The sequence below is a fragment of the Carassius auratus genome, chromosome 34 (genome assembly GCF_003368295.1).
Source record: "Carassius auratus strain Wakin chromosome 34, ASM336829v1, whole genome shotgun sequence".
Classification (NCBI taxonomy): Eukaryota; Metazoa; Chordata; class Actinopteri; order Cypriniformes; family Cyprinidae; genus Carassius; species Carassius auratus.
In genome coordinates, this window is record NC_039276.1 from 4,829,124 (window position 1) to 4,900,214 (window position 71,091).

The 71,091-nt window shown below is 43.0% G+C and overlaps 6 protein-coding genes and 1 long non-coding RNA gene across 7 annotated transcripts in view; 4 read left to right on the forward strand and 3 right to left on the reverse strand.

Moving 5' to 3' along the window:
• Positions 1–9,308: 9,308 nt before the first annotated feature.
• Positions 9,309–15,929, forward strand: ubxn4 (UBX domain protein 4). Its single transcript, XM_026217573.1, has 13 exons — positions 9,309–9,502; positions 9,744–9,846; positions 10,046–10,074; positions 10,311–10,429; positions 10,670–10,733; positions 10,892–10,970; positions 11,213–11,267; positions 11,350–11,514; positions 11,670–11,785; positions 12,849–12,951; positions 13,045–13,176; positions 13,424–13,629; positions 15,349–15,929. The coding sequence occupies exons 1-13, from the start codon at positions 9,421–9,423 to the stop codon at positions 15,485–15,487; spliced, it is 1,392 nt and encodes a 463-aa protein (XP_026073358.1). The 5' UTR covers positions 9,309–9,420; the 3' UTR covers positions 15,488–15,929.
• Positions 15,930–16,381: 452 nt separating this feature from the next.
• On the reverse strand, positions 16,382–26,875 carry LOC113052994 (poly [ADP-ribose] polymerase 14). The gene is given in 26 exon segments (XM_074559839.1): positions 16,382–17,273; positions 17,346–17,520; positions 17,846–18,000; positions 18,611–19,246; positions 19,328–19,507; positions 19,591–19,770; positions 20,016–20,078; positions 20,177–20,287; positions 20,374–20,497; positions 20,616–20,788; positions 20,861–21,037; positions 21,167–21,229; positions 21,387–21,491; positions 21,615–21,645; positions 21,731–21,894; positions 21,985–22,161; positions 22,239–22,301; positions 22,391–22,495; positions 22,598–22,667; positions 22,739–24,786; positions 24,934–25,170; positions 25,441–25,677; positions 25,891–26,049; positions 26,130–26,175; positions 26,427–26,587; positions 26,673–26,875. Coding segments are annotated over 26 exon segments (6,108 nt in total). The 5' UTR covers positions 26,845–26,875; the 3' UTR covers positions 16,382–16,977.
• A 181-nt stretch (positions 26,876–27,056) lies between these two features.
• nmi (N-myc (and STAT) interactor) lies at positions 27,057–30,029 on the forward strand. The gene is made up of 9 exons (XM_026217574.1): positions 27,057–27,214; positions 27,330–27,389; positions 27,466–27,624; positions 27,703–27,819; positions 28,702–28,858; positions 28,928–29,034; positions 29,121–29,307; positions 29,394–29,497; positions 29,570–30,029. The coding sequence occupies exons 1-9, from the start codon at positions 27,185–27,187 to the stop codon at positions 29,771–29,773; spliced, it is 1,125 nt and encodes a 374-aa protein (XP_026073359.1). The 5' UTR covers positions 27,057–27,184; the 3' UTR covers positions 29,774–30,029.
• A 1,540-nt stretch (positions 30,030–31,569) lies between these two features.
• Positions 31,570–34,971, reverse strand: gpr39 (G protein-coupled receptor 39). The gene is made up of 2 exons (XM_026217576.1): positions 33,737–34,971; positions 31,570–33,044 (listed from the first exon to the last, which is right to left on the reverse strand). Exons 1-2 carry the CDS (start codon positions 34,506–34,508, stop codon positions 32,554–32,556), a joined length of 1,263 nt encoding a protein of 420 aa, XP_026073361.1. The 5' UTR covers positions 34,509–34,971; the 3' UTR covers positions 31,570–32,553.
• A 3,605-nt stretch (positions 34,972–38,576) lies between these two features.
• Positions 38,577–48,649, forward strand: actr3 (actin related protein 3). Its single transcript, XM_026217579.1, has 12 exons — positions 38,577–38,734; positions 39,869–39,924; positions 40,462–40,586; positions 42,733–42,843; positions 42,993–43,088; positions 43,154–43,261; positions 45,507–45,650; positions 45,975–46,148; positions 46,599–46,691; positions 46,775–46,900; positions 46,980–47,063; positions 47,897–48,649. The coding sequence occupies exons 1-12, from the start codon at positions 38,691–38,693 to the stop codon at positions 47,990–47,992; spliced, it is 1,257 nt and encodes a 418-aa protein (XP_026073364.1). The 5' UTR covers positions 38,577–38,690; the 3' UTR covers positions 47,993–48,649.
• A 4,185-nt stretch (positions 48,650–52,834) lies between these two features.
• dpp10 (dipeptidyl peptidase like 10) overlaps positions 52,835–71,091 on the forward strand; it is a 63,403-nt gene continuing 45,146 nt past the window's right edge. Inside the window, exon 1 of the mRNA XM_026217577.1 lies at positions 52,835–53,018. Coding sequence (XP_026073362.1) covers positions 52,953–53,018 — 66 coding nt within the window. The 5' untranslated portion in view covers positions 52,835–52,952. The remainder of the gene's footprint in view (positions 53,019–71,091) is intronic.
• LOC113053000 (uncharacterized) lies at positions 59,747–62,103 on the reverse strand. Its single transcript, XR_003277140.1, has 3 exons — positions 61,649–62,103; positions 60,779–60,811; positions 59,747–60,160 (listed from the first exon to the last, which is right to left on the reverse strand). It is a non-coding gene; the product is annotated as an uncharacterized LOC113053000 (long non-coding RNA).

The following is a 71,091-nucleotide window of genomic DNA, read 5'->3' on the forward strand; positions in this document are numbered from 1 at the left end:
CCTAGATAAAACATGAAACCCTTCATCAGTAGGATGTGTGTGTGTGAGAGAATGTGAGTGTGTGTGTGCGTGTGTGTGTGTGTGTGTGTGAGTGTGTGTGAGAATGTGAGTGTGTGTGTGTGTGTGTGTGTGTTGGTTTACCTGCTGAGAGCTGACGAACATCTTATGGATGATGGTTCCAGCAGGTCCTCGTCCGGCTCCGATCACGGAGACCTCGGGCTCCTCCAGCAGACAGCTGACAAACCTGACCGATGACAGACAGGAAGAGCGTTATCACATCAGACAGAGATACAGGAAGAGATGAGATGAAGAAAGAGAAACTTTATCATGTTCATGTCCATATGTGTGACAGAAGAAACCAGAAATGTGACCATAAAGAAAACTACTCTGTGTGTGTCAAGTCAGCCTGTTCAACACACACACTCTCTCTCTCTCTCTCACACACACACACACACACACACACACTCTCTCTCTCTCTCTCACACACACACACACACACACATACACACACGTGAAGTGTCTGTGGTCCTGAGGGCAGCTCTGGGTCTGGTCTTAATGAGGCCGGTGTGTCTCTCCGGAGCAGCTCCTGGGAACTAACGAGGAGCAGGAGATTCTCTGACATGCCCTTCCCACTCCTGTCCGACACACACACACACACACAAACACACACACACACTGTCCGATACACACACACACACACAGATTCAGCGTGTTCAGAGTTGACAGGACAGCAGCATGTTCATCTTCAAACACTGAGATCAACACATTTACTTCCAAACCGTGTGTGTTTCTGTGGTCTGAAGAACACTACAGAAGAAGAGCGCTGGGAACCAAACAACACTGAACGACAGAACCTCTCTTTATGTTCACAAGAGAGTCATACAGGTTTAGAACAAGAAGGGAAAAAATATTTTAATTTCTGGCTGAATTATTGTTTTTGGTCAGAGATCGTGACATGATGCTGAAAAACTCTTCTGACGGTTTTTGGAACAGGAAAACTTCACTAACATTAGAAGTCACAGAATAATCATACATTCACATTTATGCATCTGAACGATAAGGTCCTGAAACACAGACGCGAGCGCCGGGGTCAGTACACGCTCTGACTCTCATCTCCAGCTTCTTCAGGTCAGGGCTGGGGTGATGCAGCAGTTTGCTGTCGTGAGCGGTGACCTGCTGCAGAGCTCTATGCAGCGACACGATGTCTTCAGACTCCTCTGGAGGAGAGATCAGGTTTACAGCAGCAGAGACGTCACTCACACACACACACACACACACACATTATTAGCTCATTATTATCTCATGTGGACTGACCCACACCACACCAGAGACTGAATTAAAAGACCAAACTAGGTTTTCTTTGAATCATCTTTTTGGTCGATTGTTCCCAAATGTCCCTAAAAGAAGGTTTTGTCAGATGTAGTTCACTCTGAAGATGAATCTATGTGCAAACTAAAGCTAACAAACACACATTCACACTCACTGTGAACTTGTTAAAATTACAAATGACCTGCTCCTTGTGTCAGATCAAGGCTGCATCTCATTTCTAGTCTTACTTGATCTTAGTGCTGCGTTCGACACCATAGATCATGACATACTCATAGATCGATTACAAAACTATACAGGTATTCAAGGGCAGGCTCTAAGATGGTTTAGATCCTACCTGTCCGATCGCTACCATTTTGTTTACTTAAATGGGGAGTCATCTCATTTATCACCAGTAAAATATGGAGTGCCACAAGGATCCGTCCTAGGTCCCCTTCTATTTTCAATATACATGTTGCCCCTTGGTAATATTATTAGAAAATACGGAATTAGCTTCCACTGTTATGCTGATGATACTCAGCTATATATATCAACGAGACCAGATGAAACTTCCCAATTATCTAAGCTAACAGAGTGTGTTAAAAATGTAAAAGATTGGATGACAAATAATTTTCTCCAATTAAATTCGAATAAGACAGAGACATTAATTATTGGACCAAAAAACACTACACAGAATCTTGTAGATTACAATCTGCAACTAGACGGATGTACTGTTACTTCCTCTACAGTCAGAAATCTGGGTGTTATATTAGACAGCAATTTGTCTTTTGAAAATCATATTTCCAATGTTACAAAAACTGCATTCTTCCATCTTAGAAACATTGCCAAGCTACGAAACATGTTATCTGTTTCTGATGCAGAAAAGCTAGTTCCTGCATTCATGACCTCTAGACTGGACTATTGTAATGCACTTCTAGGTGGTTGTCCTGCTTCTTCAATAAACAAGCTACAGGTCGTCCAAAATACAGCAGCTAGAGTCCTTACCAGGTCAAAAAAAAAATGATCATATTACCCCAATTTTACAGTCTCTGCACTGGCTACCTATTAAGTTCTGTATCAGTTACAAATTATCATTACTTACCTATACCTTTTTTGTATATATATATATATATATTTTTTTTTTTACCTTGTTTTAAGCATTTTAATTGTTTAACTATTTAGACCGTTTCGGATTGTAAATGTAATTTCAAGTGATTTAACTGCTGAATTATTCTAATTTAAAGCCCTCCAGCCGTGCGACCGCAGAACACACCGAGGACACGATACTGGAGCAAAACACAGCAGAGGAAATTAAATCAGCAAATGAATTCAGAGTAAATCCTGCAGCTTCCCCACGAGGACACGACAGACGGCTGAAGGACAGAAAGAGACGCGACCTTCACAGACGCCAGCGTTTACTGAACTCACTCTCAACCGGCCAAAGAGAGTCCCACAGCAACGACACCTCGTGTTTAACCTACTTCAGCAGAACTGAGCTCTGATTGGCTGCTCTGAAGGAAGCAGGGTGTGTGTGTGTGTGTGTGTGTGTGTGTGAGCAGATAAAGACAGAATGATCATGTTTGTGTGGCTGGACACTAGGGTTGTGTAGATGCCATCGTCCATCACCGATGACTGACAGACATCACGATGTTAAGCTCTCATGGTGACTTACCACACATTTGACAAGATATAATTGCTGCTGGAGCTCAGGATATGCAAATCATTCACTATTGTCCTATCAGACATTTCTCCTTACCATGTGTATGTGGAAAGTGAACGTTCATGTACTGTAATGCAACATGCTACAGCTAGCAAGCAGCTAACCTTTAAGTGGCTCCACAGAGTGTGTTATTTGTTTCACGCTTCGGGCACACCCCTAACCCTGCCCCGCCCCCCGATGTCATGTATGTCTCACTGTAGACATCGCCCAACCCTACTTGACATGAATGTGTGATATTAATCCAACACAAAACAAAAGTGTATCCGGCTCATCGTGTTCCTGGAAAGAGTCTGAATCCAGACTCAGGGTCCTGACCTTCTCGGTCTCTTTGGTGTCGTCTAACGGTCTCTTCTGTCTGCGGGCCGGTGTGGCTTTAGCCGTCTCCCAGACCTACACCCACATGTTCCCCGGGATCTTCATCCTAACGCTAAGCTCGCCCCGTGTGACCGTCTGTCCCGCCTCATCCACCTCCTCCTCCACGTAATCTCTCGAAGAATACCAGCGCACAAAATCCTACAGACAACAATCCTGGATTCACTGCCTGTGGAAACACACACACACACACACACACACACACACACACATCTATTCTGGAGACAGTCTGTTGCCCTCAGAGATACATTCATAGAAGCCCCTGTCCCCAATCGTATCGTGATTCATTAAGCATCTCAACCATCTTGAATCATCACATAATTTTTGCGATGATTGGAGAGTATCATTATATCCCTAATGTGCACTCAAACTCCCACACTCACACACACTCACACACTCAAACTCCCACACACACACACACACACACACACACACTCACACACTCAAACTCCCACACACACACACACACACACACACACACACTCACACACTCAAACTCAAACACTTAAACACACACTTATGCACACTCAAAGTCATACATACCTAAACTCACATACTCATACACATACACACACACACACACACACACACACACACACACATAATAGTCTCCTGTTATTATGTAATTTCTGGTGTGTGTATTTATTCATTATAGTGTGTGTTCTTACACAGTACACACTTCTTTTGTAAATTATCTACAGACTCAAAGTTCCTCAGGATGAGCTTTCCATCAGTTGCTGAATCCTGAGCACTTTCATACTCCATAATTACTGAGACACACACATCAGACATGAGTTTTACACACAGAAACACATTCGTTGTCAGATCTCGACTGTGTGCTGCTTCCGAAAAAACAGCCAATCCACAAAAACAGCACAAACCATGATTCCTCACATCGCCTGTGCTGATACTTCATATCCCAGAACACATGTCCAGCAGCCTCTCACCGCATCTGAGCAATCACGGGCTACAGCTCACTGAATCCTGTACAGCGGTCAGGATGAATCCTCCATTGCTCTGGAGAGTTTCCACAGGCCTGACGCACATCTGATGAACACAGTGAAGCTGTGGTGTTCCTGACTGATCTCTGAGAGCAGATCAACATCTCTGACGCCCGTCATCCAGCGGAGCGCCAGCAGATGTTAGGACACCCCATTCATCACACTGGGCTCTCTCAGCTCTCCACCCCGAGGGAGATGGTAATTAAAGCCCAAATGCCAAACGATGCTTGGCTAAGCACAATTACAGACAGCACCGCTGCTATATTTAGAGCCATCTTCAGCTAAAGGGGTCATTTACTGCGAGGGCTGTGCTCACAGCGGACCGAGACGAGCTGCTGTGGCGCTCAGGAAACTAGAGCACTTTGTAGGGCAGATGAACATGCCACAGAGAGGCAGAATAGACACAAAATGTCACCTTTCCACATTGGTCTCGCCCCCCGGTGCTAGAAAACGAGCATTCTGGCTTCATAGCGTGCTAGGATTGGGAAATGAGTCTGTGCTCGCTGTGCTCACGGAGCGCTCCATTCCCACACAAACCCCTCGCTCCTCAATCTCTGGTCAACACTGAGGGATAATGCTCCGCTTTCTGACACAGAGCCATGGAAGATAAGGTGCTTATGAAAATGAATGATGCTTCTGCCAAGCAGTGCTTTTAAAGAGTAAACCTATAAAAGATTCAGAGGATTGAAGACAGGAGAAGTGAGCCGCTGTATAATCTGCTCTCGGTTCCTGTGTGAATCTGGAGCCAGCTTCTCGTTTCTGCATGTGACGTCTGTGGAAGCTCGATCACTCAAGTCATTTAATTACAACCTTATCTCACAATTCTGACTTGTTTTCTCTGAATTATGAGATATAAAGTCAAAATCTGATGGGTAAAAAATACATTTTCTCAAAAGTATAAGTCCTTCAAGTGATCCTCCGGCTGGATGGCCCTGGAGATGATGGTCCTCCGGCTGACCGCGGTCAGAATGCTGTCACACAGTGATCTGGACATCAGCTGGACTCACACTGAATTACAGGTGACAACAGTCTGCTGTCAGGACACAAATCAGAGGAGATGCTGAACATCAGCAGAGCAGGTGGGACGTGGAGATGCTTGAAGGACTCCTCTGAGAGCAGGCGGCGCTGTGCATGCGGCGCGGAGGTGTGCTCCTTCAGTGATGGGCGCAGGATCCTGCAGCACAGACACAGTTATGAGCAGCACAGTACAAGCACGATTCACTCGGCTTCACAGATGAACCATATGATGCAAAAACACTCATTTACATTCATGCATTTAGAAAACCTTTTAATCCGAGACAACCTGACGACCGAGGAGCATGAGAGCCAGACGTAAACGGCAGCATGCCATGTTTATCAGAAAGAGCAAAAGAGAAATGCAGATCTTGTGTTGTTTCGCCAGTGCATTGATTTAGGGTTGTGGGAGTAGATTTTCCTGGTGCTTTATGAAAGTTGTGTTATTATCTCTCCACCAGACCGGAGCAGAGAGAGTGAAGGGTCTGGAAAGCAACAAGGCACCGCTCGCTCTATTAGACAGCTTTATTTCTCCTGTGAAAATAACTAAACTATAAGTAGTAATCTGATGTCACAAACTACTGTGAAACAAAACAGACCAGAGCAGACGAATGCAGAGAATATCTGTCACACAAACAATCAAAAATCTGCTATTTGTCGTCTATGTTTTACATGATGATATGAATGGATGGTTCACTTTTAACAGTAGATTCAGATTTAATTAAGATTTAACTGATTATTATCTGATTGGTGGAATTTTTTGCATAGCATCATGGGAAATGTAATTTTTCACCATAAATTCTGCTGTTGAACATGATTTTAAAAATTAGGTTGTAAGTAATGGAAACGGATGGATGTTGATCAGAAGAAGCAGGCATCAGTAGATCTGATCTGACCGGTGTGACGCGGATGGTGACCTCTGGTGACCTCAGAAGGGTCAGTTTGCCCTGTGGCTGCAGACGACCCTCAGCTTTGCTCTTATTGGCTGGTCTCTTCTCTCTGTCCATCTCCATCTCCTCCGTGTCTCCTCGCTGTCGCTCCATGAGTCCCAGGACTTCCCCGGAGAGACGTCCGCACGGCTTCTGTCTGACGCGCCGCTCTTCCTCCCATCATCCCTCGCTCGCGCTCGATGCAGCAGTTCAGCATCTGACGGCGCACACTGAAAACACTCCAACACTCAATAGTTTGGGGTCAGAAAGATTTCTGAAAGTGTTTTTTTTTTTGCATTTATTTGATCAAAAATACATTCAAAACAGCGAAATATTATTATAAAGTAAACTAGCTGTTTTCTGTGTGAATCTGTGTTAAAGTGTAATGTATTTCTGTATTTTCAGCATCATTCCTCCAGTCTTCAGTGTCACATGATCTTCAGAAATCAGAATAATATGATGATTTACTGCTCAACAAACATTTCTGATTATTATCAGTGTTGAACACAGTTGTGCTGCTCAATATATCTGTGGAAACTGTGATGCATTTTATTTTTCAGGATTCACAGATGAACATAAAGTTCAGAAGAACAGCATTTATCTGAAATAGAAATCTTTTGTTACATTATAAATGTCTTTACTGTCACTTTTTATTAATTTGATGCATCCTTGATGAATAAAAGTGTTAATTATTCAGGAAAAAAATGACTGCAAACTGAACAGTAATATATACGCAATCATTTATTCTCATGTTGTTTTCCGATGTTACTTTATTTCTTCTAAAACTGAATTGCATTATTAATAAAGTACATTTTGAATTAATGTTGATTTTACTACATTTAACATGGCTGCTTTCAATCATTTGTAAAAATAAATAAATCATGTTCATGAATAAACTAAATATAAGCTATGGATAGGTTTATTTTAAGTCTTCATCCAGGAAATCTAACTTTAGTTCATACATAACGCAGAAGTTAAAGTAATGATATTTTCATAAACAGCTGCGGAGGACTTTAAACGTATCTTGACTCAAGGACGTTCAGATGGGAACAAGATAATAATGTTCTTTACTGCCATGACTGCATGAATTTAAGACTTGCTTTTTATGCCTTTATTTGTGGAGCGAAGAATCTGATGTCTACAGTTCTGATCTGAACTCAGCATCTTGTTCTTGAAGATGTCCAGACACACACACACACACACAGAGAGAGAGAGAGAGAGACTCAACAGAGACACACACACACAGAGAAAAGAGCACTAACACATGTCAGGAAACACGGCTCCACAGCGCCCCCTGCTGCACACACACCGCATCTGACTCAGAATAACAGGCTTTACAATCATAGAAACACAACTTATTCGAGTTTCTACATGATCTGTGTGTTTAAGACTGAGCGGGTCTGATCACTTAATGACACACATGATGTGAGGAATCATTCTCTAATGCTCCCTGCTCTTGGTTGAAAAATAACGATTTTATTTTTAAATGCTTGGGTTCTTCTGTCGTTTAATCAACCACATGCGCTAAACTTGTGAGTTCGGAAAATTCATAAATCTAACCCTAAAGCCCTATTCGGACGGGACTAGTTTTACAGGGGGTCGTTAGAGAAATCTGCGTTTCACAGACGTACTTGGTGATTTTAATCCCGTCCGAATCTGCCACGTCTGTGTTTTTCTCACACAACCTCTGTGATAATTCCAGAGCAAATTACCTACCGTTTTTCAGCAAACTCAGTGATCCTCTGAGAAAACTAATCCCGTCCGAATGCGAATGTCTGTGATTGCCGGTGATATTTTATTTCACAACGCGTTTCCTTGTGAGTTTTGGCCAACGTGAATTACCGTAGATGCTCTTACCGCGCGGATGTTTGATATATTTGCTTAGAAATAATAATAAAAAAATAATAAAATCAAGAGCAAGATCGCGTAAACTGTTAAAACCGGCTATTGTAATATCAGCATCAGGTAAGATTACTCACGTTCATTTATGTACAGTTGCATAATGTTTTAATTACATTTAATAAAAAAAAAATAGAAAAAGAAAAAAGGAAAACAAGTTAAACTGAAGGAACCACACATTAACATGGTTTTGCTATACTAGCCATTTAGTATTTACTGTGTAATAATACTAAGGCAATCATTCTGAATGAATTAAATGCACGCATACAGAGCGCGTGATCTCTGTGACGCCCAGATGCACAAATCAGACCCTCCCACCTCTGTAATAAACACGGAGATACTAGTCCCGTCCGAATTGGTACATGAAAATCTCAGACGTCAGGTGGTAAGAATCGAAACTCAAACGTAGTTTAGAAAACTAGTCCCGTCCGAATAGTGCTTAAGACACTAAACTCCATAGTCAGTAAAATTACTGTCCGCCGCCATCTTGGCTTTCTATTTATATTCCTGTCTATGTGCATTCGTGGGAAATAGGTCTCTGCAGAGAAAAAGTGGGCTTTTATCACCATGTGGGTGTTTTCTACTGCTGGGTGTTTCTAAATCATGCAATCTAAATGATCCCAATTATATCCCCCTTACCAACCCCACCCCTAAACCTAACGTCACTATGACGTCAACCAATCAGGTACCATGGTGTAAAAACACCCTGATCTGGTAACTCCCATTACTTTCCTGCAGTGCGGTGACGCGTCTCTAAAGATCTGTAAATAAAATAAAATAAACTAAAATAATATAAAATAATAAAATAGAACAAAACACTGCGCTAATATGCTGTTCCGAATCCAGCCAATGTATTAAAAAATACTTTTTTTTTTTTGCTTATATTTTATACTTCTTGATTCCTGTTTTATTCTATGCATTGCTTTCCTTTGTATACTGTAAAGACATTGAGATTTATATTACGTTCCTGACGAAACCACAGTAAACTATTCGTTTTAGAACACATTCCTAACACCGGATGTGCTGCGCATCACGATTCAACTACATTTCCCAGAGTTCCTCGGGTCGAACTGTTTCCGTGTTCCGAGCGCAGCTTCCGGTAGCTGTGAGTTGTCGAATCTGTCAGAAGCTCGAAGTCGCTCAGAAGCAGCAGCAGAGCTTCATCCTCCTCATCTTCATCATGCGCTGGTTCGAGGGCTCGATCCCGGCAGCCATCGCGGCAGCTAAAGAGCGCAGATGCGTGTTCGTGGTGGTGATCACAGGTACATCATCATCATCATCATCATCACCGTCACACTCTCCTCAGACCGTGTTTAGATTAGTTTAATGAGTCGACAGTCTTCATCCCCGCCGTCTTTATAATGTTTCATAATACTGACCTCAGTCCGAACTGATTAATGTCATAGTTTCATCATAAAAACTGAGAGATCACGTGACGTGTGTGTGTGTGTGTGTGTGTGTGTGTGTGTGTGTGTGTGTGTGTGTGTGTGTGTGTGTGTGTAGGGAGTGATGATCAGTCCGCTCAGCTGATGTCCGGTTGGGAGACGGTCAGTGTGTCTGAAGCAGCTCAGAACTGCTGTGTGGCCATTCGACTGGACGCTCAGAGGTGAGAGAGAGTGAATGTGTGTGTGTGTTTGAGAGAGAGTCAGTGTATGTGTGTATGTGTGAGAGAGAGAGAGAGAGAGAGAGAGAGAGAGAGAGTGTGTGTGTGTGAGAGAGTGTGCGTTTGTGTGTGTGTGTGTGTGTGTGTCTCCTCTCCTCTGTGTCTCTGACCAGTCTCTGATGTGTGTGTCTTGCTCCTGCAGTGAAGCGTGTGTCCAGTTCTCTCAGATCTGTATCCTTTGCTGCTGAAGTCAGGTGTGTGATGCTCTTCACACACACTCAGTGCTGTCTGTGGAGTGACACACTCACGCTTTATATACCAGGGCTTTTACTTCTGATACCACAGACAATCAGTCCATCCTACCAGATAAAGGGCAGCTGTTTATTTTAATTACAGTATCTGGAAAATATTTTGATCCGTTCACTGTAGTGTTAGAAGTGTCATCTCTCTTTAACTCTGAGCTCCAGATCCCGTGGTGTGTATCCCGTCCAGCTTCTTCATCGGAGAGAACGGCGTTCCTCTGGAGGTGATCGCAGGCAGCGTGACGGAGGACGAGCTCCAGCGCAGGATCCTCAGGGTCACACAGGTGAACTCTGACCCCATCTGACTCTCCTCATTAGTTTGACAGGAGGATCAGAACACGCCAGTCTCATACACACATGCGTGTCAGCTCGCTTCATGTTTTTAAATACACGGGTTACACACAATTCTTGCATTTTTGATTGCAGTTTTTTTAAAGTTAATTTAGTTTATGCTAATATTCTGTTGCTGAAACGCTTCACTGAACATGTTAACCTCTCACACACACACACACACACACACACAGATGCACACGCAGCAGATTGAAGACGCAGAGAGAGCGGATCAGACGGAGGCTCACGGATCTGAAGGTGAGGATGCTCTGCTCGTGTGTGTGGTTCAGGGGACACTGATCTGTGTGTAGTTTCAGATGTGCACTGACGCTCATTCAGGAGTCGTTAGCATACGAGAGAGAGAGATTTAGATGTGTGTATTTCACTGAGCACTGGATGTACTCCTCTGTTCCCAGAATCCCTGTCTGTGTCGCTGGAGGAAGAGCGAGCGTCAGGTCACGAGACTCCGCAGCTGCTGGATGACAGGGTGGAGAGGTGAGTCTGTTTTCTGAAAAATGCCTCAAATTTAATGTCTCAAAATTGGAGTCAGAAAAAGCAACTTAATTTAAAGCGAAACCAGTCTATTTTTCTGACCCTAATTTTGATGATTTTGTCTTCAGTCCTCGTGCTTCTCCAGTAAATACGTCCCGATTTAACAATCTTTAGATGTTTGTACAAAACTACAGAGGAAACTTCAGCAGTAGTTTTTGTGAGTAACGTACATTCCTCTTTTGTAGGATAACGAAGAAGCTGGAGGAGAGACGCGAGCAGAAGAAGAAAGCAGAAGAAGAGGTACTGTCTGATCATCATGTCCTCTAGAGGATGAGAGATGAGTGTGTGTGTGTGTGACGTGATTCTGCTCTGGTGTGAACAGAACGAGCTGAAGAAGGAGATGGAGAGGCGTAAGATGGGGAAGGAGATGCTGGACTTCAAGCGTCAGCAGGAGGAGGAGAAAACCAAGCGTCTTCTGGAGGAGAGGAATCGAGAGAAGGCTGAGGAGCGAGCGGCTCGAGAGCGAGTCAAGCAGCAGATCGCTCTGGTACTCCTCACACACCGAGAGAGCGTTATACTGAGAACATCAGAGCCGTACGCTGCTCCGCACGACCTCCAGTGCTCTCAGAGACGCTCCCTTCATCAGAAACATGTTCAGGAGTTAGTGTGTTAGCGGTCAGTTGATGTGTGTTTCGTCTGCAGGACCGTGCTGACCGAGCGGCCCGTTACGCTCAGAACCAGCAGGACGCGGCGGCGGCTCGATTAGCAGCGCAGCAGACGCGTGAGAACACGAGAGACGCGGCGCAGCGAGAGAGAAGGTGACACTCCACATCTGCAGCTGCTTCTCAATGATGCCAACTTCATTTATTACAGTTATTCAACTCAAATTGTCAAACTTGTGTATTACAGTAAATGCACACAGACTGAAGTAGTTAAAGGCTTTGGATCTTTTAATTGTGATGATTTTGTTAACTGACTAGCTGCACAAATCCACGTTCATTATCATTATCACACACAAACACACACTCTCACACACACACACACACACTCTCACACAGAGAAAGATCTACTTCAAGGTTGAGGAGCTAGACTCTTACTCTTATCAGGTTCTGTTCCCAAAACACAGAACATGAGTGTAACTTCTCCGAGAAAGAAGAGGAGCGAAGCTTTATTCTTTAACATACAGACATAGAAACAGCTTTACTGTTCTGAGAGGCCCTGACCTCTGTGACCCCTGTGACCCCTGTGACCCCGTGAACCTGAGAGGAGCGAACAGAAGTTTAACACAGGGACAGGATAAACACTCCAATAACATCATACTTTCTAGCTGTACTACTAGTATTTGATAAATCATAACTTTATTCAATCAACTAAAACATTAGAGGTTAAATACTGATTAATAACTGGATTGATAATAACTTCGAAGGATATATGTATGAAATCTATAAATATAAAAATACCAATTGGTTCCAGAGTTCTACTCCTTCAAGGCTAGTGAAGAAAGTTGCTTCTGAGTATGATTTGTATTGATATTATAGTGTTTTATAATGTTTTAATGCTTCCTTCTATTTTATCATGTGAAGCACTTTGAACTGCAATTCATGTATGAAAATGTATATATGAATGAATAGGAATTATTATTATTAAAATCAGACAACAAATCTTAGATGTGTTGAAATGAAAATTCTGGACAGATCCTGTCAAAAGAGCTACAGTGGGGTTTTTTTTTTTCTTCTTTCTCTGCATCCCTAATAAGTAATTCTACACACTGATTTAAAATAAATCTGCATAAATTACATTACAAGACAGCATTGTAAATAGTAAAAGGTTTCTGCAGTGATTAGCAGGATGTGAGCTAGTCTTCTTGACCATGTTTTTCAGTGCGGTGGCCAGGATTCAGTTCCGTCTGCCTGACGGCTCGTCCTTCACGAACCAGTTCCCATCAGAGACGCGTCTGCTGGAGGCCCGACAGTTTGCTGCTCAGGTGGGTGTCCAGGAGGATAGGATTCATGTCTAGCTGTTGTCTAAAGCTCTACACCGTCATGTGACTCTCATGAATCTTTGTGTCTTCATGCAGGAGGTTGGGAACCGATACGGTCAGTTCTCTCTGGCCACCATGTTCCCCCGGAGAGAGTTTACAGCTGAAGATCTGGAGAAATCACTGCTGGAGCTGGATCTGGCCCCCAGCGCCTCCATCGTGCTGCTTCCTGTGAGACACACACACACACACACACACACACACACCAGTTCAGACTGTCAACATTAAAAAAAATAACTAATGTTTTCTTTAACACACTAGGGATAAAAAGAGATGTCCAAAATCTCCTCTAAATAAACCTTTAACATGTCAACAAAATCAAACAAAAAAAAACAAACAAATGCATGTAATGCAAAAGAGTGTTCAGATTTGTTTAGTTTTGGTCACATGAATGCTCTCCTGTGATTGGTCCCTGCAGCAGTCCAGCCGCCCGTCCAACACTGTGGTGCACTCGTCTGCGGGCGGAGGGGTCTGGGCCATGCTGGGGTCACTGCTGTACCCGCTGCTGGCCGTCTGGAGGTTCATCAGTGGCTTCCTGTTCAGCAGCGCTCCTCCACCTGCCGCCGCCCAGAACCAACACGTGACAAACGAGAACGGCTCCAGCGCTGCCGCAGAACCAAAGAGGTGCATCTGTGACCTCACTGTTATTTAAATGACCTCACTTTAACCGACTGTTACTCCCCCGTGACCCCACTGTTACTCCCTGTGACCTCACTGTTACTCCACTGTTACTCCCCCGTGACCCCACTGTTACTCCCCCGTGACTCCACTGTTACTCCCCCGTTTCTCTACCATGACCTCACTGTTACTCCACTGTTACTCCCCCGTGACCCCACTGTTACTCCCTGTGACCTCACTGTTACTCCACTGTTACTCCCCGTGACCCCACTGTTACTCCCCTGTGACCCCACTGTTACTCCCCTGTGACCCCACTGTTACTCCCCCGTGACCTCACTGTTACTCCACTGTTACTCCCCCATGACCCCACTGTTACTCCCCCGTTTCTCTACCATGACCTCACTGTTACTTCCCTCTGACTCCACTGTTACTCCCCCGTGACCTCACTGTTACTCCACTGTTACTCCACTGTTACTCCCCCGTGACCCCACTGTTACTCCCCCGTGACCCCACTGTTACTCCCCCGTGACCCCACTGTTACTCCCCCGTGACTCCACTGTTACTCCCCCGTGACCCCCCTGTTACTCCCCCGTGACTCCACTGTTACTCCCCCGTGACCCCACTGTTACTCCCCCGTGACCCCACTGTTACTCCACTGTTACTCCCCTGTTACTTCCCTGTGACTCCACTGTTACTCCCCCGTGACCCCACTGTTACTCCCCCGTTTCTCTACCATGACCTCACTGTTACTTCCCTCTGACTCCACTGTTACTCCCCCGTGACCTCACTGTTACTCCACTGTTACTCCCCCGTGACCCCACTGTTACTCCCCCGTGACCCCACGGTTACTCCCCCGTGACCCCACTGTTACTCCCCCGTGACTCCACTGTTACTCCCCCGTGACCCCCCTGTTACTCCCCCGTGACCCCACTGTTACTCCCCCGTGACTCCACTGTTACTCCCCCGTGACCCCCCTGTTACTCCCCCGTGACCCCACTGTTACTCCCCCGTGACCCCACGGTTACTCCCCCGTGACCCCACTGTTACTCCCCCGTGACTCCACTGTTACTCCCCCGTGACCCCCCTGTTACTCCCCCGTGACCCCCCTGTTACTCCCCCGTGACCCCACTGTTACTCCCCCGTGACCCCACTGTTACTCCACTGTTACTCCCCCGTGACCCCACGGTTACTCCCCCGTGACCCCACTGTTACTCCCCCGTGACTCCACTGTTACTCCCCCGTGACCCCCCTGTTACTCCCCCGTGACTCCACTGTTACTCCCCCGTGACCCCACTGTTACTCCCCCGTGACCCCACTGTTACTCCACTGTTACTCCCCTGTTACTCCCCCGTGACCTCACTGTTACTCCACTGTTACTCCACTGTTACTCCCCCGTGACCCCACTGTTACTCCCCCGTTTCTCTACCATGACCTCACTGTTACTTCCCTCTGACTCCACTGTTACTCCCCCGTGACCTCACTGTTACTCCACTGTTACTCCACTGTTACTCCCCCGTGACTCCCCTGTTACTCCCCCATGACTCCACTGTTACTCCCCCGTGACCCCCTGACACCCCCCGTTTCTCTACCGTGACCTCACTGTAACTTCACTGCAGCCTCCCAAGCTTCATTTTACCACACTGATTGGTGTCAGGTTATTGTGTGTCAGTGAGAAACAGATGAATTTCTGCTCAATTCTTCTCGTTTTGCTGTTTTCTGCTCCAGAGATTCGGTTCGTAAGAGAGTTCTTGAGAAGAGGCCTGAGGACTTCAAGAAAGAAGGTAAAATATACCGTCTACGGACTCAAGAAGACAGCGAGGACGACAACAACACCTGGAACGGCAACTCCACACAGCAGATGTAGTGCAGCGAGCCTCTTTGGTTTGAGTGTGTATCGGTCTTAACGGTGGGGTTATCATTTAGGGCTTTCCATTCCCCTTCCCTCTGGCTCCATCCCGCATGGGTAAATCAGATCAGGTTAACCTAACTCACTTTAACAGAGATGCTGTGCGTGCCCAACACTTCGACCAGGATGACTCCAGGCTGGAGAATCCCATCCGAGGCTTAGACGCGTTTGATGCGTTAGTTGCATCTGTTATTGCCTGGATTGACTTAATACAGTAACCACCGCTGTGGATGCGGTTTGTTGTGAATATCTGACCGTTTGTGACATTTTATTTGGTGGTTTTGACCCCACAGCATCATCAACTGCCTCGGCAATAGAATGTCTTTCTACTAGTTTGAGCACAGATGCTACTTGATCCTTTAACGATAGAATAAAGAATAAAATATGATTTTCAATGAAACGCTTTGACTGAAGTCATTCTTCTCTTGATTTTGTGCTTTTAATCTAGAACTGTCTATGTGTCTTCGTTAATGTATAAATGTATGGCACATTTAATGTATTAACCAAATCACAATCATTTGCAAAAATACACCCGCTTACTACTATCTGTTGTACTCGGTATGATCATGGTTTGTAATTCATATTAAAGGGAGAAGTATTTTGGGTTCTCTTTCCTTTACTGTGTGATTTTTCCCTTTGGTTACTTTGAATTCTGTTTTATGATGCTCGTCTCACAGAGAAGTCAATCAAGGCAGTTTACAAATGTGTTTATTGTCATTATAAAGTTTCAGAGAAAAGCAAACTGTATCAAAAGTTTAAAACACGGCAGAATGAAGTGCAGCTCTTTCTCCGGTAGGGCTGTCTAATGAATGATTAACAAATATAATGCAGTAAAAACATGAGAGTTATCATTTGTTTCCCTTTTAGTAACGGGAAACACATTTAAAAAAAGCATGTGGCATGTAAAAGGCTTCCAGCAGACGGATGAGAGGATCAGAGGTCACTGATTGGCTGGTGGTCAATCATGATTATATTCATTTCTAAAGAGGTGTGTTGTCTGTTTATGTGTCACATTAAAGAGAGAGTTGACCCAAAAATGAAAATTCTGTCATCATTTACTCTTCCTCCTATTGATCCAAACCTGTGTGAGTTTCTTTCTTCTGTCAAACACAAGAGAAGAGATCTTGAAGACCGTTGATAACTAAACAGATGCTTAAAACAAATCACTATAGAAGTCAGTGGAGACAAGCAACTGTTGTGTAACTACACAAGGGTGAGTAAATGCAGACAAGTTTAATTTTGGGGAAAACAATCCCTTTGATGTCTTTGAATTTCTCCTTTTTTGGGAGTTTTCCTTGGCTGATATTAATCTATGCAATAATCATGTTATTAATTAAGTGATTTTTTGATTGACAACCCTACTGAAGAATGTTATGTGTGTAAAACTCTCTCCCATAATCTCTGTCAGCAGTCAGGGTAGATGTGCACTTGTAGGGTTTGCTGGAGGACTATGTGGATTTGAAGGTGATGAGGTACTCTGGATACGCTCCCGCGTCACAGAACACCACGAAGATGAACGGGTTCTTTAGGTCATCCACGGCGCAGTCGTGCAGTCCGGCCCGTGGGTCAGCAGGGTTGATCGGATCCGGCTCCTTCATCCCACCTCTGCTCTTACACAGCGAGCCCGTCACCACTCGCGCTCGGTAGATGTACTTCAGCTGTTGGTCGTCTGGGTTGGAGTACTGGTCGTGGCAGGAGTACCAGGCCTCTCTAGCGAAGTAGGTGCCTTCACCATGAACCACCGCTTCACAACACAACACGTCAAGGTCAGTATCGTGAAGCTGCAAGAAACAGTTACAGGTCAAATGTGACGTACCGTTTCTCCCACAGAAGCTGCGGTTGAAGCCGTTCTTGTTGATTTTCTGGCAAATCTCTTTGGTCGTTCCGTGATAAAGCTGGCGCTCGTTTGTCTGTTTGGGGTATTTCTTATCCACGGCCTGTTTCAGCACACAGTATCTCTGCCACTGCGACTGACTCTGAATCCTGTCGATCTGAGAAACCACTTCAGATGTTAATAAAGACAGGCCTTAAATCTAAATCAACTCTTAATTTATTAACACATCAGCAATTCACCAGTGCATGTTTTCCCAAAACGTAAAACTCAGAAACGACATTCTTCTTTAGCTGGCATTATGGAGAAAATCAAGTTCCCAGTTTTCTCATTGAATATTCTGCTTTTAATGCATTTGGCAGATGCTTTTATCCAAAGCGACTTCTTCACAATGTAGACTGTTTTTGATCAGTTTGTGCATTCTGTGAGATAAGTCGTGTTACTGATGCTTGTGTAGTGATGTCTGATGTCAGGAGACACTTTACCTGTTGAACCTGGACGGGCTTCACATCAGGATGATTGCTGGATGTCAGGAAGGCTGTTTCTATGTTCTTGTACTCTGCTGAATCTGACTGTAATGTGATTATTTCTAAATCTCGTCCATCCATTTTGGTCCATGTTGTAGGAGGATGAATGATTGCTGAGAATCAAACAAGGAAAGTTACAGAAAGAACAGTTTCTGCTATCATATATATATTTAAATTTACATTTAATCATTTAGCAGATGCTTTCATCCAAAGCGACTTACAAATGAGAACAATAGAAACAATCAGGGGAGCGTTTCCCAAAACCATAGTAACTTTGTTGGTTGCAATGCAGTTTCCCATTGCCAACCAACTAAGCTGCTAACAGTTTAGCAACTATGGTTTTGGGAAATGCACCCCAGATTAACAAAGAATAACAACAGTATACAAGTGCCATGACAAGTCTTAGTCTAGTACAGAACTCATAACCAAAATATATCTTCAGACGATTCCCACAGATGCCGCACTGGTGTTTAAAACATACATCTGGAAATCATGTGCTAGTCAGATGAGGAACACTATAGTGTTTAACAGCAAAGACAAGCCCTGGACTCTTCAGAGTTTACAAGGTCAGTTTAGCAGAAGTTTGACCTGTATATTGTGTTTTTTTGTTTTATCTTAGCTATCTTTGGGACACATGTTGTACTTCACACTCTGATGCTTCAGATTCTGGTGAAAGTGTTTGCATCGGTTGTTCTGGTAGACTGTGGTCAGTGCCGCTCGTACCCGTATCAGAGTCTCCCATCAGAGTCCTCTTGATCCTGCAGGACTCCAGCTTGCTGTTTGTGACCTCCATCTTGTTGAAGTCCACGGTGTAGGTCTCGCTCTTCTCCTGGTACTGGAAGCTCTTCTGCTTGCGGTGGAAGGCCAGCTCAATGTCGTAGCTGATGCCGGGCTCCAGCGACTCCCAGCGATCTCCTCTGGCCACTTCCCAACACAGCGTCTCCCGCAGACGCTTCACCTCACCTTCACGCATCTCTCGGTCTCGCACTGCCTGGAGGAAGCCATTTATCTTCAGCACTGCATCTAAGACATCGTCTCTCTTCCCTGATACCGTTAACGTATCCCAGCTGGTCACCAGAATGCTGACTTGATTGGCTCGGCTGAGGGCCACAATGGCCTTCTTGTCCGTCTCAGGAAGATCTGTGATGTGGCTCGACTGGACGTCTTTACTAATGCACTCCTCCTTGACCAGCTCATCCAGGAGCTTCTTGACCTTGCCGAGGTTTGTAGGGGACGTCCCGTAAACATCTACAGCCATAACCGGGAACAATACAGCGGCGGTTTCTTTGGCTAGACAAACAGCTGGTCTCGGTGTCGGCACAGGGATCACCGGTTTCTGGAGGGGTTTGACCAGACGCGCTGTTCAGGAAACACAAGGTAAATTAACCAGATTAGTTCCAGCTCTTTCTTCACACTGTGTGTTCATGCACTGAAACATACCAGAAGCATTTGGAGAAATCTTCTTGCACTTCTTGACCGCTTGCTGAAAGTCTGGCAGCAGCTTCGCTTGGAAGATCACGATGTGGACGCGCTTCAGGTGTTTTGGTGAGTCCTTCATAAAGTTGGTCAGAGCTTCTGTCATTGCATTGGCAGCTCCGGCAGCAGCTAAGTTTCCTGCTCCTGAAGAACATTCAGCAGTTTAGGATCATCCAGATATCTTTGCTTGGCTTTGCTCATCTGTATTTCTGAATGGACGGACTCACCTGTTCCAAGAGCTGGGAATGAAACCGACTGAATCTTATTTTCTTCACACATCCTCAGGACCTTGTACATGGAGCTGCTGATGCCTTTCTCATTGGTCTGCCCAACCATATGGATGATGTGTTTGATATCTGAAAGATTTCCAGCTTTGGTCAGGATCAGGCCGTCGGCAGGCTGAGGCGCTTTAATCAGGAGAGAATGAGGATTATTATTAGGACAGGAGTGTTTAATCCTGCTCTGGAGGATCAGTGTCCTGCAGAATATTTCTGTAACCCTGATTAAATCCAGCTGAACCTCGGTCATCCAAGGTCTTCAGGATTACTAGAAACTTCCGGGTATTACGTGACTAGTTGGAGCTAAACTCTGCAGGACATTGGTCTCCAGGACCAGGATATTCATGACCATTGACTGAAGCGGAAGAGTGTACCTTTTGATTTGCACTCGTTCACCACCGTTTGTCCTGATGCTTTGAGAATGGCTCCTGATACACCTGCACATAAGGACATACACTAAATCCCTGTTTCATGTGTTGTATGTCTGGAAAGTAAGCGTTCATCAGATTCGGAGCGACATCAGAAACAAACTCACCCGTGTTCAGATCTAGGCTCGTGGTTGTGCTGTTAACTATAGCCTCCACAGTCTCTTTAGTGATGTCTCCACTGAACACCTTGACTTTAATCGAGCCCATCATCACCTCCACTGGTCAAATGTAAACATTTTAAGCAAATTTGGTACACTTATAACACCTCTATCTATCTTTAACAGGTGATCAAACACTGCATTACCGCTGGCATCCGCTTCTTGTTCAGATGAGGAGCTTTCTTCTGTTGAGCTGTAATCCTCCCTCTCATCATCTCCATCATCATCATCATCATCATCATCATCATCATCTTCATCATCTTCACTCTCCTAAGTGTGTTGATGTCAAAGTGCAAAAGCATTTACATTCGATACTGAATAAATCACAAAACTATCAATAATAATAGACCGATCCAGTGGGTTACGGTTCAGCACGTGGCAGCTCTACCTGTGTATTCGTAATCCATGTTTTGAGACCGTTCTGAAACTCTTGTAGGACGTTGTCCTGGTCGATCACAATATAGATGAGCTTGATCACAGTCGAGATGTTTAGAGACAGATGATCTTCAAAGCCCTGCAGCATTGCAGCGATCGCGTCCGTCCCCTGAACGCCTCCTCCACCTTTAACAGAGCATCACACGAGTGAGACACAGCATGACCAGCACACGCCACGGTGGAGACCATCGTCCGTACCGGTGCCCACGGCAGGGAAGGAGACCGTGGTGATCTGCTTCTCCTCACAGCGCTCCAGAACGTTCTTCACGCGGGATCTCGCCTCCTCCGCCGAGTGTGGGCCGACCATGTGAAGGATGAAGTCACAGAGCAGGTTTCCGCCGCTGGTCACGGCCGCGATGTCATTCTGCAGAGCTCCTTCAGAGGGGGATTTAAGGAAAAACATTTATTTCTATGGCCCAGTCACAGGTGTGGATAAACAGATTGCTCCTGCTCAGGCAGTTGATTATTAAAAAGGTTGAATTATTTGGCATGTGACCTTCTCACCGTGCTTTTGGCACTCCTGCTCCACAGATGCTCCAGCTGCTTTAAATATGGCACCAGACACTCCTGAAGAACAAACACACTTCTGAGCGCTCTACTACTGAGCTGATGACATTACTGCGTGTGTTTGCTCAAGGAGACATGTGCAGTGCACTGCTAATTCATGTGCTGATATAAAAGTGTCTGGATTGTGTGTTTTGAGTTATATTAAGTCTCAACACACCTCCTCTCAGACTCATGTCCCTGTTGGTGGTGTTTACGATCCCTCGGACCGTTTCATTAGTGATGTCACCTTTCTTCACCTCGATTCTGACACTTCCAATTTTGACTACAGGACATGAGAAAGATATTCACTCCTGGAAATATCACAACTATTACATGAAAATAGCTTTATTCTGTATTTTAAAAATCTAGAGCATATTTATTTGAGGAAATGCAGAGTTGTCAAAACCTTGATTTTCAGGCATCTTGCCGAATGCAGGCTGAGGAAAAACAAATGTTAGAAAATTAAAGCAATAAAAAAAAGAAATCTGGACAATATTATTTAGTTATCCCATCAGTATTAACCTTATTCCACACTTTAAAATGGTCACGAAAGTCATCGAAGGTCTTCTGTTCGAAAGCCACTATAGAGATGCTCCGGAGGCAGGATGAGTTCGGCTGCTTCAGATGTTTCTCGATTGCTGAGAGGATGGCTTTGATCGATTCCTTCGGAGGAAACCCACCTCGTCCTGCAGAGAACAAGATTGTCACTCAGGGTTATATATTTTCCCACAGGGCTTCGAGAGAATGTTTTAATGACAATCTGTTTGCTGTCATGCCTGTTCCAATGGCAGGAATGGCCAGAGTTGTGGCTGTTTTGTCTTCGCAGAGGTTCAGAACCTTTTCTAGAGATGATGTGATGTCTGCGGTGCTCTCCGGCCCAACCATCTGAGCGATGTACTTACACTGAAGCGCTCCAGGACCCGTCAGCACTGCTGCGCCGGCCTTCAGCGGAGCTACACAAGCAGATGTGCATCAGATCACTCCACACTCCCTTCAGAAGACAAGCATTGACAGAAAGAGTCGGAGATACCTTGCTTTTTACATTCGTCAGCAACAGATTGTCCAGCAGCCTTGAAGATGGCGCCAGAGACACCTGTAGAGAAGTTACAGTAAATATAATAACCCAGATCTTTCAGGTACCTTTAGCATGAAACATTAAAGTATTGATGAAGAAACTCTTACCGGTGTCAAGATCTAAACTTTTATTGGATGAATTCACAATGACATCCACCGTCTCTGTGGTGATGTCGCCCTGTTTCAGGCATATGGGCACACCATTGATCAGCACTGATTCATGTGAACAGAGAAGTACAGAAGCTGTCTTCAGATGCGGTTTAGGACACATGATGTCCAGCAGTAGTGAATCACAACCGCAGGTATATACAGTACCTCTCGTGTCTGATCTGTGTTTAAGCTTCAAGGACTGAAGAGGAACTGTTGTTGATGTGTCAGGAAATCCCTGTTAGAAAATAAAGCAATGATAAAACATGCTAAACACTTTTAATAACATTTGCATAGGAGGGATCATACTAGTTCCTGGATCAGAGCGTTGTACTCCTCAACGGTCCTCTGGTCTGAATCCACTACACTGATGTGTCTGATGTTTTTAGGAGAGATCTGATAGAACTGAAGAACAGCGGCTCGGAGCGCCACACAACTCTCTTTGACGGAGAACCCGAAGCTTCCACACCCAACAGCTGGGAGTGCAATCGAGGCGCATCCTTCCCCTTCAGCTTTCAGGAGGCTGTTATACACGGCTGACTGAAGATAGTGAGAGTCCAGCCTCTGTCCTTTCTGAGGAAACACGGCGTAGATGAGTGTCCCGGCGCTGAGCTTCCCAGCATCACTGAGCACCACGTCTCCAGGCTGGTGCTTCTGCTGAGCTCTACACACCTCCCTAATCATGTCTCCTCCGAACTGGACAAAGCACTGAGCCACAGGGTTATTGAACGCTAGACTGGTATTCATCGGACAGGTCAAAGCGTCGGCGGTGTAATGGTGCAGGTCTCCCTCTGTGATGTTCAGGGTCATGAAGTTATCTATTTTGTGTGTGAAGTTCTTCGGAGGAACAGATTTGACCAGATGCTCTTGTGATAAATACAGACTGCACTGCATCTCCTTAGCTTTGGTCTTCACACTGGCTTCAAGTTTCTCCAGGACCTTTGCTTCTCCTGCTTTGCAGTATGTATGGCTCTGCAGAAGGATGGATGAGATCTGCTGCTGTACGACACACACAGCGTCTCTGAGCTTGTCTTTAGGTGCTGTGACTCTCAGACACGGGGCGTCTGATGTTCTGTGAGCGAGTACCGTCACGCCGAAGCGCTTCAGGTCTGGGAGCTCACACAGATTCAGACAGGACTCCACAAATTCAGCCTCTCGCACAGATTTCAGAGCGACGTTCTCCGTCGTTGGTTCCTTGTTGTCTAGATATGTCTTCACTTTTCCTGTAACATCTGCCACCACACTGGAAAACCCACATATTACAACCTCATTATTTGATTTAGTGATCCTGATATCGTGAGCTTTCTGGAGCAATTCTATTTCATCTTGAAGATTCCTGAGAAAGTGTGTCCAGGTTTCACCGGTCTGATTGGGAGAAAGCTGTAGAACCTGCTCTTGGAGAATCTCACTTATTCTGTCTTCAGCTCTCTTCTGGTTTTCTTTCTCAACTAAGATCACAAAAAAATCCTGTCGCTTTAAAAGTCTAGCTGCAATGTGGCTTGGGAGAAAATAGTCTTGCTCGAACTTTTTAAGATCCAGAGACTTGAGAAAGTGAGTGAGATGTGAGGAAAGCTTGAGCTGGTGTGTGATGATGTTCTTCTGCGTTTGCTTGATGATCATCTCCACTGGATCTACCTGATCCTTCAGACCTCTGAGAGAGATGATGTGCTGCTTCTCATCGTGTGAGAAACTCACCTGTCCTAACCTGGACTCCACTCACTCTTTTATGAGATCACACGTCTCTCTGCAGTCTAGCTGGATGTCCACCTGGGTGCTGTTTCTTTCTGCTTCCACCGCAGCAGCAGTGTTCTCCAGGACTGTCCTGATCTTGTCTGACAGGACCTTCACCTCCTCTTTCTCTCCAGTAATCACAGCTTTAGAGTTGATCTGGCTGTAGAAGAGCGCAGTGTTAAGCGTGACGAGACCGTTACAGATGTTCTCAGATCTGGTCCAGACGTCCTTCTCCGCCGTCAGCTCTGCGGTGTCATATCTGCTCAGAAAGGACTGGATTTCCCTCAGTGTCGTGGACTTCCACATGGGAGCGATCTGCAGCGCAGCCAGCGACTCTTTCTTGACGTCCATCTCCAGAATCAGTTCATGTTCTGCGGTGAAGCGGTCAATGAGCACTTTGGCATGAAAGCGTTTGGCGTCACTCTCCAGCAGTTTTCTGCATCGCTCGCTGGTTTCAAAGAAACGGAGCAGCTCTTCACTGACAGGAACCTTCACTTTTGTGGATATTTGATCAGTTAGGGCTGGTTTTTCTCCAGTTAGAGCCTTTTGTAAACTTGAGTAGAAGAGTGAAGCGTGAACTTCTGTGCCGCAAACATTGTGTGTTTGTTCCACCACTGCATGTGCATCTATCACAACAGGAACGACAGGTGCATTCTCAACATTAGGTTCGTTCTTTATATTTTAGCCCATTTTATTTTATTAACACTTATACAATATTCACATGACTGCTTTTTAGATCTAAATGAATATGTCATCTTTGCATATAATCCCACCGTCACAGTTTGCGAAGGTGATGACCGCACTCTCTCTTCTGTTGATCCAGATGCAGGACTGGACGTCTCCTCCTCTGCTCCTCTTCGTGTTACTGAAGTAAAGTGTGAGAACATCTTCAGAGAGCTTCTCCAAGTCTCCCTGGACCAGGACCGAGTCCGTCCGCTCCACACGGGTCACTCCGATGTCTCGACCCTGCAGCTGCTTCGAGGTGCACTTCCTTAAAAATGACCTCACATCTGATGATGAAACAGGAAGGAAATGATTGATGAGTGTGTGCGTCTTCCTCAGTGTGTTGACCACAGCAGTCTGATCAGGTTCTTGTAGCATTCATTCTCACATATATAGAGGATTTGATTAGTCTATATAGATCGATAAAGAACAGAAAATATAAAGGTGCACAGAAGCAGCAGACTCAGAAGACAGAGAACTATAAGCCGTGTGAAAGCAGGGGTCTCAGAAACAGAGGCTGTTCTCGGGCAGAGAGCGATGAGAAGACAGAAACGCACCGATATCGTGTCTGAAGGAGACCACTATCCTGTCCTCGTCGAGCGTCTCCCAGGTGTGCTCTGTTGTCCTGCTACAGCTGCCGATGAAGAGTGAGATCATCCTGCAGTCTGTGTCTCCATCGAAGCCGGTCAAGATGAAGCGCCGCGGGTCCAGCTGCTCTCCCACACCTCCTCCTCTATACACCGCTAAACTTATACCAAACTCATGCTCTTTCTGGCCCAAAATCTCCTCTAGATCTGAGAAAAGGGCAACACTGTTAATTCTGCTATATCTGATCTCACAGATGGATTAAAGTTGGATGATTTAATCGTGGTTTGAGTGCTAGTTTCTAATGATAGTTTCTTTGGCCTGAGTCATGTGGAAGTGATGCACAGAAATAGAAATGTAAAACCAGTTTCTTTCACGTCACATCGTGATGTAAGTAGAAAACAATCTCTCGGGGCTAATACCTGACTGACAGCAGAGCGTCAGGATCCAGCTGTTATTCCCGTGCTTCGCTAGCTCAAACTGTTCTGTGAACTGCTCAAAATACATCTGAAGGGTCTCCTTCTCCACCGATCCAGAGGTGCTAATGAGGAGATCCGGGAGCTCAGAAGCCTCCTCATCTTCTGTGTAATGAACAAATATATACACATGGATAATCAGTCATTTATTTTAAACACTAGGAGTAAAAGCATTACAGTCCCACCTTTATGATGTGTAATTGCTGGAGCAGGCTTCCTCTCGGGAGAGACCTTTGTGCCATGAGGAGGAAGTAAACAAGACATTAAATCACTAATATTTCTATAAAGTTCATATTTTTTGTGCTGGGTGCATAAACAAGATTAGTCTTTAAAGATCTTCTAATTGTTCATTAGATTGATTACCACTTGGTTAACTAGTTCTTTAGACAGTTTTAACATAGTTTATCTGTTCATGCAACTGGTTCTTTCTACAGAGAGCAGAATCAGGAAAGGTGTAGTGTAATCTAATGGTCAGGAGTGACCTGTGGGTCAGGAGCGGCCGGTGACCGGGGGGGTTTGGGCAGCACTGCTGGTTTGGGCTTCTTGACCACAGGGTCTTCTGGGAGTTTCACGGTCAGTTCCACTGATCCATGAGGTTTCAGATTAACTTTATGGACAGTTTTGTCGAGCACCTTCTTCAGATCTGGAGAACAGAGGGATTTCCTGTAAAACTGTTTGAATCAGGTCATTTATTAAATGTTGTGTGTCAGTGTTGCTTTATATCTCACCATCGTCCCTCATATAAAGCAGAAGCGCTTTTCGTTTGTCCTCGAGATGTTCTCGGATGTGCACGATCTCTCCTCCAGATCTTCTCTTGTTTCTGAAATAAAGCTCGAGTTTGGATCGGACACGGTCGAAATCAGCCGGAAGTCCCTCGAGAACCAGACTCTTCTCTTCCATGTTTCAGAGTCGAACCGACAGAACTGTGTCATGAGAGACTGTCACCTTATCGACCCCCGTAGAGAGACATATTAATCATATAATATTAATATAGGCTCATATTAATATATCGCTTGCTGGTGACGGACTCGTCTCCTCTCCGAGCTTTCACTTTTGCTTCAGGACTGTTCATGTGACTTCTGATCAATACAAGTTCAGTTCAGTTCGGGCAGATTCAGGAAGTTAAGAGGGAAATAGGTGAAAATATCTGTGCGTCCGTCACTCGAAGTGTTTGGAGGCTTGATTCGGATTTTACCTCAAGTTCACATTTACTTCAGATACTTTCGATCTCGGGAGAATCATGTCTGCTGAGAAACAGGTCAACGGCGAGGTACGTGTTTATATCGACAACTGCACACACTTTTGAGATCTCCTTGTGCAATCTGTTTTACATTTGATCATGTTTTGGTGAAAAACGTAACTTGAATCGTGTTGTGAACGAGCAGCTGGTGAACCCGGATGAGGGCAGGATGAGTGAAGCTGAAGCGGAGCTGAAGAAATACAAGGTTAAACACCACAAACACTACAGACTCTTCAATCCGTCTCCTAGAACCACATTAATCATGAGAGATGTTCACACAGGATCTCATCGAGTCTGCAGACAATGAGAGATCCAGACTGCTGCTGGAGAAAGCTGAAGCAGAGACGGAGAAGAAAAGAGCCGAGGCAGAGCTTCAGAGCTTCATGGAGTCAGAAGACAGAGATGCTGAGCGCTTTAATGGAGATCTTCTAGAAGTGCAGGTGGATGTCCTGATCAGAGTCAGACTAACCACTGAGAGATAATCAGATGTTCAGGACTGTGTTCATCCTTTGTTTCAGGAGGAGAGGAAGAGTCTGGATCGAGTCCAGCTGGATCTGAAGAGAGAGCTTCATGATCTTCAGAAGAAGCTTCAGCTCAAGAGAGACGAAACTGACTCTCTGCGACGCAAGTTCAAGGTTGACCTGTGTTTGACTATCACAATATCACAATCTGTGCACTTATATTGACTTCTACAATACATTACCAGACCACACTAGTCACTCACTGATCAAAGTTTACAAGTAGTCAAATAATCATATAAGGGACATGGAGGATGTGTTAATTTATTTAAAACTTATTTATAATATGATTAACAAATTAACAAAAGAAAAGAAAAAACAACCTGTGCAACTATGCTCATTTTTGTGACACTCTTAATGTATTGTATCGCTTATTTATCTGTTTCTATGATGTAACCCATCTGATCACACACACACACACACACACACACACACTCACAAACATTAGTTCTCAGACATTCATCATCAGAATAAAATGCAGTCAACCAAACATAAGTGACACTGGTTATTTTAAAAGGTCTTCTGTAAAAGCAGCGTGCAGCGCCCAAACAAACATTATCAATGACAGTATAAGCTCTGTTCAGGTGATGACCTCTGACCTCTCGTGCTCCTCTCAGCACTGTGTGTGTAACAGATAGATCTGAAGGAAACTCTAAGATATGCTCGTTACTGCAATAAAAAAAAAAAATAAGGCTTAGCAATATTTTTCTATAAACATTCTAAAATATATGTTTACCTTTTAGGCAAATTGCATAAATTAGAATAGTGATGTCTCAAAACACATTTAAGGTCCATATCTCATTTAGTTAGGACAATATGTTTTTATTTATATTTACATTCATGCAATATATGTTATTTTCTGTTGTTTTATCTATAGTTTTATATATAATTTTTGAACTACATATTTGTCATTCTTGTTCTGTTCTGTCCATTAAATTTAAGATTCTATATAGTATATATCTATATAATAACTCTCTCCTCATGATCTCTGAAATGCAGATTGAAGCCAGAATCCCAGTGAAAGCGGTGAAGTTTGCTCGTGTGCAGGAGAGAGACGAGGCTGAAGATCAGGTGGAGTCTGTGTTCACCGTCACACAAATACCTTCGTTCCTGCTGAAGGGAGGCCAGGCGCTCATCACCTTCGAGGAGGAGAAGGGTATGGACCTAGGGCACCTCTGAAGATGTGTGTGTTTGTCTGGTTTTACTGTGTTTCTGTGTCTTTCAGTGGCTGAGCAGATCCTCCGACTGGCCAAGTGCTCGGTGGCCTGTGACAAAGCCAAGATGGATGTGAAGCCGTACGCTTTATCTCTGGATCCCTCCGTGAAGTTTGAGGTAGAAGTTTTCTTCTTTACTGTGTCCAGGATAACGAGTTTTCTGTTGATGTGAGCTGCTGTTAATAGTTACTTCTGTTCGTTCAGGTTCATATCCAGGTGTCGAAGAAGAGCATCAGGTTCTGTAACGCCCCGCCCACTTTACCTGAGGAGCGAATGAGAGACCGGCTGGAGCTGTCGTTCTCCAGAGTGAGTCGAGGCGGAGGGGAAGTGGAGAAGCTGGAGTACCACAGGGATACGGGCTCGGGCCGCGTCACTTTCCTCAGCACCGGAGGTGTGTCTGCATCGCCGTTCATGCTCCACGCTCATAATGTGTGTGTGCTCCGTGTCTGATCGTGGCTCTCCTGCTTCCTCGTTCAGTCGCAGAGAATCTGGTTCACAGAGGGAAGTTTTGTGTGGACACCGGCAGCGATGTGGTGGTCGATGTTCTTCCTCTGTACGAGTATCAGCTCAGGAAGTTTCAGGTGTGTCTCTGTGTCACAATCTGTTTGGTGCAGAAGGACGTGTGTTTGATGGTGTTCGCTGTGATGTTGTAGACGTACTCGGGGACACCGCATCGCACCGTGCTGCTCGGGGGAATCCAGGCGCTGATGGATGAAGAAGATCTTCAGGATCATCTGGAGATACACTTCCAGAAGCCCAGCAACTACGGAGGAGAGGTGGAGCACATCAAATACGTTCCTGATGTTGCGCAGCTGACGGCTTTCTTCAGCGAGGACGGCAAAGAAAACGAAGCTTGAGATATGAATGCAACAAAAGCCAGGGTTTGCTTCAGATCAGTGATGCATTCATCATATTTACATGCTTTTTTCTGTTTTTCCTCCAGATTATAATAACCATATCTTCTTACTATCTTCTGTAACAATATGAATTAACTATTAGAATTGAATTATAATTGAAACAGATGAAGTAGATTTTCTGCCCAGATCATCAGCCTGATGAAGATGTGTTGATGTACAAAGGTTATATTAAAATAAAAACATTATTGTAATGTTATCTGCAATGGGTTGCATCTTTAACCATCAGTTTAACCACTAGGTGTAGGAGTATTAATGTAACATCACTAATGCTAAAGTAAGTCAATCAGTGGTGAATTATGAGTGTAGTACATGAACTTAATGTCTACAGATAAAAGACTGATCAGATCATATTCTGATCTGAAGACAGCAGGGTTAGTTTCTGCTTGTCATGTCATGTGGAGTTTATGCTGAACATAAGAAATCAGCATCCAGAGATTTATTCTGTCATGAATCTTGATCTGTGGTCACCTGTGATTACGGGATACGTTAGCGTAACGCAGTACACGTATCACGGTATATATATGTATTACACAAACACACACAAAGTAAAACAATTAGAATAGAAAAAAAATAGAAAACTAGTGTCTGCTTTATTTTATTTTATTTTTTTAAATATACATAAAAAAGAAAGTAAATCGATTGAGTAGAATAAAAATACAATAGAAAGTGTTCAAGGTTCTGGGTCTGAATTTGGGCTCCTGGGGTGTCAAAAGAAACATTTTCCATCTCCAAGGTGAACGTTATGACAACACACTCTTTATAGTCTTTATATATAGAACCATAGGGTTCTTTACTCAACTCCAAAAGAACCTTTTATGCTAAAACGTTTCTATAATGACAAGAAAGAACCCTTTTGGCACAAAAGTTCTTTAGGCTATTATTCATTCATATATTACATTATTCTGCAACATTTTGTATTTGTAATTAAATTATTGTTTGTAGTAACTTAATATAACACTTTAATCATGTGAATTTTTGGAAAAAAACTGAAATGGCACTTTTCATGTGATATTGATTAACTACATAAAATGATATACATATATACATTTTCTAACCCCCATATCTTGAATTTTGTGATCATTTAGATGCATTCATAAATACATTTGAATAAACCGGTTAATGTAGTGAAAGAACGCACTCAAAATGCACATGCGCACTAGTATGACTTCATCATGTAACTTTACATTAGCCTATATGCTGCACTTTTTAGGCACGATTTGTTTAGTTTTTGAATATACTTGATACTGTTAAAAGGCACATCATTAAAACAAAAAATACGAGTTCACATATCACACCTAAAAACTTAATTAAAACTAGCTACTAAATTAGTTAAAAATGCCTATCCATATACAGCTATGATTCGCGAACCCCGAACTGACTCAAATGATTCGCGAACCCGCTCCGAACTCCCGAACTGAATCAAATGATTTGCGATCCTTAAACTGACTCAAATGATTCGCGAACCCGTTTTGAACTCCCGAACTGACTCAAATGATTCGCAAACCCGCTACGAACTCCTGAATTGATTCAAATGATTTGGGATCCTCTGGCTCAAATGATTCGCGAACCCGCTACGAACTCCTGAACTGATTAAAATGATTCGCGATCCTTAAACTGACTCAAATGATTCGCGAACCCGTTTTGAACTCCCGAACTGACTCAAATGATTCGCGAACCCGCTACGAACTTCCGAACTGATTCAAATGATTCACGATCCCTAAACTGACTCAAATGATTTGTGAACCCGCTCCGAACTCCCAAACTGACTCAAATGATTCGCGAACCCGCTACGAACTCCCGAACCGATTCAAATGATTTGCGATTCCCGAACTGACTCAAATGATTCGCGAACCCGCAGATAACATGATCTTGACCCTTAACATTAAGAGACTTTAATTAATGCTGTCATGTAACAGATCTGTTCAAATATAACATTTAATTTGAAATATAAATTAATTACTACACTGAAATAAAAATGTAAAGCCTGTACAAACATTACAAGTTGTGAATATAAATGATTGGGAATCATGTAAAAAAAAAAAAAAAAAAAAAAAAACAGTCCACATTTCATTTATTTATTATAACATTTATGTTGTTTTGTTCGCTTAGCTGTTTCTTTATAAAATTCCAGAAATTTGTCTGGAAAAAAAGTTTTTCGTCAGGTGTCTTTTTCTAACTACATGATGTCATTACGTTGCTGTCTTGCTGCCAGCCAATCGCTGCACTGCTGATCATGGTGTCACTTATCGATATTTTTGTGTGTTTTTGTGACATGAGTGACAGCTCAGGACAGTCACTAGTGAAGGTTATAGGTGATGGTAATAAAACATCTAGTCTGAGCACAGAACTGGTTTAATGTGGCCTGTATTGTAATACTGAGCTTGTTCTGGTTTCATTGGGCTCTTATTTCAGACTTTGATGAGCCTCATGTCCTGCATTGCAAACTCTCAATTTGGCTCTGAATGTGATTCTTGTTGTCTTGTCATATTTTGATTTATCTTTTGCTCAGTTTTTTTTCTTCACAGGGTTTCTATAAATAGTGCTTTATTAAAATACAGTAAATGTCCAACGGTCATTGATGTTGACACAAACAGATTTAGCACAGATTCCCTTCTGCAGGACCCTTGAGTTAATATGTAGGACTTAAATACTCTGCCGTGGTCTACAGTGGTCTACAGTGGTCTACGGTGGTCTATAGTCTTCTCCAGCTGGTTTGTTCATCAGTTAGTGTTAGGCAGTGCAGTAGGTTGGTTTATCTCGTCCTCCTGTGGGTCAGAGGTCAGCGGGTCTGTGTGTGGTGGTCTGTCAGTGGGGTTCGGAGGGTTTTGTCTCTCTCCTGATGGTGGAGGAGTCGATCTGTCGCTGGTAAGCGTCCGTATGCGGTCTAGTGACCGGCGCAGCAGGGGTCGAGTGGTGTTTCTGGAGCTCTTGGAGGCCAGGCTGCTCTCCAGCGTCCTTCTGTTGATGTGCTGCAGTGACAGACGGCACAGGAGCGTCTGCAGGAACGCCGAGCGAAACTGGCGCGAGGACAGGTTATACAGCAGCGGGTTCAGCACCGAGCTCAGGTAGAAGAAGCTGTCGGCCACCGGATTGAGCTTCACGTAGCTGCGCAGGTAACTCACGGTCCACGCAGACTTGGGCACCGCCGCCGTCATCAGCCTGCGGATCTGATTGGGCATCCAGCACACGAGCAGAGCGCAGACGATCAGCACTGATGAGAACACACACACACACACACACACACAGAGGAGCTCTGTCAACATCAGGATGCACAAGGACACATACAGTATCTAAGCGTGTTTGCATTTTATACAAGGTTTCCTTTTTATCCCAGAAAAGTATTTTATGCAACTCTTGAATAGGGACTAACCAGTTTGAGTTTTCACCTGTACGCACACTTTGCAGCTAACTGGTTTAACTGGTTAGTGGATCACTGACCTGATTTATTACATCTGAATTATATAACACAGAATCACTTAATACATTAATTATTGTTATATTTGATCCTAAAACTCACACCATACTGAAAATAATGAGGTTTTATGATGTACTTCTGTCTCGTTCCACTGTGGTTCTGTTTCTACACAGACCGCACAGATGTGGATCGTGGATCATGTATGTAATGCATATTGTGACGTGGTCATGCTCTCTGTTTTTCTTTCAGAGCCTAGTTTTTCTTTCAGAGCCTAGTTTAACAATGAGCTGTTTGAGGCTGAGGACGAGGCTGTGAGCTTCAGTGTTCATGTGTGAGATCACGTGACTGAGAGAGAGAACATGTTTAGGAGGGTTCAGTGGATATTTGTGTAAGGCTGGGTCAGGGTAAAGGTGAACAGGAATCGTGTCGTGTCGTGTTCAGGCCGAGACCTGAGAGATAAGGACATGAGATCATGAATGGTGTCTTACCGAGGAAGAGGATGGTCTGTTTGCGTGACGCTTTCAGCCGTGCGTTCTCGTGTTTGGGTCCAGCTCCGTTGGCATCAGATTCGTTGGGTCCCATCGGGGCCCGGAGAACAGCGATCATGGATCTGCACATGAAGGCCACGGCGCCCAGGACGAGCAGATAGAGCGTGAACGCGGTGAAGATGCTGGTGCGGTACATGACCCAGTGCTGGCTCAGGTTGGTGCAGAAGGTCAGGTTCTGCACCGGTGTCCGGCGGCCCTCGGGGACGTACCCCTCGGTCCCTGTGGCCACGAGCAGCGGCAGAGCCACGAGCACCGAGCAGATCCACGCGGACAGAAGCAGCTTCGTGGTGCGGCTGCCGGACAGAGCTTTATAGCGGAACGGGTGACAGATGGCCAGGTAGCGCTCGAAGCTCAGCGAGGCCACGTTGAGGATGGTGGCGTAGCTGCAGGCCTCGAACAGGAAGCTGTAGATCCTGCAGGCGGCGTCTCCGGAGGAGGACGAGAAGGGGAACCAGATGGCACTGTAGAGCTCCACGGGCATCCCGATCAACAGCACCAGCAGATCAGAGCAGGCCAGACTCAACATGTGATCCGTCACGCTCTTCTGCAGGTATCCCTTCCGCTGGAGCACCTGGGCCACGTGGATGGTGACGCTGTTTCCCAGGATCCCCAGGACGAGGATGAGGCAGTACAGCACCGTGAGGAAGATCTTCACATCCAGACTCGGCTCCAGTTTTTTCCAGTCTCTTTGCACTTCCTTGTTCTCCTCCATGATGTCAGTCTCTCTGTGTGGACGTATTGACTTTAGTTCTGCTTATCTGCTCCGTTATCAGCACTGTTAATCATCAAACCCACAAAGCACAGAATCACAGCGTTTGACTTGAAACAGAAAGGCCATGAATCCTTCATGATGAAGATCGGAGCGTCTCACCTGGGCTCGGTGGTGTTCGTCTGTGCTTTAGCCTCGTCTCTTCCTCCGCTCGTGTTGAAGCTCTGTCCGTTAAGGATTAGAGTTTGAGAAATGAACTCGGAGACGGTGCGAGACACTGCCGTGATCTGAGCCTCGCCTCGCTATTTGAGCGGGAACTATTAGTCACATGATGCTTTACGACACGAGGGTGTGTCCTGATCCTCGAGCGCTGTGTGTGTTTACACAAGTCACAGTCACAGTACATACTTCAGTGTGTTTCACAGAGAGAAAATCTTTCTGTCAGCATTTACTCTTCCTCATGTTGCTCCAAACCTGTGTGAGTTTCTGTCTTTGAGCACAAAAAAAGATGTTTTGAAAATTTGCTGTACAGAAAATGTTATTTTGACAATTAAGTGCAACAAAAAAAGTTCAGGAAAAGGAAAAGGTTGTTCCGTCCAAACAATAATTGTGGCTATTAATGTCTGTTAATTGTTGTGATGAGGATATTCCCAGCGTTTATCCTCACAGAGATCTCCTTCATCGGTCCAGTCACAGGTTCAGATCACGGGCGGCTGGATCTGGGTGTAAAACTATGATCTACACATCCAGACTGTTAAATCTCTACTCATCTAACTGCTCATCGATGCAAACAGCAGCTAAAGTGAGTTTGTGTAATTGCTTTATGTCTGTTATTGTTGCACAGAATCAGATAAACACAAGCGCTGTAAAACACAGATAACTGGTCACGTGTGAGCACTAACCCCCTGCTCGAACATAGCTTTTATTTCAGTCATATTCCCAGTGTTTCTGGACCAAACGACCCACATCCGCTCCGTTCTGTCGACGCAGAGCTACTGAAATGGGTTCTGGACTGAAGAACATACAGATCAAAATGAATGAATTGTAAACTCTATGCTTTATTTGTTCTTGTTGCATGTAAAGCTAGTTAATTTTATTCTCAGAGTCTCTGAATCAGATCACAAATATATGACAAGCTCTGCTCAAACCTGCCAAGAACATAACTTTTTAATTTATGAAAATATTTCCTAGTTTGTAGATGATCCTGCTGCTCTGAACCCTAATGCTGAATAATGTTTTCTGACTGTCTCCACACACTCACGACGGATGAACGAATGTAAGAGTTTCTGGGTAAGAAAGAGAAACCAGATGATCTTTAGCAACGACTGCCAAAACCGGCCTGTCCACCTAACGCCCCTCGGTCAGGGTGGACACAGGACTAATAAGGAGCTAAGCTTGTGTACACAGAGGATCTCTGGAAACTTTATCATGTGTCTGTCCTCGGCTCTGGACACTGCATTCTTCTGATGAAGAGACATTCAGAGACCACCAGGACAAGACCACAGGAAACAGATGATTCTTCTGCACAATCTGACTTTGCTGCAGTCTGGAATTGAACTACTGGTTTCGTCTGGTCAGAGGAGAACTGACCCCAACTGAGTCTGGTTTCTCCCAAGGTTTTTTCTCCATTCTGTCACCGATGGAGTTTCGGTTCCTTGCCGCTGTCGCCTCTGGCTTGCTTAGTTGGGGTCACTTCATCTACAGCAATATCATTGACTTGATCAGACACTATTTAACTGAACAGAGATCCTGCCTTTAACTGGGGATATTTGTTGGGTTCAGGGTAAATCTGAACAGTTGAGAATACTGTGATCTGGCACACATAACTAAACATGAATAAACAATCACACACAGCACAAGTGTTTCCTGGTCAGTAAATCAATCAAACTGACCCTAAGCCTAATGTTGCATGAGCTCCATCTTCTGTCCAGACACATTCACTCTGAACTGACCGATGCTGTGAATAAATACATGTTTGGTTGTGGTAAAAAATCATCTGCAAACAAAGATTTATTTATATTGTCCCCTACTGTTATAATTATAACAAAGCACTTATGGCACTTCCTTCCAGAGTGCATTCTCAATATGAAATATAATCTCCAACCTTTACTTTAATATTTCTTTCAATTAAAAAATCTAATTCTATATTATTCCACCTATTCTTATTTGATCTAATTTAATTAGCGAACCATCTTTCTATTACAAATCATAAACTTTCTCAACATCGAAGGTAACTGCTAGTATTGTTTCTTTATTGATCAAAGCGGTCCTATATTATACATCATCCGGGCAGTAATCATTTGTAATTTACATAAATGTGAAGTTAATGTTATTGGTCTATAGTTTAGAGCAGTGGTTCTTAACCTTTCTCCACCTGGCCGCACTATGGTCCAGTGCAAGTCTCGCGGGCCGCACGCATATAATTTGCATATTACATCACCAATACGAACCAATCTGATTTATAATATTATAGCCTAAATATTATGATATCTAATCTATTACATTCATTGAAACAAATAAATAATTCTACTCCCCATAAATAAAACACCTGATGCTGTCGGGAGCTGACCAATTATGTGAGATTTAGCTCGAAAGGAGTAACAGCACAGAGAAGTTGCGATTGTAAAGCCTGTGTTATACTTTCCGCATGAGCACTCCGGCCCGGATTCTTCACACAGCCTGTACATGTGCAATTGTGCTTTCGAAGCCTCCTGACCACACGCACCTGTCCGCGCGCTCGTCTGCTCAGAGCCTCGGCACACACTCTCCGATGACGATTATTACGTCACGCCTACCTAGCGGTCCATAGCGGACTCGCGGACGCAGAAAGAATATTAGAGGCTTTAAGATGCAGTCTGTAAGATGCGCACGGGCGACGCTGCAGAAAATGTGCGTTCACAAATGTAGCATATGCTGATCCAAATATGGAAAGCACTTTCGCACTTCATAATATGAGGTTCTCTCCAGAGATGTTTTGCGTATAGTGTTATTTGCCTTAACTTCTTCAAGTGAGTTGCGGGACAAACCGAAAATCCAGTCATGGGCGTAGGTTTAGGGGGGGACGCTACTAGTCCCTATCAATATTTTGAGATGACTAATTTGTCTCCACCAATATTTAGCAAGCTCCTTTGAACTGCTATTTGTATCTTTGCACTGCTATTTGGATCGATTCTAATGGCCAGGACGACGACAGTACAAGAAACGCTGTAATTTGATTGGCGCCGGGGTATCTGACAGGCTACACGCGCGGGCCGGGACTACTTTTGAGCTTGCACTAGCAGCGAGCGGGTGGTGTGTGTGTGTGTGTATGTGTGTGCGCGCGCATGTTGACAACTGCCGCCGGGGTGTCCCCACCAAAGCTGAGACCAAACCTACGCCCATGAATCCAGCCCTCTCCTTCACTACTGATACTGCGACTAGTTTGTTTGTACGTGTTCATTCACTGGCATTTTTCACATTTCTTTTTTTCTTCCTTCAAAACAAATTTGTCCATTCTGATGCTCAATTTTACCTTTAATGGCTGTTGATGACTATTTGAATTGAATTCTGCCAAAGTGGGCGCTTGTATGTGTTCGTTAAATGCGTAATGTTATGTTAGTCTGCTCGTCTGAAAATAATATATGAAAAACAAAATAATTTCACAAAAATATTAGGATATAGTTTATATTTAATTAGTAGCCTATTTTTTAATTAATGTAAAAAAATATATATTTGTAAAACTGAAAGTTTATTTATTTATTTTTATTCAGCATATGGCGGGCCGCATTTGAATTCGTGACGGGCCACATGAGAACCGTTTAGAGGATTACTTGGATCCGTACCCGGTTTGTTAACGGAGATAATTAACCCTTCCTCCCAAACCCTGTTATAATACTCCAGAATTACACTCAATGATTCATTACTCGTCTTGGCCTGGAGTTGAAGTTGAAGTGTTATTAAAATCTGAGATATGAACATTTCTCCGTTGTGTTTATCAGTGTTTGTGCTTATGCTTTGCCAAACTGAAAGTAAACACAGCTGGGTTTGGAGCGTGTTTGACGTCATCGTTGTGCGACGCTCGCGGCCGCGCGCTTGAATGCGGAAGAGGAAAACGCTTCCCTTCGCGCTTCCGGGTTCCGCCTCGCGCACAAACGGACGGACTGATCATTCGTACTGGGAGCTCTCCGGCGCTTTAACGCACTCGAGATGGCCTCTCGGTTACCGGCATGCGTTGTGGATTGTGGCACAGGGTGAGTAAACCAGTCTACTTGTCGCTCTGCGCAGAAACCGGCGCGATGCGTGCGCGCACCCGCACTCCTGTAAAAAAGCCGTTCTCGTGCTGAAGGTTCGCTCTCCGTTCGTCCGTCCGCGCATCGGTGTCTGTGCTGCGGGGATCAGCGGAGACGCTCCTGAAACCCGCGAGCTCGCGCTGAGTGACGGGTGACGCGCAGCTCACAGGAGCGCGCAGTGGCGGGACGCGCTGATTTAAAGCTCTTTTAGGGTTTAATGTGCAGCGGATTGCATGACACTATTATACTACTGGGAAAAATAAACACTTAAAGAGCTTGAAGAGGGGGGAAATGATTGAATCAGTTGTCTTTACTTGTGCGCACGCGCACATCTGCTTCCTCTTCCTGCACTTCCGTGTTCTCGCCGCGGCCTTATATGGGCAAACAGAAAACACCACTTTAATATCCAGAAGCTCTATTAAACATCCTGCTGCTCACTGACGAGGAATAAACACATGTCTACTCTGTAAAAAAACCCAAATCCGTCATTTTATAGCCGCTACTTTTATAAGATGTGTGTGAGGTTTTATTTCTAACCGTCATTTGTTCTGTTTTGATTTGTGTAGAATTAAACTGGTGGCTGTTTGTGTGTGTGATGAGTGTGTGTGTGAGTGAGTGATGAGTGTGTTTCAGAGAGTGTGTGTGTGTGTGTGTGTGAGAGAGTGATGAGAGTGAGTGTGTGTTTATGATGGGTGTGTGTGTATGATGACGAGTTTGTGTATATCTGTGAGTGTGTGATGAGTCTGTGTGTCTGAGAGTGTGTGATGAGTCCGTGTGTGTGTGTGTGTGAGTGTTCAGACTCCACAAGTGTGCTAAATATGTTAACTTCCGTTTTGAGTCTTAAATAAATACTTTCTTAACTGCAGAGGATCTTGTGGTGGTTTATGGCAGTGTAATTCTCGTTCTGAAAACGAGATCCTTCAGGAACTGAGTGGTTTTTATTTTAAAGAAATAAATGTGTCTGAACACAGAATGAAAAGCTCCTGATGAAGAAGGGTTTGGTTTGTTCTGATGCTCTGGGTCTGCAGTGTCTCTTCATCAGATCTGACCAGTTGTGTGTGTGTGTGTGTGTGTGTGTGTGTGTGTGTGTTCCAGATACACCAAACTGGGATACGCAGGAAACACGGAGCCGCAGTTCATCGTTCCCTCATGTGAGTGTGTCTCTGTCCTCACGCCTCTAGTGTGCTTGATGTGTGTAGTGTACGTCTGTAGTGTGCTTGATGTCTGTAGTGTACTTGATGGCTGTAGTGTGTAGTGGATGTCTGTAGTGTGCTTGATGTGTGTAGTGTACGTCTGTAGTGTGCTTGATGTCTGTAGTGTACTTGATGGCTGTAGTGTGTAGTGGATGTCTGTAGTGTGCTTGATGTCACTTGTATATCATTGCTCTTTTTGTTGTTTTTGATTGCTTCCACTGTCCTCATCTGTATGTCTCTTTGGATAAAAGCGTCCGCTAAATGAATAAATGTAATGCATTGTGTGTGAGTGATCATGAATGATTGATGGAAGTTCACTTTCCTAAACATGTAAGATCATCTCCTCATAGCTCTTCTTCTGCTGCTGTATTCTCTTACGTCAGCGCTCAGTTCTCGTTTGGAGTCTGTGCGTGTTTACTTCCTCTCTTCATGTTTGACAGACAGCACTCGTCAGTCTGATCATCCCTCACTTCCCATCATCCCTTTCTCCTGCAGGTATCGCCATCAAAGAGTCGGCGAAAGTGGGCGATCAGGCCCAGAGGAGGATGATGAAGGGCGTGGATGACCTGGACTTCTTCATCGGAGACGAAGCCATTGATAAACCCAACTACGCCACTAAAGTGAGTGAAGCGTCAGTGCTGCTCCAGCGGGATGCTGGGAAATAACCCTTCTGTGTGGGTAGTTAGGTACTCTGCTTCTGCTGTCAGGTGTGTGTGTGTGTGTGTGGTCTTAACAGTGTTCATCACTAAAGGCTCAAATGACAAGCTGGGATCAAAATGAATGCCCAGATTTTTTTATTTACTTAGAAACTCCAGAGCTACACCATCAACAAACAAAGGTAAAGATCCAGCATTACGCTGTTTATGGGGAACTTCTGTTCTGGAACTATTCAGACACAACACATTCAGACATCCACAACTTAATCTCAGAGAGACATTGTGAGAGATTGGAAATATTCACGGATTAGAGTGGATGTAAATCTGCGTATCGCCAGCATAAAAATGGCAGTTCAGTTCAAGAGATCTTAACAAAGGACCAAAAACCTATAAATCCTGAAAAGCAAGGGACCAAGTATTGAGCCCTGAGGGACACCAGTACTAACAGGACTAACCTCAGATCTGTGACCATCCATAAACACAAAACAACTACGATCAGTTTGATAGGATCTGAACCAATCCAGAGCAATCTCCTTCACCCCAAAAACTAAGTATCGTATGGTGGACACTATCAAAAGCTGCACTTCGGTCCAGAAAGATAAAGATTCACACAGATCCAGCGTCAGATGCTATTAACAAGTCATTAGTAACTGACCAAGGGCTGTCTCAGTACTGTGTAGTTTCTGAAAAACCAGACAAGTGAGTTTTCAAAAGAGATTTAAACTGATAAAGATGGAGCAGCTGTGAGGGTCTGGTGCCCTTCACCTGATCTTAAATCTCTGGGAGGACTGTAAGGATGCAGCGGTTCTGATAGGTAACCCGGGTGAGATTCTGTAAACATTTATAAACAAATAAAATCATTTTGTAATTTATCCTGCCGAGTTTAGCTCCGAGCTTAATCAAACAAAGCCAACTGTGATTTTCTAATGACCCTGAAAACACAATCTCATTCGAGACAAAAGGCACCACAGAAATTGGACGGTATTTCTTCAGAAGAGACATGTCTAAGGAAGGCTTCTTGAGCAAAGGAGTAATAGAGGCCAATTTCAAGCACACAGGAACAGAACCATTCTGTTGCCAGCAGACTCCATTAACGGTTTAGAATAATGTGGGTGAATTACATCAGGACAGAACAGGGTTTTGAGGGAGTTAAACACCTTTCAGATTTAGGTTTTGGTCTAAAACCATTTAAAAAGTCCATCTGTACAGTAATTAGCATCTCAAAATGTTGGTCGACATTCAGATCAGAAAGTGAAGTGTCCAAGGACAACTGTGTGCTCATTTCATTAAAACGCTTGTTAAAAACCGTTTGGAAGAGAGAGGAATAAGACAGAGACAGCTTAACAACATCACATGGAGAAAGTATATTTGGCAGTGAGCAAGAGAATCAAATAGACTTGTGGTCAGAGATAATTGCATCAGAAAGCTCAAGCTCAGAAACAGAAAGCCTATAAGTGAGCTCTAGAGCTAAAGTGTGGGATAAAAGATTAAAAGATTCCATAAGACTTAAAAACTTAAGTTTGATGGGCAACAAACATGTACATCACAGTCGCCAACTAATATCAAACGGTCCATTTTGTACTGACATATCTCATTAACTTAATACAACACCTCCTACAGAACAGGGCCGTTCCACTCAGAACTTACTTGCTGAGCTTCAAAACTGGAAAAAATAACTTTTACAACAATTATCAGACAGCAAGATAATTTTTTCTTTTAAACTAGACCAATAGAAAATCTTTGAAAAAAGTTTGGAAAAAGGACTTCAATCTCCTACCTGAGTCCAAGATTCAGTGATAAACATGAAAAGAGAAAAATCTTTCAGCAAGAAGGTAATCCACAGGACCATCACTTAACATCTGGAGAAGACACGAGCTGGAAAACATATGCAGCATTAAGATGTTTTTAACTGTGGATTAGCATTGAGCAAGTGATGTCATGTTAACTTTCTCAAATCTGATGGAGAAACTAACTCCTCAAAATCTGTCATGATCTGAGGAGGAGCACATTTTCATTTTTGGGTGAACTGTTCCTTTATTCAGTCTGACACAGTCTGATTACCTGCATGATGATCTCCGTGATCTCTGAGCGTGTGTGTGTGTCTCCGCAGTGGCCCATCCGGCACGGGATCGTGGAGGACTGGGATCTGATGGAAAGGTTTATGGAGCAGGTGATCTTCAAGTATCTGAGAGCCGAACCTGAGGACCATTACTTCCTGCTGGTGAGGAAACACTTATCTAAATGCTTACATGGTCTTATATTTAACGTCTGTCCTTCAGCTGAGATCTGAAGTAATGGGTTGAGTGATTACTGCGGTCGACTAACTGTACGCATCACTTCCTGTGACACGTGTCTGTTTCTCTGCTGCAGACCGAACCTCCTCTAAACACTCCAGAGAACCGCGAGTACACGGCCGAGATCATGTTTGAGTCCTTTAACGTGCCGGGGCTGTACATCGCTGTGCAGGTACACACACACACACACACACACTCTCGCTCTCAGTTCTTGGCTGATCTGTGTGTGTTTGTCAGGCTGTTCTGGCTCTGGCAGCGTCATGGACGTCTCGACAGGTCGGTGAGAGAACCCTCACAGGAACCGTCATCGACAGCGGAGACGGAGTTACTCACGTCATTCCAGTGGTATGTCACACACTCGAACACACCAACACTCTCACACACACACACACACACACACACACTCACCCTCACACACACTCACTATCTCACTCACACACACACACACACACACACACACACACACACACACACACTCTATCACACACACACTCACTCTTACATACACACACACACTCTCACCCTCTCACACACACACACACTCACCCTCTCACAATCACCCTCTTACATTTATCCTCTTGCCCACTCACACTCACCCTTTCTCACACACACATTCACCCTCTCAGACACTCACCCTCACACACTCACTCACACACACACTCACACACATTCACTCTCTCACCCTATCACACTTATCCCCTTACACACATTTATCCTCTCACCCTCTCACACACTCACCCTCTCTCACACACTCACCCTCTCACTTACACTCTCTCTCACACACACACTGTAACTCTTACTCTCTCATACACACACTCACACTCACCCTCTCAAACACACTCTCATACTCACCCTCTTACACACATTTACCCTCACTCACCCTCTCACAATCACACTCTCTCTCTCACACTCACACCCTCTTTCTCACACACTCTCAGTCTCTCTCACACACTCACACTCTTTCTCACACTCTCACCCTCTCACTCTCATACTCACACTCACTCACTCTCACACACACACACATTCACCCTCACCCTCTTACACACATTTACCCTCTCTCTCACACACACACACACTCACACACAACCTCTCTTACACACACTCACCCTCTCACACTCACTCACCCTCTCACACACACACTCACTCTTACATACATACACACGCACACACGCATTCACCCTCTCACTCACCCTCTCAGACACTCACTCTCACTCACCCTCACACTCACCCTCTCACACTCACTCTGTCTCTCTCACCCTCTCACTCTCACTTACACTCTCTCACACACACATACTGTCACTCTTACTCTCTCATACACACACTCACCCTCTTACACACATTTATCCTCTCACCCTCTCACACTCACACTCACTCACTGTCTCTCTCACACACTCAGACAGATTCACCCTCTCACTCACACTTACACGTACACTCTCTCTCTCTCTCACACACACACACACTAACTCTTACTCTTTCATACACACACTCACCCTCTTACACACACTTACCCTCTCGCCCCCTCACCCTCTCACACTCACACTTTCTCTGTCACTCACACTCTCTTTCTCACACTCTTAGTCTCTCTCACACATTCACACTCGTTCTCACACACTCACCCTCTCACACTCACACTTTCTCTGTCACTCACACTCTCTTTCTCACACTCTTAGTCTCTCTCACACACTCACACTCTTTCTCACACACTCACCCTCTCACACTCACACTTTCTCTGTCACTCACAATCTCTTTCTCACACTCTTAGTCTCTCTCACACACTCACACTCTTTCTCACACACTCACCCTCTCACACTTTCTCTGTCACTCACACTCTTTCTCACACTCTTAGTCTCTCTCACACACACAGTCTTTTTCACACACTCACCCTCTCACACTTTCTCTGTCACTCACACTCTTTCTCACACTCTTAGTCTCTCACACACTCACACTCTTTCTCACGCACTCACCCTCTCACACTTTCTCTGTCACTCACACTCTTTCTCACACTCTTAGTCTCTCACACACTCACACTCTTTCTCACACACTCACCCTCTCACACTCACACTTTCTCTGTCACTCACACTCTTTCTCACACTCTTAGTCTCTCTCACACACTCACACTCTTTCTCACACACTCACCCTCTCACACTTTCTCTGTCACTCACACTCTTTCTCACACACTCACCCTCTCTCTCTCATACTCACACTCACTCACACACACACACACACATTACAGAACAGATTGATTCTCTTCAATTTCCCGTTTAATTCTAAATGATTCTCTTTTCTTGAACACTGAATTCCATCAGGTTTTAGGGGAAATGTCATTTCTTAAAGCTGGAATGTAGTAAACATTCTGAAACGTTCTGATTCTGACACTTTCTTGTCGCAGAGAAGAAAAGTCAAACAATATTTACATGTTTTCAAACAGCCATTCTTATTCAGACCAAATACTGAATTCTTTATTTGTGTTTCGGTTGATGCTCTTCTGTCGTGTCTGATCACATCAGTGTGTTCTGCTGCTGTCGATCTCAGGACAGGAAGTGCCTTGAGTGTTCTCACTGAGAGTGCTCTGCTGTGATTGGTTTGACAGGCGGAGGGTTACGTGATCGGCAGCTGCATTAAACACATTCCCATCGCGGGACGAGACATCACCTACTTCACACAGCAGCTGCTGAGAGAGAGAGAGGTGGGCATCCCTCCGGAGCAGTCGCTGGAGACCGCCAAAGCCGTCAAGGTGAGTGTGTGTGTGTGTGTGTGTGTGTGTGTGTGTGTGTGTGTGTGTGTGAGAGAGAGAGCGAGAGAGAGAGAGAGAGAGTGTGTGTGCGAGTGTGTGTGTGTGTGAGAGAGAGAGAGAGAGAGAGAGAGAGAGAGAGAGTGTGTGTGTGTGTGAGAGTGTGTGTGTGTGTGTGTGTGTGAGAGAGAGAGAGAGAGTGTGTGTGAGAGTGTGTGTGTGTGTGTGTGTGTGTGTGCGTGCGTGCGCGTGCTCGTGTGAGAGAGTGTTATGCAGCACATGAGCGTCTTGTCCTCCAGTCTCTGAGCGTCTCTCTCTCTGCTGCAGGAGCGCTTCAGTTACGTCTGTCCTGATCTGGTGAAGGAGTTCAGTAAGTACGATACGGACGGATCTAAATGGATCAAGCAGTACACCGGCATCAACGCCATCAGCAAGAAAGAGTTCACCATTGACGTGGGCTACGAGCGCTTCCTGGGACCAGAGATCTTCTTCCACCCGGAGGTTTGGACAGGCACACATTATCTTATATCTGTTATATCAGGACAATTACAGTAAGGCAAAGATAAACTCTACAGGAATATAACACATACAGTATCAATAAACCTCTAATATTGTGTCTATTGATGTATAAGAACAAACCACATCATCGAGACGCGTGTATTCAGTATATGAAATATAAGTATTTTAAACTTGTTTTGCTGATTTGCAGTATTCAGTCCTTGTTAAAAATAAAATAATCTAAGATTCGTGGTTTGTTCTGAAGGGTTGAACAGTTCTGTTTTATTTTAGAGGACCAGAGAGGTCTTACAATCTGAAGTTTGAGATTAAAACCTCTGCAGAAACCCTGTAGAGATTAGTTCAACACACACTCACTCAGACACACACACACACACTCTCACACACACTCACACACACACTCGGCAGTGTATCTCACTCTGTTTCCTCTCTCAGTTTGCTAACCCGGACTTCACTCAGCCCATCTCTGAGGTGGTGGACGAGGTCATTCAGAACTGCCCGATCGATGTGCGCCGTCCGCTCTATAAGGTCAGGAGCAGCTGATGGTTCAGTTGTGTGTGTGTGTGTGTGTGTGTGTGTGAACCCGTGTGACCCCGTGTCTCTTCCTGCAGAACGTGGTCCTGTCGGGCGGCTCCACTATGTTCCGTGACTTCGGCCGGCGTCTGCAGAGAGACCTGAAGAGGACGGTGGACGCGCGTCTGAAGCTCAGCGAGGAGCTCAGCGGAGGGAAACTCAAGGTCAGGTTCACAGCAGGACATCAGCAGCATCTGTGTGAGACATAACACCTCAATATCTGCATCTGTTCCTCTCCTCCAGCCCAAACCCATCGACGTGCAGGTCATCACCCACCACATGCAGCGCTACGCCGTGTGGTTCGGAGGATCCATGCTGGCGTCCACCGTGAGTCACACACACACACACACACACACACACACACACACACACATGCTCTCACACACATGCTCACACACGCACACACTCACTGACTCATGCACTGACTCACACACACACTGACTCATGCGCACACACACACACATGCACACACTCACACACCGCAACATTCCTGTGGTTCATCTGCTGTATTGACACAGTTCAGTTTTCAGAACGTTTTTATATTTGACAAAGTCAATAATTGAAATAATCACTTTTCAGAGCTCCAGAAGTTATAAAAGCTGAATGTTCTTCAGTGGTGTTTCTGCTCTTTTCATCAAAAGTCCCTGTCCTTAACCCTGATCCGTAAATCAGGAATGACTGGGATGAGCATGTTTGAAACAAGGCTTCATCAATTATTCTGGTTTTCCTTGCTCTTCAAAAACAGAAAAACCGTTGTTAAAGAGGATGAATAAAAATGAGATGGTTTTGTCTGACATTTGTCTGACCCTTCGGGTGCCGAACCGCTGGTTTATAGGGCTCTTCTGACGAGGAATCACAGCAGATCACACTTCACTGTGAATCGTCCTGTGATGCTCCAGCAGTGTTCGCTGTTGCTCGTGACTCGTAAAGAGATGTTAGTATGAATGAATTGAATCAGGTTCAGATCGGCCGTCTGCCGAAGCGTTTACTGCTGTGAATTATAATCAGTTAAAGTGTCCTGTCCGTAAATCACTGTTGACTGGAGCGTCTAGAGCGTGAGAACTCGATTACGCTGAAGATTATTAATGCCTGTCATTACCGTCACACTGCGGGGTGTCTGAAACACGTTTGTGACGTTGTGTGTTTGTGTTTCTCTTTAGCCGGAGTTTTACCAAGTGTGCCACACCAAGAAGGACTACGAGGAGATCGGGCCGAGCATCTGCCGCCACAACCCTGTGTTCGGTGTCATGTCCTAAACACACACACACACACACACACACACACACACACGAGCACGTATGGGATGGTAGGGTGAAGAAATGAGAAATGTGTTTTCTATTATTGGTCCCGTCAGAGTAGATCTGTGTCCCACTGACCGGTTCACCGCGACTGCTGGACACCACGGGTTTCTTGAGTTTCTGTTGATTTTATCCCAGTGTAAGCACCGAAGCGCTTCAGTCTGTGTGTGTGTGTGTGTGTGTGTGTGTGTGACGCCAGTAACTGACCTCTGATCACCAGATTTGATGAACCTGGACCGGTCTCATTATTGTCATTAAGGTGTAAAGAATCACATGTGTTTGGCTCCATCCTCTTCTTCATTTGAATGTTTAATGACCCGAACTCCTAGCACATTAAAACAAGTCTTTCTGATCTACTTTGATACTTCCTTTTGAGCTCTTAAATTTGTGACTAAAAGAAAACTGTAAAAAAAAAAAATCCATATATTTTCTCTCTGTCTGTCTTTTTCTTCATGGCATTTTAGATACTCACCTGTTTTACCTCGAGAGGTCGTTTATTCATGAACGTGCTTGAGCAGAATCAGTATTAGCAGAAGCTGGTTTAGAGAGAGACAGACACACACCGGTGGGATTTGAGTGTAATGGTGAAACATTCCAATAAAAGCTCATGGTTTCTAATGAAGTGTGTTTGTGTCTGTCTAATGAGAGCATCGGCTGATTCAGGAGCATCTCGTTCATCCCTGGGTTTGGGATCGAAGGGATGGATCCTGTGAGAGCACATCAGTCCTCCATCAGGACTGCAAGAACAATGCTGCTGAAGATTCATACACAGTGATTTTAAATGAAAATGAGATTTACTACACAAACTCAATCCTAATTACACGACCTACTCTTCTTTTTCAGACACCAGATCAACTTTTCAATAGATATATGTTTCTGTACACAGGGTTATAGAGATGCCAAGAGCAGAACCCTGAGTTTCGTCTGTGTCAGGGAAGAAAACCGCTTATATTTACATGAAAATGATTGGAGCGGTTTACTAAAGTGTAGACCAAGGCCCATGTTCACAAAACATTTATCTTACCAATAAGAATTCTTCACATGTCAGTAAAACGTTTTAGATTAGTTTTTTTTTCTTAAAACCTATTTACTTTTACTAAGGGATAGACAGAAGTCTGAAGCTAAGAGTAAGGGGCGGGGTTCACTTCGTTGCTATGGACGATGTCAGCATGCTTATTAAATATGCACACAGTGATTGGCTGATAGTGTGCCAGAGATTATTATATTTCAATATTCAAATAAAGGTTTTAAAATGCAGTCTTAGTGTCTCTAATTAAACAATATGCTATATGTTCAGCTAATTGTCATCCTGTAAAGAGTCTTTACAGATACAAAAGATGCATTACTGTTATCAGTAGGCTATGACCAAAAATGTGGGAGTATTTTAAGAGCAAATGATCGCAGCGTGCCTCCATCTGTTCAGCTCACACTCCACACAAACATGCGCAGTTTTCTCTAGGCTAACATTAGATTGAGCTGCCATGTAAAGTTACTACATACATATAACATTTTGGTAATATGCATATAAAAACCTTTTAATTAGCAGAAAAATCATGGCTGATAGTAAGACATTTACAAAACATAACATATATACACATCACATCACAAGACCTAGGAGTCCTCTTCACTACTAACGTTTCACAGATTTAGGAGCTAATTTAAAGCTCAAATGCTTTGTAAAATACTCTTAGAGCAAAAAATGTAGGACTGGCACGCCCATGTTTTTAAGATTTTCTCCTAAATGGGCAAGTTTTGAGCTACTTTTAGCCTTGAGATGTTTTGTGAATATGGGCCCAGATCTGTAGGGCAGTGTAGAGAGCTTCATTTATTTTAAGGGAACTTGAGCTATTGTGATGAACTGAAGTGAGTGAATTTGAATATATGCATTTAGCAGATGCTTTTATACAAAGTGACTTACATTGCATTCAGCCTCACAGTTTTCTCCTAACATGTTCCCTGGGATGGGGTGAGTGACAAGTCTTTTGTAAATATAAAGGGAACACTATTTTGTATTATATATTTTTATTGTAAATTTTTTCTGAGCATCAGTGAATGGTTGCATATTTTTGTAATTGTTGTATATGAATCTGTCATTCGTCCTCCATGTAAAGCTTGATCTCAGCATCATGCTGATGGGAAGATATTATGTGCATTAAATGATGGAAAAGCAAAGAAATGCAGGAGCTGCAGGATTTTCTTGAAGAATAGCTTAAATAATCAGAACAAAGGGAGAGCAAATGCCTGATTTACTGGACTGACCAGCTGTGAATGCAGTGAATGACATACAGTACACTCCATCCACACACCGGAGTGGGTTAAAGTTCAGTAAAAGCACACTGGGAGCAGATGAGCCTATTTTCAGTAATAAATCATTTAAATATCTCCTTACTATTATTGCCCTCCAACATATTCATTGTAGCTTTTGATTTATGGCAAGTAGTGATGGGTCATTGTTGAACGATTCTTTAATATGACTCGGGAACAACGAGTCGTCTCTGGGAGTGATTACAGATTACACCTTTAACTGGATTCAAGCGCAATGTGATTATAATATTAGGATTTGATTGTGCTTTATTGTACACTGTATGACTCGTTTTCTTATTTTTGTTTTATTAATTTATAAATGAAATAAAAATGGCAGAAATATAAAAATACACGTTTAAATTAAATGACTAAACAACAACAACAACAAAAAGAATAATAAAAAAGAAAAAAATAATAAAATATGTAGGAAATGTTTCAAAGACTGGGGGGGGGGGGGGATATCTCAATGACTTGCTGAAGTGTATTTGATCCGAAATAACGTCTCACTCTCTCTCTCTATACAGTGTATAAATAAATGTATTTAAATAAATGTAAGCATTTAGCAGACGCTTTTATCCAAAGCGACTTACAGTGCATTCAGGCTAACATTTTTGACCTAACATAATATATAAATATATAAAGTATATTATACATTATTATGTAAAGTATAATATTATAGACTATAATATAATATGATATTGTATTGTGTTATAGTTATTATATCCAAGTTGTCTGTCTGGAACGCAGCATAGGTTAACATCAATAAAAGATAGTGTACTACAATGAAGAGCGATTCTACAAGGTGAGATTTCAGCACTTGAGAAACGGACAGCGACTCCTAAGCAGCTCTGATAGAGCACAGCTGTGCGATCGCTTTAAGTGCATTGTTGGGAAACGCACGTGAAACAATAATGAACGATCGCAAAATTACTCGTAGAAAACGCTCTTGAGCTCTAAGATCATCATCAAACATTATCGGGAAACCCGGCTAGATTTGTTGATCCATTGAGTCTTCGGGGTTTTCGAGTCATTCGTTCATCACGTGACAGACCCATAAGATTTAACCAATGCAGTCTGAGCAGGAAATAGACTTAATAATAATAATAATAATAATAACCAACACATTATTACCTTTGTTACAACATTAAGTGTATGGAAAATAACCATCATGACAGAAATTCAAACATTTATAAACCGTAAGAAGAAAAAAGCTACAATTTGAGACCAGAAATGCAGTAACTGTAAAAGTAAATAAGAATTATAATAATGATGATGATGGTGATGATAATGACTACGCACCAGTTTGTAAGGAAGCTTGTAAACTATTTTTATATGTTTAATTCTTGTTGTGTAAATGTGTTTAAATTCTTCAAATTTCTTAATCTCGTGATCTTAGAAGTGAATCTCGCTGAATTAAACTCGCGAGAAGTCATTTGATTCTGGCAACCCAAACAGTACTGTATCTGAGTTTGTTCATCTCGAACAGGAGCGAAGACAGTTTTAGGCTTAGGCTATATTCCTTATATTCGCTACTTTAGGGACTGTCTGCAGATTTACCTCACAGTAAAAAACGAAACCCAATAATTCAGTTATTGTTTATAGAGAAATACCTAGTAAATAACTAGTGAATAGATGTTTTGCTAATATCTCACCTTGGACAATACTGCACTACTACGCATGTGCAGTGCACAAATAAGTTTAGAAGAAAAACAAACAAACAAACAAACAAACAAAAAAACTTTACAGTTCACCAAAATAAGGTTTATCATGTTCCAAAGGTTATAATATGTTGCTACATATAATATTGACTTACTAGTGAGATATTGGGAAAACCTCACCTGTAGTCCTGTATCTAGCAATGTACTACAATCTTTGGAAAATGGAAAAACACTTTTGGTGACTTACAGTAACTTTTTAAATTAAAATAATTGTGTGCCGTACAAATACAAAAGGAGATATTGGCAAATCTCACCTGTAGTAAATCACTATGAGTAGACTTAATACAAGATTTACAATATGGCAATGTGTTATTATTAATATAAAAAGTAATTTAATTAAAATACTTTGGACGTTTTAACCCAGTCGGCAGAATTGTCAGACGGTCCCTTAACGGGTTTTTTTTTCTTCAAAATAATCGTGTTATCTTTGACTTTGTTAAACTGTTGACTCTATAGAACAGTGTATAGAAGCGAATATCTAGCCTAAAACTAACTTTACGTGAAGTTCAGAACACCTGCTGATGCTGAAGCACATGAGATGAGCTGCTCCAGATGCGACTGATTAGAGATAAAGGCATGAAAGAAGACCTGCAGGAACAAACACGAGTAACGCTAACTCTAGAGTGAGTTACACTGACTGCGCTACAGAGAGAGAGAGAGGGAGAGAGAGGGAGAGAGGGAGAGAGAGAGAGAGAGGGAGAGAGAGAGAGAGGGAGAGAGAGGGAGGGAGGGAGAGAGAGAGAGAGAGGGAGGGAGAAAGAGAGACAGAGAGAGAGAGAGAACTCCGCTCGCTTCATTCGCTTTTCTCTTTGATCGATCATCACCGAGGCGCTTCTGGCGGACAGACGAACTGATCACACGGAACTGATCGATCAGATCTTCGTCGCTGCTCCTCGATGAATCAAACGGCCAGCGTGTCTCATCAGGTCAAATGTCAGTCCTCATCATCCAAGAGCATCACAGTAAGTGTTTTCTGTGTTTCTCGCTGCTGACGTCACTGGAGTTTGTGTGATGGAATGAAAACAGTGGCAGATCAATCACAGATGATCAATAATAATTCAGATGATGTGGTTGTCATGTAATATCTCGATATTTCCTGTTTTGCTGTTGTTTGTCTTTTGTTTCACTATATATATATATATATATATATATATATATATATATATATATATGTATATGCATCACAAGTCTCTTTAATGACTCAGAACTGATTCTGAGTATTGTTTAGTGTTGAGTCCTGGAGAATATGGTCAGATCCAAGCAGTTGCATGTTTAATTTTCTCCTGCAGATCGGATTATTTCAGGTTCAGACCACTGCTTCCAATCCAATAGAAATTTTGAGATGGACTGAGCCATAATAAAGCAGTGACGGAAAAAAGCTTTTAATAAAAATAAATAAATACTATAAAACAACTTAATTCAAGACGTGAATAATTCTGAAGAATGTTCTTCTGCTGATGTACAATGATGAATGAGTAGCTACAGGTTCATGATGAGATGAACACAGTAACGCAGACTTTTGTCTTTTCTGTTTTGATAATAATTGGTATAAAAACAGTCTTGGTCTTTTTATTTCTGTGTTCATTGGTATGTGTTTGAGAGGCAGTGAAGCTCTCTGTGTGGTTCATGAATGTTTAATAGTTTATGATGGAGTGATCAAAGCCGGAGCAGAGCTCACCTCATGCTTCACGCTGTTGAAGGATCTTCATCCTCCTCATCCTCATCCCTGATCTATACTTGAGTCTCTGGTCACCTTTATATCTAGAGCTCTTTACACAGTACAGATGGAGTCAGAGCAGCTTCGCAGTGATAAACAGGACCAGCATCTCACATCTCCAGGACGCTCTTCTCGGTGACTGTGGCTCATTCACATGCTGTATATTGTGTATATTATCATGTGTGTGAACGATCGGCTCCTCTGCTGTTAGGATTAGATCTCACGAGGTCAGTCAGGATCAGACATCACTCATGCGTCTGTCCATCAGCTCAACATCACACACACACACTCAATGCGGTCAGTATGGTATAGTTTGTGTTCTCATATTACCTTCAGAGACAGTGTGTGATATCAGATATGCTCATAATGGAAACTCATGTTACACACAGGTTTTCACCTCAGTATCAGTCCTAGAGAGCCACTTCCCAATATTACACTGAAATGTGCATCTGCTGTGACAAACTCTGGCGTAATTAGTTAAGAGTTTTCTAACTGAATGAAGAGGGCGTCTGGACGTGTCTCATCTGATAGCATCTGAGACTCAGACAGATAAGAGCATTACAGGAACTGAAATGACAGAAGAAACTGGACGCCGCATTGAGTTTTTTTTTTTTCGTGGAGATTAAAAGAGAGATGAAGTTCAGAACCGAACAAACACTGCTTCTGCTCAGATACATGTGTGAGATTCACAAACATGTTCAGTTACAGTATGTTACAGTACAGTAATCAGATGCTCGTTTGACTCAACAATCCTGATTTGATGTCAATCACTAATGAACGTGCAGCATTTACACCAGATGATTCAGATTTTATGAATCTGTGTGCATTATTCTCTCAGTATGTTTCACTCTGGCTCTGTTCAGAAGCACTGATAAATCATTCATGTTTCTGGACATCACAGCCGCTGCAGGGTGATGGTCTGATCTGTTCTGTTCTGCAAATCCTGGAATAATAGTTTCCTGTTATTGGTGTAATGGCACATCAAAGAGGAATTAAAGATGGTTGTTGTAGATGATGATGGCTGTTGGTGGGTGGCATGAGCTCCCACGCATCAGATGCAGAACTCCTCCACGAGCCGAGCGTCTGTGGTGTCCAGGTCAGCAGACCACAGCACTGCTTCCTTTATGTTTAATGCTTCTGATGTACTAACATACTGTTTATCAAAATTAAGTCTCTAACAGGTTTGTGCAATTTTAAACATTTTTACATGGCTTCGGAAAAATTCTGTAACAACAAGCAGTGGTTAGTGAGGATCTATTGACCCAGTATTTTTTTCTTTATAATAAAACAGAAACAACATGAAAATGTTTTAAAAATCAATAATGAGTCTGTTTACAAAAAAAGGAAGAAATATTAAAATTGGGTATTTAAAGTAAATAATGTCCCAACTTTATTTAAACATCAGATTGAACATGAAATGTATGAATTTGCTTTGGATTAATATAAACCCAGAGATTTTCTGCTTTGCTTCTTTAGACGTACGAATCGATGTCAGCGCTGTGCTGTTTGTTCTCAGACTGTGAAACTCATCCAACATCCAGCTCATTTCCTAATGTTCTCATCAGCGCTTGAGGTTTATTTGTGCAGCTCAAGAGAGAAATGGCCAGATAATAACCTCAGAAATATCTGCTGTTTACAGTCGTGGTCTTCTTGTTCTGACGGGTTTCTCTCGTTCAGGTCCGTGTAACAAACACCTCCTGTTCCTGTAAATGTGTCTACATCATGAGACCTCAGAGCAGCACATTTCATCACTTTAGTGCTTTAGTATTGACCGTCATAGATCTGAAGTCCTCACCTCACGTCTCTTTTGTCCTGGATCTCTTCATTCACAGAGACACAGTGAGCTCAATGGAGTTAAAACAGATGCTTCCTTCCTCTGAAACTTCACATCTTGTGGATAAATGAGACATTGACACAGTTGTTTTAGTTTTGTACTGATAATTTATCATCTTGAAGGAAACATCTGTTTTTAGCAGCAGAGCTGTAATGGATCTAGCGGCTCTTCGTGTTTGTTGAAGAATCATCAGATCTGATTTAACCACAGACTGCTCTAAAACATCTACAACTGCTGCTCATTATACACACACATATAAAAGTACAGATGTTTCAGAACACTTTACAATCAGGTGTCTTCTGTTAACATGAATTAATGTATAAACATGAACTAACAATGAACTATACATTTATTACAGTATTTACTAATCTTTGTTAATGTTAATGAAAACAGTTATTCATTTTTCTTAGGGTTAGTTCACAGCATATACTAACTAATGTTAACAAGCACAACTTTTGATTTTAATAATGAAGTAGTAAATGTTGAAATGAACAAGAATGCTGTTAATGCTTTGTTCCTGTTGACTAATACAGTTAACTACTGTTAACTAATGAACCTAAATGTAAAGTTTTACCAACCTTATTTATTGCATCAAAATGTTTTAATACTTTACTATAGTTTAGGGGTGGATAATTTTATTATTTATTATTCATGCAACAGTACTTATTATTTTGATCGTGTTGATTAGTAAGCATTGCTATGTGATGAGAACATTGTCTAGTGCTCTCATGAATGATTTAGCATGACTTTGTGAAAGGGTTAAATACTAAAACTGAATGAAATAGCCATCTCAATGACCGCTGTCTGCATATTTACCATATATTTCATTCTGTATCCACTTGTTCTACAGATCTCTATACCTGTGTTATTATGCTGCTGTTTATGATTGTGTTGATAGCGTTTCTATCTTAATGATCATTGAGTTTGTCTTACTGAATGTGGTGTCCTATCAGCAGTTACAGGTGAACTCCACCAGAGGGCACTCCAGCCCTGACTTTGAGTTAAAGTTATTTAGTGAAACTTTTTTTAAACTCAATTATTTTAATGATAGCTACTGAATGAAAACAAAAACAAAAAAATCACAATCCAATAAAACAACTATTATCTGAGTAATGTATAGTGGTACAAAGCTCTTATTATCCGAGGCTGTGAGCAGCATCAGCAGGTTACAGCACAGCAGCTCTGCAGACAGGGACGAGTGTACACCTCACACAGATGTTCTGTGAGCATGAAGGGGCGGTCACACTAGACTTTAAACGTGCGAAATTATTTCGGAAGCCGCTGCGAATATGGGCGGGAGCTCCGATTCGCGAACCAGCTCCGAATTGACTCAAATGATTCACGCTCTGAACACCCAAACTGACGCAAATGATTCGCGAACACGCTTTGAACTCCCGAACTGATACAAATGATTCGCGATCCCCAAACTGACTCAAATGATTCGCGAACCCACTTTGAACTCCCGAACTGATACAAATGATTCGCGATCCTCTAACTGACTCAAAATATTCGCGAACCCGCTTTGAACTTCCGAACTGATTCAAATGATTCGCGATCCCCAAACTGACTCAAATGATTCGCGAACCCACTTTGAACTTCCGAACTGATTCAAATGATTCGCGATCCCCAAACTGACTCAAATGATTCGCGAACCCACTTTGAACTCCAGAACTGACTCAAATGATTCATGCTCCGAACTCCCAAACTGACTCAAATGATTCGTGAACCCGCTTTGAACTCCCGAACTGATTCAAATGATTCGCGAACCCACTTCGAACTCCCGAACTGATTGAAATGATTCGAGAACCCGCATGGGCACCATATATGGGGGAAAGGTTAGGACAATTCCAAGGGCCCCTGACTGACAGGGGGCCCAACAAATAGGTAAAAACTAATTGTAAAATTTGTATTATACACTATATAAAAAATAATCACTGTGTATATTTCAAATAATAATAAAATTAATGATGTCTTTGACTGACTTATTTTGGTAATAAAAGTTAAATATCACCATTGACCAAAAAATAAAACCATATCCATATTGACCGACCACCCCCCTGTATCTGCATGAAATGGTTTCGCCCTGCATTAGCGCACTCATCGGTGTTTAGTTAGTTGGACAGCCAATTAATGATGAGCTAAAAATAATATCTGATGACGAAATTTATACCGCGTTTTCATTAACTAGACGATATTGGACTATAATGTTATTTGAGGACTATTGGACATTAGAAATGCATCCTATAGGCCAGTGGTCCCCAACCCCCGGGCCGCGGACCGGTACCGGTCCGTGTGCCATTTGGTACCGGGCCGCACAAGAAGGAATAAATAACTTACATTAAAGCTGCAGTCGGTAACTTTTGGCGCTCGCGTCTGGCGGAAGAACATCGTTGCCGGAGCTACTTCTCTCTGTTTACATCTATGGCGAGTCACGCAGGTACTGTGCTACTCTGCAGCGTTACCGACCCCAACCAGACTAAAATATTCTGAATATAAACACTTATTAGGCTATAGGTGTACCGGAGTGATTCATGATAAGACAAAAACACGGTTTGGAAAATGGATTCATGATGTACTCGCGCATTATATTTATTTTACATTTTCAACACAAAACAACACTGTGGCACAGCCTTGCGCTGACTCGACAAGAAGAGCCGTGAGCGGTGGATTTTTGCAAAACAAATAACAGGTGGAGGCAGAAGTGACCATAGTGACCAGTGGATGGATAGACTTCCAAAATGCGAACTAGCGATCTGAAACAATGGCCTCAGCAACCGGAGGGGCAGGGATGAGGTGACCAGACTTCCCGTTTTACCCGGGATTCACAATTCGTTGTCGATTAACTTAAAGTTGGTGAAGGCGGGACAGGCGGAATCACGCGGACAGAAGTGTTCTCTCTCTCTCTCTCTCTCTCTCTCTCTCTCTCTCGCTCCACTCCCTCAGTTCAGCGCGCGATCAGTTCTCAGCATTCAAATACACACAGAACAGTCCAAATGTTTATCGTTTATAGTATCTCACGTAAATACAGAAGGCTTTGGATTAAGTGAACGAAAAATATAATATTTTTTATAAGTTGTTCCCCAGCAAGCAATTTTGCGTCTAATAGACGTCTAATAGCCGTCTAAACACAGCCGAGACGTCTAGGCTAAATCGAGGCTAATTTTGGGCTGTCAGTGAAAATCTAATAGACGTCTAAACATACCCCAAGAATAGACAGCTATTGAATGACTACATATATACGTCCAATAGACGTCTAACCATAGCCCAAGAATAGACTAGTCATCAATTAGACCGCTAAACAACTACATACGTCTAATAGACAGGCAATATGGGTCTAGGCTAAAACAAGGCTGATTTTGGGCTGTCAGTGAAAATCTAATAGACGTCTAACCATAGCCCAAGAATAGACTAGTCATCAATTACACTACATATACATGTAATAGACAACAAAATGAGGCATAAGGATTCTTTTCACTCAAATATAACAGGTTCTCATAAATGAAAATCCATCCAAACTAATTGAATATAAAGGGATTTATTTTGAACAATTATATAGACAACAACAACTTGGACAACATTCAAACATAAAAATGAAAGATAAAACATTGGAAAAATATGTAAAACAATTAATTTTTAAGAATGAACTGTTTACTTTAGATCCATAACCCCCACCCCCTGCCCTCCCTGGTGCTTGTTTGAAATGATTAGAAATAGCATTTTTTATTTCACATTCCGTAGCTGATGGAAAGCTGGTCATCACTGCGTCTGCCAAATGAGAAAAAGGAAAGAATTATTGCTCAAGAAGAACATTGTTGACAATCCTTTTTAACTAATTAGTCAATCACTTTTGCTAGGATGATTTAATAGATAGAGTTAACAGAATATAGATCGAGTCTATATAATTTATATCAATATAGACAATAATTTATATCAATATTATAATTAATATCAATAATTGAACATTTTTGCTCGCGTAATGGTGATGCAATACGGCGTGTAACGATACGCGTATTGAACAATTCTGTACAAGGCATATATATATATATATATATATATATATATATATATATATATATATATATATATCAAGCTCATATATGCAAGTTCTGTAATTTCACTTAAATGGCAATGGAAATGACCTATTAATTTTCAGCGAGAGCATTAACTCGATCTCTCAAGCGACGCCATTCTCTTAGATATTTGGGATCCATAACTTCTGAATATGGAAATAAAATTAACATTATAATTGATTATGTAACACTGTTCTCCCAAGACATGTCTGACTACTACCATAATGTGTTTTGAAACTGAAATACAGTATTTTTTTAAATTATCATTCTAATGAAGGTGAAAACAGATTTTATTTTCATTTCTACTTTAGTTCTTCCCTCAAGTTTAAAGGGATAGTTCACTTTGAAATTAAATTTTGGTATGTTTTAGCTTACCTTAAGGACATCCAAGATGTAGGTGTCTTTGTTTCCGCAGTGGTTTCAATTTTTTAGGTCAAACTATTCTTGTCTGTCAGTCATATAATGCAGGTCTATGGTCACCACCTAAAAAGGCCATGCACAGAGAAGTCCAAATTAAACAATTCCCCATTGTAAGTACACATTGATGGACTAAGACATGAAACGAGCAGTCTGTGTGAGAAAATGAACAGTATTTATATCGTTTTTACCTCTTGTACACAGCCACGTCCAAGTGATATGAGGGCTCGCGTGCTTCCAGGTGTGTGATGCGTCTGCGTTCTGGCTTAATTTGCGCAAGCGCTGCACTTAGACTAAGCCAGCCCAGAATGCGCACACACCGAAGCACGCGCGCCCTCAGATCACTTCGACGTTGCTGTGATATAAGAGGTAAAACGATATAAATACTGTTCGTTTTCTGACACAAACCGCTCGTTTCGTGTCTTAGGCTATCAGTGTGTATGGTGGGGAATTGTTTAATTTGGACTTCTCTGTGCATGCTCTTTCAGGTGGTGACCATATAGACCTGCATTATATGACTGACAGACAAGAACGAGAAAAATTGAAACTACTGCGGAAACAAAGACACAAAGTGAACTATCATTATAAATCATTCTTTATCCCTTACTCATATAACTGTAATAAACATAAAAAAATACTTATAGGCGTATAAAAAAACAAACAAACATGTAATCATTTACTCACTTTCACTTGGTTCCAAACCTGTATGGCTTTCTTCTGTTGAACACACACAAAAAAAATATATTTTGATGAATGTTGGTAACAAGACATTTAATGGTAGTCACTGACAAGTGTTCTGTATATTCAATTGCTGTACTTTGTTGACTGATTGCAGGATAATTTGCAATAAACAGTGTCTTTAAATCAAATAAAGTGGATTACATCACTACAGTTCTGAGGATTTTACACTGGCTATCTGTCTGTCAAAAAATTCATATCCTAAAACTACAGTTGGTTATTAAATTAACATTTTAAGGCCAAAGTAAATTTCTAATCTTCTGATGCACTACGAACCATCCAGAGCAGACCTCTCAGGACATCTGGGACAGTAGCCAGCTACTTTTATATCTCCAAAGTCAAAACAAAACATGGAGAAGCAGCATTCAAATTTATATCTGAAACAAATTCACTGAAAACTGAATGTATGCTGCATATTTTAATTATTTACAAACAAGTTTAAAGACTTTATGTTTGCCACTACCTTTTATTAAATGGAGAGGATTTTTTTTTAAATTTCTTTTCATGTTGCACTATGCTGCTGTTAAATTTTATGTAAAGTACTTACAAAATTAGCTTTAAATCAACTCTAATTTAAATACAAATATATACTGGTATCTTTATAATAATAAAAAATAGTAATGATAAGTTTCATACTTTCATGCTTACCACATTCATTGAATTTAGATACATTTGCAATAACACGTGCAGGTAACGTAAACTTTTTGGAGAAAAGTAGTACTCTGCAATGTTAATGTTAAATGTCACGGTTTCTACACATTATAACAGCTAACTAATTTAAACAATAAACATATCAAAAATAACACGCATACTTACAAGATCGAAGTAGAAATGTGAAGGTTTTCACTCAGACTGTTGCTCACCCGTTGCTCTCCGACAGCTGCCTCGTGTAAAATAAAATGGCGGAAATGTTTATCGTTAGATTTGGCTAAAGTGATCTAGTCACGCAATGGCATTAGTCCCAGTAGACATGTCTCAGTAGTGTTTCAATAGCAATTCGGAGCTAAATCGTGATCGACCGTGCCGTGAAATGACGTATTGAACCTTGATATCATACCAATGCGAACATGATTGAATATTAACCATTTCATGCACTGCCTGGCAAAAAAATACAATTAATCAGTTTTGACAAAAAGTGGGCTACAATAGCCGGGTCTGAATACGAGCTAAATCGTGGCTACGCACAGCCTACACATATAACATGTAAAATAAAGTAAACCAAACAACTTGTAATCACGGTAGACTCTGCGTACATGATGGAATATCATACATCTCACCAGAGGTGGGTAGTAACGAGTTACATTTACTTCGTTACATTTACTTGAGTAATTTTTCGGGGTAACTAATACTTTTCGGAGTATATTTAAAAATGGGTACTTTATACTCTTACTTGAGTAATTTTTTTGGGAAAAATCTGTACTTTTACTTCGTTACTGTGGGCGACGCCCATCTCGTTACTTTATCTTAATGCAATAAATGTTGTAAATGGTTCAGTTTATTCCAAACGCGCCGTCTACTTTTCTCTGGACAATGAGCGATGCCCATTCGCTAATGATTCATTCTTTTGAGTCAATTCTGTTCAAAGGCTTGATCAAACCAATTGGCAAACGAGTGAATTGGTTCATGAATCAGTTTGAAGGAGTCGTTCAGTTCCCTGCCGCACGCGCTGAGCGTCTGAAGCGGTTCACTCAGAGTTGTAACGTTTAAGAATATTAGCAGCGTTGAAAACGTGGCTATGGAACTGCACTGAATTGAAAGCAAATCTGCAAAGGCTATTATTTGCTTGCGATGGAGATCCTTATTAGATCACCACGTGTGCTGTCTACTGTTTAACAGGTAATAACTTGGGCTACATTTGATTACAGTACAGGATACCACTGTTACATTAGTTTGTTGTACGTGTGTGGAGTCAAGTTGAATGCAGCTTCCAAAAGACAAAAAATAGCCGATTAAGATTTTATTAATTTTAACACAATCGAGTATGTTCGGCGAGTCATATCATCAGCTGCTAAATTCAGATCTGTGATCGCTTGCCGGTGCTGAGCCAGAGATAGACGCGTTCTTACAGCGCTGCGCATTATAACCAATCACACACGATTCTTTTGAATGCAATGGCCAATCGGAGGTGTTCCGATGAGTCATCGCTGAAATGTCGGTGCTTCCTTCACTCGCTCACTGACTGAATAACTCTATCTGCCGAATTCTCTCGTCAGAAACAACAAAGTGCAGATGTGTGTACGAATCTATAATTAAGATATTGATTTCACAGTGTTAACAGTTTCAGTGATTTTAATGGGAGTTTCTGAGAGTGATTGAACTCTAGACTGTCAGTGAAAATGATCTTTAATAATGTAAATGTTATTTGCTCTCTTTCTGAACAATGAAAGATTAGTAGCAATTTTTATATCACATTAACTTTCAATGTTAAATTCACATTTAATATAAAGTCAGTCGTATTAAAAATATGTTATGGCATGAAACCTATATCTGTTACTTAAGTAAACAGACAGGGTTTTATAATAAATTGGAGTAAAGGCTGATGAAATATATACATTTACACACGCACACATACATTATGTACATTTATCTATATATCTAAATAAAAATAGGCTCCGTATATATGACCCAAAGTAACTAACTACTTGAGTAGATTTTTTATCCGATACTCTTTTACTCTTACTCAAGTAACTATTCGAGACTAGTACTTTTACTTTTACTTGAGTAAATATTTCTAGAATTACTTTTACTTTTACTTGAGTAAAGTTTTTGGGTACTCTACCCACCTCTGCATCTCACAAGTTATTTTGCAAAAAGAATACATTTATCCAGATTAAATGTTATTTGGGCTAAAAGTGGGTTACACATAGCCGGACTATATCTGGTCTATATTTAACCCAGACGTTGAAATGACGGCTATTGCTTGCTGGGTCCTTTTTCACTTCTGTTAAATGGATAGTTCACACAAAAATCAAAATTGCCATAATTTATCCAAGATTTTCCAAATGTATTCCTTGATTCAAATTTATCATGAGCTTAATTGATTTGGTCTAAAGAGAAGAATTAATGATTATTATAATTTGAAAACTACATATAAATTAGCTACCACTGTGTACACCAAACCTGAGGTGCGTTCCATTCGACCATAAGTGTACTGCGAAGTGGACTTCACAGGGTATTCCGCCATCTTAAGTGAGATTCCAATCCGAAGGGAGCGAACATGTTCAGTTCGAAGGGCACTGCGCAGGGCACAGGGAATAAGGGAACATCGATACATCACTTCACAGGAAGTGAGCGATTATCCCCCAACTGTCATTGCGCGCAGCACGTCATCACCAGTCAGAACGGCCGTCCTCGCTGTCTTCGTTCATATTCATTACGGATTGTAAAAAGGTATGATAATGTAAAAGTGACTAGAAGCAGACGAGGCTCTGCCATTTTTCTTTATTTTACTTTATTTACCTCAGTGTTTACTATACGGCTGTGCGCGGGAAGAAGGCGCACGAGACCGCTATGCAATTATATGACCATTTATTAAAAACACATATAGGCCATACACAGTTAACCAAATAAAAGTTTATTTTCATATTTGCATAACAGCAGGGCTTCAATTCTGTTACTAGTCAAGTAATAGCAGCAATTGTCAATTAAAGTGTATAATAAACATACGTTTTTCATTATATAGTACTCAATGTTTTTTATTGTAGAGTGTACACATTTTAAATGTGATTGTACATAAAAAATTTAATCTGAATGTAGTCTTATATATGTAACCAGGTTGAAATTATATCTTTACTTTTACGGTTGAAATGTCACCAAATCCTGATGAATATTGTTTTCTAAATGTTTAAGATGTGTTCTATTGCCAATATGTATGTCTGGATGTTGTATTCAGATCATAGTGTTAATACCTGTACTTTCACTTTAAGAGTGTCGCAGGCTTTGTGGCGTCATTCACGCGCTTCTTTCAGTTTGCGCCAGACTAGCTGAGAGGAGGAGCTTGAGACCTGTATATTGTGTGGAGGAGACTGCATGTGACAGAGCCTTATATTTTTGTTGTTTATATGTACAGTCTGTACCAGGCTCGCTGAGAGGAAACAAATTTGCTGTTTCGCCTTTATTAAAGAGAAACCAGCAGTTGGTCGTGGTCTGCGTCTTTCCTTCATTCAACACAAGAACACAACGCAGTACATACAAGAGTTAACGGACGTGCATCCAACCTACATAAACTGTTAAAGACAAAGCACGCCCGTTACAATGGTGCCGTGACCTTTCAAGGATTGGTCTGAAGATCGACGTCAGCTCGTTCGCCGTGGGAAGCTGCATTCAATCGCCTTTTACTGTGGTCAGGTATTTCCTTGGACTGCAACCTGATATTTATTTATTTTTGTCTTCAATATAACAGCATTTAAGAGAGTGCTTTAAGGATGTGCAATTGATTGCTGATTGATGTGATTATCTCTATTTTTTTTGTTTGTGCTCTTCCAGTTTAGTCATTTAGATTTTATTTTATTGGCTATATTTTTTTTTTTACTCTCATATTTCTTTTCTGTGTATGGAGTGACTGAAATATGGCAGAGGGTTACACATATTTTGCAGAGGGTGAAACTGACAATGCTGAGCGTGACTCTATCGAGGACCAGTTTGGTGTGGGGAGGGGTTTGTTCTTTCGACCCTTAGAGTCCAGAAGACCAGGGCCTAGTGTCACAGCATTACACACCCCACAGCTTACCTCTACACGTTATATAGATCGTGCCATGACAAGCCAAGTCGAGCAGAATCCAGATTTAAGCTCACTCATTACACAGTTAGCTGAGAAGCTAGGTGAATCCATTACAGCTAAGCTACAATCTGACAGGTGCACACACAACACCAGTACTCCTGTACAGCCCTCAGAGATGACATTGCCTAACGTCAAGGTTGTCATGCAGTCAGACGTAAGAGAGCCTCCTATATTCAGGGGTGATAGCTCAGACAAATTCACAGTTCATGAGTGGGAAAATCTTATGACTCTGTATTTAAAGAAACGAGCTATTCCAGTGATTGAGCATTCACAAGAAGTCCTGGCAAAGCTAATGGGCAAAGCAGGGGATGTGGTGAGGATAAAGCTGCGTAACGACACATCTATTAACCATACTGCGAATCCCGATGTGATTTTTGACATTCTGAAACAACACTTCAGCGAACTTACTTACTCAAACATGCCTTTAGCAGATTTCTACAATACACTGCCCATGCCAGGTGAAGATGCTATGGAATACTGGATACGGCTAAACAAAACAGTTGATGTAGCAGATGAATATCTGAAAAGGCAAGGCCGTGGCATTGATGACCCGGGCCATGAAGTCAGTATGATGTTCATCAAATACTGCCCAGACCAGTCTCTTGCAAGTGTTTTCAAGTTCAAGTCTGCTGAGAAATGGTCGGCACGTGAGATCCAAGAGAGGCTTGATGAGCACATGCAGGGACAGAAAACTCAAGCTGCAACTGTTAGGCCACTTAAGGTGAGCACAGTAGAGCACAAAGTCCTTTCCCAGTGTCATGTGCCTATGGCTGATAATACACCAGCCTCAAACACCACTGTACCGTCTGTGCCATCTCCGGTGCCAATGACTACTGCGAGTGTTGACAATGTCTGCATGAGGAGTTTGGTGAACTTGTTAGACCGACTGGTTACACAGCATACACAAGTGCCAGCTAACCCCAGAGCTCAAGCCGCAGTCCCTCACTCTTTTCAAAAGGTGTGCAGGGTATGTAGGGCTTCTGATCATTCCACATTGTCTCACTGCAGGCGAGAGAACAGGTGTTTAAAGTGCTTATCGCCTGGTCACTGGAAGAGGGACTGTCCTGATCAGACCAACCAGCGCCGCTCTCAATCTGCCAACAGTGCTGGTGGACAGGATCAACAGTTAAACTAGAAAACCCACACCCTGGGAGGGGCGGTGTGGGTATTGTAAATGAATCCCTCTCTGATACACACGACCCAGCTCGCTTATATGAGGACTGCTGTGCCAAAGCACCTGAGGGGACCCGAATAGTCATTCAAGCCACACAGAAGATCGAAGCATTCAGTGAGTTGTTTTATGCTACTGTCCTTGTCAATCACAGTGTGCAGCTTAAAGGCATGTTGGACTCCGGCTCTATGGCATGTAGCATCAGCGAACATGCGGTAGAGAAACTCAGCTCTGCTGGTGTTTTGCCCGAGAAGCAGCACCCTGAAGAAAATATTGTTTTGATTGGCTGTGGTGGTCTGCAGACTCGACCTGAGGGTTTTTATAGCTTGGAGATGCAACTTTACGGCGCTCGCTGTGTTGTACCTACGTTGGTTGTGCCTGGCCAGCATGACGATCTCATATTGGGCTCGAATGTCATCAAACATGTGATTCGTGTTCTGAAGGGTGATAATGATTATTGGAACATGGCTTCCAGACCGGAGTATCAGTCTGATCCCAATGTTGAACAGTTCTTGTCGATGTTCACAAATGTCGAGCGCTGGAGAGGGAGTGAGGTTCCTGACAAAATAGGCACTGTCAAGCTCACACAATCAGTGATACTTCTACCCAGGCATGAACACTTGGTTTGGGGTAGACTCCCTGCTAGCGTGCCGATGTCACCTGGAAGCACTGTTGTCGTAGAACCAACCAACTCCAAAGCCATGCCACGAGGTGTTCTAGTGGGCCGTCTTGTTACGCCTCTCTGGGGTGATAGATGGGTGCCAATGACAGTTGTTAACCCATCTGACAAAGCTGTCACACTGAAGAGAAATAGCAAATTGGCTGATGTGTTTCCATGCTTGGCAATCGAGGATCTAGCTGCTTCTCAGGGTCTACAGGTGGCTTCAGAAATAAAACAACCAAATGCACACAACAAACAACCTGACATTGAGATACAGCAATCTCATACGGAGAAACAATTAGATGACATACTGCAACAGAATCTTGACACATTGCCCAGTGCCTATTCAGCTGGTCAGCTGGCTAAAAGCCTGTCAGAGTTGGGCTTGAGTGATGTTGACATAGACACATGTCAGGTTAGTAAAGACTGTAAGTCTAAGCTCACACAGTTATTAATTGAATACCAAGACATCTTCTCCAAGCACTCATTGGACTGTGGTGAGGTCAAGGGATACACACACCGCATCCATCTCACCGACGATCGCCCTTTTCGCTTGCCGTACAGGAGAGTCCCTCCTGCCCACTATCAGAAGTTGAGGCAGGTTCTCACTGATATGGAGGAAAAGGGCATTATCAGGAAATCGTCAAGCGAGTATGCTTCGCCACTGGTGATGGTGTGGAAGAAAGACGGTGGGTTGCGGATTTGCACTGATTTCAGGTGGCTGAATGCCCGGACCTTAAAGGACGCCCATCCTTTGCCGCACCAGTCTGACTGCCTGGCTGCTCTTGGTGGCAATTGCCTCTTTAGCACGATGGACCTCACTTCTGGCTTCTTCAACATCCCAATGCATGAAGACGACAAGAAGTACACAGCTTTCACAACCCCTCTTGGACTGCATGAATATAATCGCATGCCACAGGGACTGTGTAACAGTCCAGCGTCCTTCATGAGGATGATGATTGGGATTTTTGGGGACATGAACTTTACAAAACTCCTGTGTTATCTTGATGATCTTCTCGTCTTTGCATCGTCAGAGGATGAGGCCCTGTCCAGACTCCGCACAGTGTTCCAGAGGTTGAGGGAGAATAACTTGAAACTGGCTCCGAAGAAGTGCTATCTGCTTCGAGAACAAGTTGGATTCCTTGGACATGTCATTAATGGCGAGGGTGTGGCCGTTGATCCTGCCAAAGTGGAGGTCATAACCAAGATGACAGTACGAGACCTCATGGAGGACGATGAGTGCACGCCTTCTGTACGGAAAATAAAATCTTTCCTTGGCATGGTATTTTACTACCAGCATTTCATCCCAAACTGTTCCTCCATTGCGAAGCCCTTGTTCGCACTTACAGCTGGACAGAAGAGGCGGGGACGGTCAGCTAGAGATAAGAAGCCCCTTGATGCCTATCGCAAGCTTACTCCTGCAGACTGGTCAGCGGAATGTGGAATGGCTTTTGACCGGTTGAAGACTATGCTGTTGGGATGTGTTGTGCTGGCTCATCCAGACTTTGACGAGCCATTTATTCTGTCAGTCGATGCTTCGATGAATGGACTTGGAGCAGTGCTCTCACAAGTGCCACGAGGAGAGTCCAAGGCCAGACCGGTTGCTTTTGCAAGCAAGACCCTTAGTGCGTCACAACGGAAGTATCCAGCTCATCGACTGGAGTTCATGGCTTTGAAGTGGAGTGTCTGTGAAAAGTTTAGCCACTGGCTAAAAGGCCGTAGCTTCACAGTTTGGACGGATAATAATCCACTAACCTACCTTCTAACAAAGCCAAAGCTTGACGCATGTGAAATCCGCTGGGTCTCTAAGCTTGCGTCTTACTCCTGTGATCTTAAACACCTGCCTGGGAAAAGAAATGTGGTGGCTGATGCCTTGAGTCGTGACCTCTTCGCGAAGCCCATTTGTCAGAGGCTGCTGAAGGAACCATATCCCACCCTGATTCAGGAAGCTAATGGGATAGAGGAGGATTCTGTGCAGGATGCTTTTAGGGTCAGCTGCCAGTCTCAAAGCTACAGATCTGGGGACCATCAAATGTTCAAGGTGGCGTGTGATTCTGCCGAGATCAGAGCTCTTTGTCAGGCCCACTGTGACTGGATTGATGCAGCGGAATCCAGGGCACTCTATCTGACCCAAAACGTCCAACAGCTGTCGAGTGGTCAGGATGTTACACCCATGTTCTCTGCTCAGGAGCTGCAGCTGAGTCAAGAGCAAGACCCCAGCATTTCTAAGGTGTTACCTTTTGTTGCAGCCAGGAAGCGACCATCTAGGCGGGAAAGGCATGGTGCTGATTCAAAAGTCCTAAGATTGTTCAAGCAATGGGACAAGTTGGAAGTCCATGATGGGATGTTGTATCGAGTGACGAGAGATCCTGTGTCCAAACAGAGAAGATTTCAATATGTGTTGCCTCTGAGTCTAAAGGAAAAGACATTGTTGGGCATACACGATCTGGCTGGTCATCAAGGTCAGGACCGTACTCTCTCGCTGGCAAGGCAGCGATTTTACTGGCCTGATATGGAGAGGGATGTGAGGGCACATGTCAGATGCTGTCTGAGGTGTGTGTTAGGGAAGTCGCCAGAACCTGCTGCTCGTGCGCCCCTAGAAAGCATCAAGAGCTCTGCCCCGATGGAGTTAGTTTGCATAGATTTTTGGTCGGCGGAGGACAGTAAGCAGCGTTCTGTGGATGTCCTAGTGGTCACCGACCATTTCACCAAACTCGCCCATGCATTCCCTTGTGCCAATCAGACGGCAAAGCAAGTCGCCAAGAAGCTCTGGGACAATGTGTTCTGTGTTTACGGTTTCCCTGAGAGAATACATTCCGATCAGGGCACCAATTTCGAGAGCAACTTGATTGCAGAGCTTCTTCGTCTGGCCGGTGTAGCAAAATCCCATACGACAGCCTACCACCCCATGGGAAATGGGGGAACAGAGCGTTTTAATCGCACTTTGGGTAACATGCTCCGTACCCTTCCCCTTAAGGAAAAACAACAGTGGCCACAACAAATTCAAACCATCACGTTTGCCTATAACGCCACCGTTCATGAGACTACTGGTTACGCCCCCTTCTTCTTGATGTTTGGCCGTGTGCCTAGATTGCCAGTGGATATCATGTTTAAGCAGGTTTTGAATGACCCAGGGGTTGTTGACTATGACTCATATGCCAAGTCCCTGCTTTCTTGCCTCAAAATTGCTATGGAAATCGCCCAGAAACATTCATCTACTGAGCAACAGCACCAGGCTCGGCAGTACAACAAACGTGTCAAGGGTACCTACCTCTCTGTGGGAGATCGTGTTTTAGTAGCAAATAAAGGAGAACGAGGGAAGAGGAAGTTGGCCGACAAATGGGAGGATGGAGTGTACACAGTTATTGGTGCAAATCCCAATATCCATGTCTATAAAATACAGGATGCAGAGGGACGCACGAGAGTTGTGCACAGGAATCTTTTGTTGGAGGTCAACTTCTTGCCACTCTCTGGGATGGATGAGAGCCAGGATACCGATGGAAATGATCAGTCTTTGGTCAGCGAGGAGTCTGCTCAGGAAGACTGTGACTGTGATGATGATAGAGCCTCAGTGTCTGAGTTATTGACTCAAGATGACAGTGCACAGAACCTGTCAAATTCCAGAACTGGTGAGAGTCTTGCAGTTT

Coding starts and splice junctions, on each gene's coding strand:
- ubxn4 (XM_026217573.1), top strand. CDS start 9,421: ATGCGCTGGTTCGAGGGCTCGATCCCGGCAGCCATCGCGGCAGCTAAA. Junction 10,971..11,212: donor CTGGATGACAGGGTGGAGAG/GTGAGTCTGTTT, acceptor CCTCTTTTGTAG/GATAACGAAGAAGCTGGAGG. Junction 11,515..11,669: donor TCAAGCAGCAGATCGCTCTG/GTACTCCTCACA, acceptor TTTCGTCTGCAG/GACCGTGCTGACCGAGCGGC.
- nmi (XM_026217574.1), top strand. CDS start 27,185: ATGTCTGCTGAGAAACAGGTCAACGGCGAG. Junction 27,215..27,329: donor AGAAACAGGTCAACGGCGAG/GTACGTGTTTAT, acceptor GTGAACGAGCAG/CTGGTGAACCCGGATGAGGG. Junction 28,859..28,927: donor CACCTTCGAGGAGGAGAAGG/GTATGGACCTAG, acceptor TGTGTCTTTCAG/TGGCTGAGCAGATCCTCCGA.
- gpr39 (XM_026217576.1), bottom strand. CDS start 34,508: ATGGAGGAGAACAAGGAAGTGCAAAGAGACTGGAAAAAACTGGAGCCG. Junction 33,045..33,736: donor ACAGACCATCCTCTTCCTCG/GTAAGACACCAT, acceptor TGTTCTCATCAG/TGCTGATCGTCTGCGCTCTG.
- actr3 (XM_026217579.1), top strand. CDS start 38,691: ATGGCCTCTCGGTTACCGGCATGCGTTGTGGATTGTGGCACAGG. Junction 38,735..39,868: donor GTTGTGGATTGTGGCACAGG/GTGAGTAAACCA, acceptor TGTGTGTTCCAG/ATACACCAAACTGGGATACG. Junction 39,925..40,461: donor GCAGTTCATCGTTCCCTCAT/GTGAGTGTGTCT, acceptor TTTCTCCTGCAG/GTATCGCCATCAAAGAGTCG.